Source organism: Helianthus annuus, chromosome 2, assembly GCF_002127325.2.
Source record: "Helianthus annuus cultivar XRQ/B chromosome 2, HanXRQr2.0-SUNRISE, whole genome shotgun sequence".
Lineage (NCBI taxonomy): Eukaryota > Viridiplantae > Streptophyta > Magnoliopsida > Asterales > Asteraceae > Helianthus > Helianthus annuus.
In genome coordinates, this window is record NC_035434.2 from 146039712 (window position 1) to 146105358 (window position 65647).

Sequence of the window (65647 nt, forward strand, 5' to 3'; positions counted from 1 at the left end):
CATGGGGAGCGCCGATTTTATTTGTTAAAAAGAAGGATGGATCAATGCGTATGTGCATTGACTACCGGGAATTGAACAAAGTCACGATTAAAAATCGGTACCCATTACCGAGGATCGATGATTTGTTTGATCAACTTCAAGGAGCTCGATTTTTCTCTAAAATCGATTTAAGATCAGGATATCATCAATTAAAGGTACAGGAAGAGGATATTCCTAAAACCGCATTTAGAACAAGGTATGGTCATTATGAATTTACTGTCATGCCATTTGGTTTAACCAATGCCCCAGCCGCATTTATGGACATGATGAACCGAATATGTAAGCCATATTTGGATAAATTCATAATTGTCTTCATAGATGATATTCTCATTTATTCTAAAAGCAAAGATGAGCATGCAAAGCATTTGCACTTACTTTTAAGTTTATTGAGAAAAGAGAAGCTTTATGCTAAATTTTCAAAGTGTGAGTTTTGGTTAGAACAGGTACAATTTCTCGGACATTTAGTAAATCATGAAGGAATTCATGTAGACCCAACAAAGATCGAAGCAATTACCAAATGGAAAACCCCAGAGTCACCAACCGAGGTTAGAAGTTTCTTAGGATTGGCCGGTTATTATAGAAGATTTATTCGAGATTTTTCTAGAATAGCCATTCCTTTAACTAAGTTAACCTGTAAATCTGTTAGATTTGAATGGGGACCAAAACAAGAAGAAGCCTTTAGAATTCTTAAGCAAAGATTAACCCATACACCAATACTAGCATTACCAGAAGGAACTGAAGACTTTGTAGTCTTTTGTGATGCTTCAAAGTTAGGTTATGGATGCGTATTAATGCAACGTCAAAAGGTTATAGCTTATGCATCTAGACAGCTTAAGAATCATGAAGGAAATTATTCGACCCATGATTTGGAATTAGGAGCCATAATCTTTGCCCTTAAGATTTGGAGACATTATCTTTATGGTAATAAGTTTACCATATTCACTGATCATAAAAGTTTAAGATATGTTTTCGGGCAAAAAGAATTGAATATGAGACAAAGACGCTGGATGGAATTGCTTAGCGATTATGACTGTGATATCCAGTATCATGCAGGAAGAGCCAATGTAGTGGCTGATGCTTTAAGCCGAAAATATTATGAAAATCCAAAAAGGGTACGTTCTCTTAAATTAAATCTACAAGTAGATTTAAACCATCAAATTAGAAAAGCACAAGAATCAGTAATCAAGGAGGATACTGAAAAATTAAAAGGAATGATTAAAGAATTAGAACAAGGAACAGATGGAATTTGGAGGTTCCATCAAAAGAGAATGTGGATACCTAAATTAGGAAATTTACGTCATCGTATATTAGAAGAAGCCCATAAATCTAAATACACGATGCATCCAGGAAATGATAAAATGTACCAGGATTTAAGGAAAAATTTTTGGTGGATAGGGATGAAAAAGGATGTAGCAGCATATGTTTCTAAATGTTTAACTTGCTCACAAGTTAAAGCTGAACATCAGAAACCCTCAGGTTTGTTACAACAATTAGAAATGCCAGTGTGGAAATGGGAATTGATAACAATGGATTTTGTTACCAAATTGCCTAAAACAAGGAAAGGTAATGATACAATCTGGGTGATTGTAGATAGGTTAACCAAGTCAGCTCATTTCTTACCAATAAAAGAAACCTTTAGCATGGAACAATTAGCCAAATTATATGTAAATGAAATCGTTTCTTTACATGGCATTCCTTTGTCAATTATTTCTGATAGAGACAGTCGTTTCACTTCTCATTTTTGGTCAAGTTTCCAAAAAGCAATGGGAACCAGGTTAAATCTAAGCACAGCTTATCATCCTCAAACGGACGGACAAAGCGAAAGGACAATTCAGACAATGGAGGACATGCTTAGAGCTTGTGTAATTGATTTTGGAGGTAATTGGGACGAACACTTACCTTTAATAGAATTTTCTTATAATAACAGCTATCACACAAGTATCAATGCTGCACCATTCGAAGCACTTTATGGACGAAAGTGCAGAACCCCAGTCTGTTGGGCAGAAATTGGGGAAAAACAATTATCTGGACCCGAGATAGTACAAGAAACAACTGATAAAATCATTCAAGTCAAGGAACGACTGAAAACAGCAAGTGATCGCCAAAAGAGTTATGCTGATAACAGACGCAAACCATTAGAATTCCAAGTAGGAGATAAAGTGTTATTGAAAGTCTCTCCCTGGAAAGGAGTGGTAAGATTCATCAAAAGAGGAAAGCTAAGCCCCAGGTATATTGGACCTTTTGAAATCATCAAAAGAATAGGACCTGTAGCCTATCAGCTACAACTGCCAGAGGAAATGGCAGGAATACATGATGTATTTCATGTATCTAATCTCAAAAAGTGTTTAGCTGATGAATCACTCGTAGTACCTCTTAAGGATATAGAGGTTAATGAACAACTCAAGTTTGTAGAAAAACCTCTACAAATTGAAGATAGGAAAATCAAGAATCTCAAACATAAAAGACTAGTTTTGGTCAAAGTGAAGTGGGACTCCAAAAGAGGACCCGAGTATACGTGGGAGCTTGAGTCAGAAATGAAAAAGAAATATCCACACTTGTTCCAGTAGATCTCGAGGACGAGCTCTAAAACAAGGTGGGGAGGATATAACAACCCTCGGTAAAACCGACATCCTCATAATAATTCTGATACCCTAATATATCTTGAAATATATCTATGTGTCTTTATAGGTACCCCGTATGTGAAAACCGAGCCCCAAAATAGATTTTATTATATAAAACAATAAAAGTTAAGTTGAGGCGGGCCGCATGGGCCTCACCTCAAAACTTAATGCGGGCCGCGCGAGTAGGTAACCAGAATTCACCAAAACCTTAAGCCCAAGCGGGCCGCGTACATGGTGGGTTAAGTCAATGCGGGCCGCGAGTGTCCGGATTTGTGGCGTGACCCGGAGCGGCCACGTGTCCAAGTCGTGTCGAACCTATAGGTGACCCGGATCAGCTAAGCCTAGGCCCCTAGGCCAGGCGGGCCGCGTAGAACCAGGCCCAATCTTCACGCGGGCCGCGTGGGGACGCGATTTCACAACTATAAATAGAGGGCATCGGGCCTTCAGTCTGCTCGCTCAAATCTTTTCTGTCTTTCTTAATTTCTGAGTAGTGTACACTATACCCGGGTATTATACCCCCTAAAATACCGAGGTTCTGCTACGATGTAAGTATTATAACCCCTGGAGACGTATTGGATACGCTGCCCGATTGATCTAGGGTTCCGTAACGGCTGTCGTGGTTCTGCCCGACGTAGTCGTTGGAATGCCGTCTCGGGGAGGGTATTACTAATGTTAAAATGGGTTATTATACTAACACACGTGCATTTGTGTAATTTATAGATTATCTCCAGGAAACCCTTACGAAAAACCTAAAACAGCAATGTGAGTGATCCTTCTTTTTATATACTCATTTTTGTGAGTTGATCCACTTTTTGTTAACTGTTTTTACAAAACCTTAAATATCTTTCCATGCGAATGACAGTTATTGAGTATTTGTAAGAATACAATTACAGTCGGTAAATTTGGGGTTTTGTATACAAAATTTGTTACCACCTGGTAAAGGAGTAACATGACCATAAGTCGGAACGACAGTACCGTGTGGTGGTAATTGATATAACTTGGAAACAAATGTAATTGCGGATGCGCCCTCAATACTGTTCACTGTGAAATTTTATTAAACTGGGATTCACTCACCAGTATTTCCCACTGACAAAATGTTTTTAAAACGCGTTTCAGGTAACAAAATGTGAAAGCCAAATAGAAGCCAGCTGGATAGCACTGAAGGCTTGGAAAAGTGGCAATAAAGTTACCTAAGAATAAAATGGATGTTTTTATTAAATAAATAGGATTTATTCCTATGAAACGTGTGTATTGAAAACTTGGGTTTTTACCCATATGTTTAATGTTATAAAATATGGTGGTTTACTCTGATTAAAATATTTCCTAACTACGATCCTGATGAAAATTTCCGCTGCCAATTTGAATAAATAAATGTGATACCACCGAAACTGGCTCGTGGCCGCCCGTTCCCGGGAGATAGGGATCGGGGGCTGTGACATCTTGGGAGCCAAGAACCTTAACCAATCCATTCCCAATCATCTGAATCATCAAATCATCACACCAATCATCATCCATTCAATCCTAATCCTAACCCTAACCCTAACCTATCATCACAATCATTATCATTCCATCAAACCTTTCACCACCACAAATCCTAAACGATTATCCTCCATACTCAAAGGTTCAAGATGTTCAAGTTCAAGCTTCCATCCACTGTTTATCGTATTCGGTTCACCATGAGCGGCTAATTCTCGGAGGTTTCACCACGGTGTAGGTGATTGTAAGTCTAGGGTTTGAACAATGTCCTTAGTTTGATTTTGTGACAAATTGAATTGTATTTAAATTAATTGATGATTGTCTTGCAAAATAAGTTCGTGTAATTATGCTTTATCATTCAAAAGGTTTTACTTGTCCGAAGTAACGAAGAGCATTGCGGTCCGTTATACACGTTGATAGCAATTGGCACCTAAGCATCGTGATAGAAATCCATTAATAACATATTCAATTGAATCGAATCTAAACCGTGTAGAAACCCTTGGATTGCAATTACCGAACCGGGTGTGAACCTTCAAAATCAATCGAACAAAATTAATTAAAATTTTAGCAAGCTTTGTAAGTTGTGACAACCTTTAAAAATCAATCGAATCCATATGTAAACCACAGACTCTTCGTGGTGGTTTGACCCCTTACTATTGCTAACTATCTGTTTGAGGTAATTTGGGACTTATAATGTATCTTTGACCGGAGCGCGACACTTCCGAACAGTTATTATGAAGACCAAAAATGAAATTCACAATATACCTAAAGACGAAAAATTCTAATAAACTAGTAAATGGATAACTTTATTTGAATCAAGATAGAGCAAAATGATATTTTTGTAACAGCCGGGCCCATTTTGACAAGCTCTTAAAATGCAGAGGGTGATTATAGTAAAATTCGTATTAGGGTAACCTCACACTTTCTATTTAAATGACCTTAACTCCATTTCCATCATAATCACCGCCGCAGCCTTCTTCTCTCATCCATCGACATCCCCGACCATAAAGACGACATCTCTTATTCAGTACCAATGTAAGAGCTTTTATTTTCATTTTATCTAATTTGATTTACCTCATAATCTTACTTTACGTTTTTAAAAATCATTGCTTGTTTTCAAAGTACCAATTTGGGAATTTTTGATTTAACTAATTTTAAAGACATATATGCTTTGATTTTGTTGGTGATAATGTAACATATATGCATACTAACTCAGATCGGTTTTCAAAATGACGAAATTCGTTACCAAATACATTTATAGGAATTTTGATTTTCTACAAGAATGTTCTAACTCAGATCTATAAACAAATGAAGAAGAATTTGTCACAGGTTTTTTGTTCCTTATTTGCTATGTAGTTCTAAGGATTTTTTTGTTTTCTGCTTGTTTTGTTAGTTTTAGATGTTAGGTTTGGTGTTATTCACCCATCTCACCTCACAAATGGATTTGGCTAACCATTTTGGTGGAGACTATATCATGTTGATCGTTCATAGCGTCTCAAGGATCTCAAATGAGAAAGGTAAAATCCGAAGTCATTCAAACTACTTTAGAATGTCGTAATTGAAAAAAAAAATCGGGATAGTCAAGGCCTATTGTAAAATTAAAAATTAAAAAGAAAACACACTTGTTTAAGTCGCAAAATTAACGACCTCACTTGGTTCATTCACAAAATTAACAACCGTAGCTGTTTCTATTACTTCATTTTTAAAGCATCTAAACTCGTGATATAATGTTAAGTTTAAAATAGATTAATATATGGGTAGAAAGTTGTGGTTGTACAAATATATTCCTAGTCATATTAATCGAAATGTAATAAAAGCTCAATAGATGTAGGTGGAATTTATTGGGAGTTTCTACGATATTAATTGTAATAATTTTTGTATTTATTTATCTCAATTTAAAATTGTGTTATTAAGATATGCCTTGTGATGTTAAAGGTTTTTTTTTTTTTTTTTGGTTACTCATTTGAGATGGATTTATATAAGTAGCATAACACATATCTATATATGCGATGTCTTAATTTCATTTGTGTTTGGATTTTATAGATTTTTTAGAATTTTTTGGATTGTTTAGAGTTTTTATGAGTTTTTTGATTTTTTTTTTATTTTTTAGATTTTTTAGAATTTATTTGACTTTTTAGATTTTTTTAGATTTTTTAGAATTTTTTTAATTTTTAGTACCAATTTGGGAATTTTTGATTTAACTAATTTTAAAGACATATATGCTTTGATTTTGTTGGTGATAATGTAACATATATGCATACTAACTCAGATCGGTTTTCAAAATGACGAAATTCGTTACCAAATACATTTATCGGAATTTTGATTTTCTACATGCATGTTCTAACTCAGATCTATAAACAAATGAAGAAGAATTTGTCACAGGTTTTTTGTTCCTTATTTGCTGTGTAGTTCTAAGGATTTTTTGTTTTCTGCTTGTTTTTTTGGTTTTAAATGTTAGGTTTGGTGTTATTCACCCATCTCACCTCACAAATGGATTTGGCTAATCATTTTGGTGGAGACTATAACATGTTGATCGTTCATAGCGTCTCAAGGATCTCAAATGAGAAAGGTAAAATCCAAAGTCATTCAAACTACTTTAGCAAGTCCTAATTGAAAAAAAAATCGGGATAGTCAAGGCCTATCGTAATATTAAAAATTAAAAAAAAAACACACTTGTTTAAGTCGCAAAATTAACGACCTCACTTGGTTCATTCACAAAATTAACAACCGTAGCTGTTTCTATTACTTCATTTTTAAAGCATCTAAACTCGTGATATAATGTTAAGTCTAAAATAGATTAATATATGGGTAGAAAGTTGTGGTTGTACAAATATATTCCTAGTCATATTAATCGAAATTTAATAAAAGCTCAATAGATGTAGGTGGAATTTATTGGGAGTTTCTACGATATTAATTGTAATAATTTTTGTATTTATTTATTTCAATTTAAAATTGTGTTATTAAGATATGCCTTGTGATGTTAAAGGTTTTTTTTTTTTTTTTTTAATTTTGGTTACTCATTTGAGATGGATTTATATAAGGCATAACACATATCTATATATGCGATATCTTAATTTCATTTGTTTTTTGATTTTATAGATTTTTTTAGAATTTTTTGGATTGTTTAGAGTTTTTTGATTTTTTTAAATTTTTTAGATATTTTTAGAATTTATTTGACTTTTTAGATTTTTTTTAGTTTTTTTAGAATTTTTTTAATTTTTTTGATTTTTTTAGAATTGTTTGTTTTTTTATAGTTTTTTGATTTTTAAGAATTTTTGGGATTTTTTGATTTTAGAATATTTTGATTTTTTAGAATTTTTTTTATTTTTTTAGAAATTTTCTGATTTTTTACAATTTTTTTGATTTTTTATAAATTTTTTTGATTTTCTTATTATTTTTAAAATTTTAATTTTTTTTAAACGAAGAAAAACAGGAGAGTACTACGGCGAGGATTGTGGAAGTCGCAGTTGTGAATAGATATTTTCAAGTAGTAATTAGTTTAGTGATTTTATCTCATACTCATCCTGACCCACTTGGGTTTTATCTCATACCCCCATCCTGACCTACTCTTTTTTTTTATCCACCACTTCATAGCCTATCCTAACCTAGTGACTAATTTTGTTTGGCCCATATTAACCCATCTTAAAATTTGAAATACCCATATCAACCCAAAATGGAATGGATGGGCTTGTTTTGCCAGGTCAATTAATGTTAATAATCAAACGTTAATATACATAAATACACATGCACAACCACACGCATGCACGTGCGCGCGCGCACACACATATATGTTCTATTGTATGTTACTATGTTTGTTCAATTCATTTGCTAAAGTTAGTATCTTGTAGGTTTAAATTTGATGATGAACGTACGTGTTACAAAGAAGATATGATACACTTTACATAAACTTATACCTGATTCATGTATTATGTATTATTGTGAATTAGTTTCATGAAGCTAACCTTGGGGTCAATTCTACTCCATCTGATTATACAAAGAATTCAAATGCATGTATGCTTGTGAAAGTGAGAAGGCTAAAATACTCTGTAAGGTGGATGAGACGGATATGGCAGAGCACCATAGAGTAAGAATTTTAGTTTATAATTTGGTATTCATATTAAATTTTGTAATCATATTCAAAATCACATTGAGTATTTTATCTTCCCGATACTGAAGAAAGAAGAGGCACATTTGTATACAAACATAAAGGTTTTAGTTCCCACCGTTGCTCTCTTTAGGATTACTATTTTAGATTCACAAAATCTTTATTTAGCTTGAAATATGATGAAACTAGGTTGCTTGTGATGGGGATCTTCATAAACAGATTGGGAAACATATATATTTTGATTGAGTGGATCTTGATAAAGTTCGTTGTTTTCGTATGCAAAATCAGACCTCTTTTGCTCTATTCCAGGTACAATCTTTTGTTATTATCATACATAATTCAAGTAGCATTTTGTAATGTGGTATTTTATAAATCTGAAGATTTGAAAATTTTACAGGAGGAAGTCGCTAGGAATTGGGTGTACTAGTGCAATATCAGCGATTTTGGCTGTGGGAAAAACGCGCTAATCAGACTTATCGCCATGTTCATCCATTGACACCTCAGGAAAAAGCTCTGCCAGTAAGCACTTTTTTACCTCTACCTTTAATATGGTTTTAATAGGTGTTGATTGTTAATTAAATAAACTAATAATGTTAAATACGGCAAAAAAGTTTCTCAAGTTGATCGAACCCTCGTTCAATATTCATCCTTAATATATTGATCTTCAGAATCTTGTTTTAGCGAATCTGTAATCATGAATCATATCAACTTGTATAATTCAAACTAAAAGTATAAAGCAAATTATGCATAAACTGACCACACCAAATCTGTTGTGAAGACACTATTTTTATGCTATTAATCAATGAATAATACCAGACGGCCTCCGTGTGATGTCAATGATTAGTTTTTTCCTGAGTCTGAGTCTGAAGAGAAATATTGGGATCCCTTGCAGATGCCCTGTGGTCACAACTTCTGCTTGAAGTGCTTTGAGAAATGGGTTGGTCAGGGGAAGCGTACTTGTGCCATATGTCGCACTGCAATTCCTCTTAAAATGGCTAGCCAACCCAAAATCAATTCATCACTTGTAATTGCAATTGGAATGGCAAAGATGACTAGATCAAACTGCCCTCATGATTGTTATAGTTTTAGCATATGAAAATTCTAAAACGGATTCTAATCATATGCGTTGGATCATAATTTTGCAGCGATGAAAATGGAACCCGCCCGAGTCCTTCGCCTGTCATTAAGGCGCTAAAGGATGCAAGTGATGTAATAGAGAGGAAGGGATCCCCATCTTGGGGTTATGATGTAACATTATCTAACTTGCATTTTTTTGTACAATTTATGTTTGTTGAGCTGCTACCAATAAGAATCACTTCTGCTATGTTAACTTCCAACTTAAAAACTGAGCCAAGCTGAGTTCAAGCTTAATTTTCTGATTGGTAGCTAGTTTTGATTAATAGCACAGTTGACTATATTGTTATTGATGGACTTCATAATGTGCAGTGCAACTCTTATCTTTGAAGTGGAGCTGGTAGCTTGTAGGCCAAGAAAAGGTTCTAGGGTGGCTAGCGCCTTAGATGAAGGGGCTAGACTAGAGTAAGTTATTTATCAAAATTCATACACTTGTTCTTATATTAGCATCCTCAAATGGATCATGTTTAATTACTACTGAGCTGAACTTATATTTGCATGCTCAATTGGATCATATTTAATAACTAGTGAGCTGAAGAGGCAAAGGGAAATGGCTGCTGCACAGAAAGAAGTGTGAAGAAGCAAAGGCAGCAGTGCTGCTCGTATTCAAGAAGTGAGTATATGGACTGCTGCTCGTATTCAAGCAGTGAGTATATGGGCTCGAAGAAAACAACCTAGAAATAGCTCTTAGTGTCTGTGTACATTTGTTTCCCTTTCAAACTTTTATAGATAGGTTTTGATTAGAAGTTTGTCTTTAGTTAGTATTTCAATTGAAAACTTATGTATGGATTTTCGGATATTATTGTTAATATCATCTGGTTTCTTGATTATCTCATGTTTACTTCAGTTTTTATTTTACAAAAAATTGAAAATGGCCACATAGAACCATAATAAATACATGTGACCAAAGGTTAAATAATAATCATGCTTAAAATTACAACATCATGTGACTTTACATAATTATTAGCCACGCTATTGTCACTTTGTTTTTTGTTTTTGTGACGAAATGATAGTGAACGTCATCAGTCATGGGAAAAAAAGTTACGAGTCATTGAAGCTGAGACAATAGTCACAGTTAATATTACAAAATTTTTTGTGGTTCTATATAACCATTAGCCACACCATAATCACTTTGTTTCTTGTTTGTGTGACTGAATGATACCAAACGTCATGGCAAAAAAAGTTATGTGTGACTAAATGTTATACAATAGCCACACTTAAAAATAAAAGATAAATTCATGTGGCTTTACATATCTTTTAGCCACACCATCCTTATTTTATTCTTTCTATGTGACAGAATAATAGCATACGTAATGGGTATAATGAAAAAAGTGTGACCAAACATCTTTTGCCACACTTTATTTTTTCCAGCTCAAGTGTGACCAAAGGTCGAGTCATCGTAGGCATCATACGGCCACATTCACCTATGTGTGGCCATAGCAACTTAAACTGTGGCTAAAAGGTCTTGTTGAAATCAATCATTTTGTCAAATAAGTGTGGCTAATCGGGTAGCAATAACCACATGAATTTACTATAAGTGTGGCCATTTCTATTATATAGTCACCAATAAGTTTGTTTGATGTAGTGAGTGATACGATAAACGAAGATCAACACGTTGATTCTACGAATACCCGTGTGTCTCTTCCCCAACCCCCAAATTGCAACCCAAAGGCCACGGAATTTGAAGTGAAAAATAACTTTTCTCAAAATTCAAGTCTGATTGTTTCATTCACTAAAGGGACATATAAATAATGACAGAAATTCGAAACGGGCCTAAAAAAGACAACGGGCCAAACACAAGCCCAAAAACAAAATGCCCAAAATACTTGAAAAAACATAAAAATGGAAAAAACTAATAGAAATAAGCGTTTTTTCGGCCCGGACGATGACCCAAACCGCCGTAGGCTGTTTGCAGCAAGATAGAGCTCGTTCTCCCGTTCGTTTTGACTGGTCACACGCCCCAAACGGACCTCCGTAGCCCAAGTTAGAGCCATTTCAGTGAGGCCCCTTTTGTGACGCGATCTTGGGCCTCCAAGTACCGGATGGCCCGCTCTTCTACGCTTGGGCCCGCATCATTCCCTCCTGGGTAGACAAAATTCGACCTCGAATCCGCAGCAACCTCATCATCAGACGAATCCCCATGAAAAGGCAGCAAATGTTTGACATTGAAAACATCAGAGCAACGAATATGGCTTGGTAACTTCAGACGATAGGCATTAGAATTTATCTTCTGCACAATCTCTACGGGTCCAATCTTCTTGGCTGACAACTTATTATACTCCCCCACTGAGAAGCGATCCTTAGTCAAAATGGCCCAAACAAAATCACCCTCTTCAAAATCAACTTGCCTACGCTTTTGATCTGCAGCTTGCTTGTACTTTGAATTAGCGTTGGCCAAGTTATCCTGCACAGCTTTATGAACATCATGTAACCCAACCACAAAATCTTGCACCTTTTTGGGAACAGAACCTGGTGAAGGAAGTGACATCAAATCAAGAGGACCCCGAGGCTTGGCAGAATAGACCACCTCAAACGGACTAAACCCAGTACTCCTATTAACAGCATGATTATGAGCAAACTCAGCCTGACAAAGCTTTTGATCCCACGACTTCACATGATCACCCACAAGACACCGCAAAAGATTACCAAGTGATCGATTAACAACCTCTGTCTGCCCATCAGTTTGTGGGTGGTAAGCACTGCTAAAATTGAGCTGAGTGTTCACCATTTTCCATAAACTGCGCCAAAAGTGACTCAAGAAACGAGTATCCCGATCAGAAACTATAGAAGACGGCAAACCATGCAAACGATAGATATCTCGAAAGAACAACTGAGCCACATTAACTGCATCCGTTGTCTTCTTGCAAGGAATAAAGTGCACCATTTTAGAAAACCGGTCCACCACGACGAAGATCGAATCATTACCACGCTGAGTACGGGGTAACCCCAACACAAAATCCATGCTAATATCTACCCAAGGTTGCTGAGGAATGGGTAGAGGCATATAAAGCCCTGCATTGGTAGCTGTGCCTTTTGAAACTTGACAGATCCTGCAACGTCTAACAAACCGTTCAACATCCCTCCTCATAGTAGGCCAAAAATAAGAAGACTGCACCAGTCGTAAAGTACGGTCTCTTCCCACGTGCCCCTCTCCATGCAGTTCTTTAATTATTTGAAGTCGGAGGCTGGAATTGGGAATACACAATTGATTTTCCTTAAAAAGAAAGCCATCATGCACAAGAAAATCTGCCCTCTTCCCAAACTGCACATCCTGCAAAATGAGAGAAAAATATGGATCTGCTGTGAGCTGTTCCATGAGATTGTCTAGCCTGGGTACAACAACTCTCATAGAAACAAGCAGGCTACTCCTCCTGCTCAAGGCATCTGCCACACGATTCGAAATTCCAGACTTATGCTTCACAACAAACGTAAACTTTTCCAAGAAAGCCATCCACCGGGCATGCTTATGTGACACTTTATCTTGACTGCGGATATGCCTCAGCGAATCATGGTCTGTAAATAAAACAAACTCCTTGTGAAACAAATAGTGACGCCAATGTTTCACTGCCTGGACCACTGCATAAAATTCAAGATCATATACGCTATAACGTAACTTTGGCCCAGTCAACTTCTCACTGAAATAAGAAACTGGTCGCCCCCCTTGACTTAGGACTGCCCCAATAAGTGATCTTCACACCACCAAACAGGAAACTATACGTATTGGACCGCCCGTTATGTTCTATATTACGCTCGTACTCCCAAGGCCTGCCCAACAATAAGTGACACGCGTCCATAGGGACTACATCACACACGACATCATCCTTGTACGTGGACCCAATGGAAATTGAAACCAGTGCCCTTTTAGATACCGTCACTTCACCTCCCTTTTTCAGCCATTGAAGCTTGTACGGTTTCGGGTGACTCTCTGTCTTTAAGGCCAACTTTTGGACTGCCTCTTCAGAAATCAGATTGTCACAACTCCCGGAATCGATGACGAATGTGCAAACCTTTCCCAAAATAGTACATGTTGAGTGGAAGATGTTATGCTTCAGCCAATCATCCCCATCTGCCTTTGGTGTATAGCAAGAACGTCTAACCACCAAATTCACCCCAACATCACCAGTCACAACCTCCTCTTCATATTCAGTTTCTTCATCGTAGACTGGGTTATTCTCATACTCCTCATACTGTTCATCTTCAGACTCAGCAAATAAGTGTCTTTTACCAGCCTTTTTGCACTCAGCTTGACGATGGCCCGTCTCACCACAATTGAAACACCTCGGACCACTACTGCTAGCCCCCTTAGAAGTAGGCCCGGTATTACTACCCCCCGGCTTCCCTTGACTAGGCCCGCCACGAGGTGCCCCACTGCCTGACCCAACGTTTCCCCCAGCGGGGGTAAATGAACCGCCCACCCGACGGTTTTGCTTCTCAAAGGCCAACGCCCGTTGGTGTGCCTCAGGAATGGTTAACGGATCAAAAAGATTCACAGCCTCCATGATCTGAACCCTCAGACCCCCAATATACCGGGAGACAAGTTGCTCCTCCGGTTCTTGAATATCATTCCTCGCAATCAACTGGTAAAACTCAGTTGTATAATCATCAACCGATTTAGCCCCCTGTTTTAAATTCTGCAGATGCTGGTACATCAACCTTTGAAAGTTATGAGGCAAAAAGTTGGACCGCAAGCATTTTTTCATCTTGGTCCATGTCACGATCCTTGACTTCCCGAGCCTGTTTCTGGTTAACTTCAACTGTTGCCACCACGCAGAGGCCCTACCACGTAACCTGGTAGCGATCAAGGCCACCCGCTTATTTTCAGGCACCTCCTTGTATTCAAACACCTCCTCCACGGTAGCCAACCAATCGATGAACCCCTCTGGATTCAAACTAGACCCATCAAATTCTGGAATATCAACTCTAATCCCAGAATCCCAACGCCTGTTGCCCCCTCCACGTTCACCCCTTGGTCTCCCCTCCTGTTCGTCCTCGGAAGCCGAACCGTCACCAAATGGGTTACTAAAATCAGAACCATACCCGTCATTGGGTCCCTGCCTCCTACGATTGATCAAATCGGCCATCCGATCAGTCAACTGATTGACCACTTGATCCAACCGCTCATCCACTCTCGCCATGAGTCGCTGCTCCAACTCTCGTTCATACACTTCATCGAGAGGCCTGTTGTTGTTTCTCCTCGGAGGCATTTTGAGCCAGGAATTCGGCTCTGATACCAACTGATGTAGTGAGTGATACGATAAACGAAGATCAACACGTTGATTCTACGAATACCCGTGTGTCTCTTCCCCAACCCCCAAATTGCAACCCAAAGGCCACGGAATTTGAAGTGAAAAATAACTTTTCTCAAAATTCAAGTCTGATTGTTTCATTCACTAAAGGGACATATAAATAATGACAGAAATTCGAAACGGGCCTAAAAAAGACAACGGGCCAAACACAAGCCCAAAAACAAAATGCCCCAAATACTTGAAAAAACATAAAAATGGAAAAAACTAATAGAAATAAGCGTTTTTTCGGCCCGGACGATGACCCAAACCGCCGTAGGCTGTTTGTAGCAAGATAGAGCTCGTTCTCCCGTTCGTTTTGACTGGTCACACGCCCCAAACGGACCTCCGTAGCCCAAGTTAGAGCCATTTCAGTGAGGCCCCTTTTGTGACGCGATCTTGGGCCTCCAAGTACCGGATGGCCCGCTCTTCTATGCTTGGGCCCGCATCATTGTTTTAGCCACATTAATTTTAAAAAATTGTGACAAAAAAGGTTGTTGTAATCAAGAAAATGATCCATTAAGTGTGGCTAAATGGTATCAATGGTTACATGACTTTATTGTAAGTGTGGCCATTTGTATTATATAGCCACATGAATTCACCGTAAGTGTGGCCGTATCTATTATATAGTCACTAAAAAGTTTGTTTTAGCCACATAAATTTTAAGCAACTGTGGCAAAAAGGCTGTTGTAATTAACAAAATGGTCCATTAAGTGTGACTAAATGGTATCGATGGCCACATGAATTTATTTTAAGTGTGGCCGTTTCTATTGTATAGTCACATGAGTATACCATAAGTGTGTCTGTTTCTATTATATAGTCACTAAAAAGTTTGTTTTAGCCACATGAATTTTAAAAAAATGTGACAAAAAGGTTGTTGTAATTAAGAAAATAGCCCCTTAAGTGTGACAAAATGGTATCAACAGTCACACGAATTTACTGTAAGTGTGGTCGTTTCTATTCTATAGTCACATATATTGTTGTGGCTATGTGGCCATTTTCGTGTAATTAGCAATTTTATTTTCAATTTTTTCGTAGAATTAAAACAATAACAAAGATGAACAAACCTAAAAAACAAAGTTAATAATATTAACAATAGTAAACCAAAATCCATACATAAGTTGCCAATTTGAATACTAAATACATAAACTTGCATCAATCCTAGCAGCACTTTGACAAAAAAGTCACGGAAAGCTCTTGAAAGCACAAGTCCTAGACCTTTTGGTGTCTCGTCGATTGAAGCTCGAATCCTAGACACTCCTGGCTCATCATCTGATTTGCACACACTCCTCCTGTTGTGTCTATCTTCTCTCTTTCCTCTAAATCAAGGATTAGAAAATGTAAGCGGTAAACACACACACACACACAAAACAATCAGATTTCATATACTTACTAGTTGGAATGCCCGCGCGTTGCGGCGGGTGTCCCGACTGATATCAGATTCATTTATGACGTCTATTACGAACCACAACCCATTCCGGTTTCTAACATTTTATTCCATTCATTAATAAATAGACGAAGAACCTATAAGGTCACAAACATGCAAAGAAAATCTACAATGAGTTAGATTTATTAAACCATAACAAATTTTCATCAAAACATTAAAAGTAGGTTTATTTACAACCTTTATTAACATTAACGATATTAGGGATTTGTACATATCCTCAAGTGCATAATGGTCTTAAAAAAAGTTTGAAATAGACCACTATACCCACCAAAGCTAATAAATATGACAAAAGGTGGTTGACAATTGACATTAACTGTCTGTAAAAAGAAATGGTTGATATACTCACATCTTGAGTGTGAGCATCCGAGTGTAAGATTTTCCCTATAAAAAACCAACTGATATCCTGTCATGAAGTTCTCTGCACATATAAAAAGGGAAGTATTCTACATTATTAAAAAGACATCATGAAGTCAACAACCAATTTCAGTAGGTGATACTAAATACCTGTGTGTGTATGAGACTCATTCATGATATCATCAAGCACAAGAAAGTTTGCTTGAAGCTGCAAGATTGAAGATCCATTAATAGGAAAGATTTAAGTATATAACATATCATGTAATGAAAGAAACTACTGGAAACAGTATATTGTTTTTACCCATTCAATGCACCAACCAAGACGGCTTCTCATCACTGGATCAAAGTTGTACCTATAATATATCATTGTTACCCATTGGTAACAGTGAAGTTTTGTAAAATTTTAAATAGGAACCAAAAAACTATATCATACCACCATAGACGGCATCTCATCACCGGATCAAAGTTGTACCTACAAAACATAAATTAATCAATAAATCAAATTGAACTATATAATCTTGCAAAAGTAGAGAACAATGACGACTCTTTACTTATGAATTGGTTAATACGAGTTAGGTTTGATCTTTAATGGGTCAAACACGTATCTAATGATATTACAAACGGAACAATTTTTTTTACAGTTGATAATGACCCGAATGATACAAAAAGTCTACATAGTGACCCACACAAGACAAAAAAAAAAAAAAAAAAAAAGAAAAAAAAAAAACCCCATGTATTAATGCCTAGGATGTACAAAAAACTGATCAAAAGGGGACAGGACTGGATGTACATTGGTAATATTTTGAAGAAACAAAAAACGCTGAATTTAAGATAAAAAATAAACGTGTTCGAAGTTGCACAAAGTGTATTTGTGGTCAACAAATACAAAATCTAGCTTTTAAATTCATAAAACACTGATTGTTTACAAAAATAAAAAAAAGTATTTCCAGCTGCCATATCCGATCGGTCCATTTCAACACACACTAAAAATACCCGTCTTGACCTGAACCCGTTTTTTCACCTGTTGCCCAATCCCGGCCCAATCAGGGGTGGACAAATCGCTTTTTTTAGAAAACCGGTCCGGTTTTTTAACCGAGCTGTTTTTTTGGGCAAAAAAACCGGTTCGGACTGTAAACTGGTTTAAGGAGATGTGAACCTGAACTGGTAACAGCCAGTTTGGGATTAAAAACAGTAAAACAACGTATTTTTTTTTGTTTAAACCGTTTTTTACAAACGAACCAGTGTTTAACCGGTTTCAAAGATCGAGATAATAAATTGGTATCCGAACCATCGGGTCGAGTCGGCTTGAAACTAGTTTTTCAAACGGGTTAGGTATCAAACGGGTCAAAATGGGTTCATCTCATACCATACCTTGTTATGACGTTTACGTTCGATATTATTACCAACAAAATATTAAGCAATTTCAACCTGTCGCTGATCAAATCTTCCATTCGCATTGAAAATATGAATTCGTTCCACGCCTGAGAAAATTTTGCTATGTTCTTTCTTATCCACAAACTATCTTCCTGTAGAGCACTTTCATGTTAGTAAACAGATGCAATATCTTGTGTAGACTGATAGCCGAAATGGCTAACTTGTGTTCTGGTAATAGCGGATTAAAACGGGTCTTTTCTAGTGCATGTCAAAACGAAAAAGATCATAATGTGGTGATGTACTAATTGTGATTACAAAAACATTATTATATGAATAATATAAATCTTAAATAATGGTTTAAGAGGTTGTGTGCACTCAGAATAGGCTGGCGCATCAAATAAATTTAAGAGTAAAGTCCACGAATGGTCCCTGTGGTTTACCAAAATTTTGGATTTGGTCCCTAGCTTTCCAAAAGTACACCGATGATCCCTGTTGTTTGCCCTTTGTAATAAATTTAGTCCCTAGCTTTTTGCAAAAGTACATGGATGGTCCCTGTGGCTAGCAATTTTTAACGCATTTAGTCCCCTACTTGGTTGTGTTCGGGTTCTTATGTATGATACGATTTTCGGGTTCGAGTCGGGTTCGGGTTTGTGTAAAATTTTCGGGTTCGGGTCGAGTTGAACCCGCCAACCCGCTAACACGACCCGTTTAGCACCCCAGCATATCAACCAACTTTTCTGAACTATATAAAAACCTTGGTCCACAAAACAACAATAGATTTGCAAGTCTTAAGCGTTCCTTCACATGATCAGACCGGTAATAGATTTTTTACTAATATTACAATTTAAAGTTATCAACTTACAATTCACCTGTATAATCTATTGATTTCGGACCCACATGATTTATTTGTTTTCTTAACTATAAGGTACTTTAAATTTAACATACCAGAATATCAATAACTCTTTTATAACAGAATATTAGCAGCTCTGTCATATATTGGAAAAAAATTACAAAAAATCAAGAATCTGTTGGAATCTGCTGGGTTTTTAACCTAACTGGAACTAATTTTGTTCATTTTTGTTCAAATTTGTTCAGTTTTTAATCTGGCCTCTATGGATATTGCGAGTATAAATAGAAGAATTATTATTATTTGACATAGTATGACACCCCAAGAACTATATAAATGTCACTACATTTGATTGAAATCTACATCAAATTCAAAACACTTACCTAAATTATAGCTTGCGTCATACAGAATCGGATAAATCTAGTGAAACTTTTGTGCTGCGAAACAAACAGAAATGATGTTGGAAACAGAACCCCTGAAACATAGTTAATCAATCAAGAATTACATAATCAATAAACCACATTCAACATTGTCAACCTCCTAATTTTAGTAGATATTAATGAAATCAAATGCCATAAGTAAGGCGCTTCTAGAAATCAGATGTTACCTGAGTCACATCAATAAAAAGAACTTCAGTTGGTCCAATAAACTTGCATCAAAACGAAGAGTTTGATAATGAGTTCCTGGAAAATAAACGGAACCCATTTATAAAATCTGAACAAGTGCACCATTCCACAGGAATCTCTCTCATATCTTCCTTTAATTTGTGATGCTTTAAGAGCTTTAACGTATTCTCCAACAAATTTGGAACCCATTTGAGTGGCTTTAAATGCACCAACCGTAAGATTCCACGCCCACAACCACCCATACTTTCTGGTGGACAGGGAATTCTGCCGTCTTCTAGAGACTTCCAATCATGATTTATAACTTCTTCTGGTACTGCTTTCTTCTTCTGAACAATACAATCACCCCCTTGTTTGTTTATCTGCGGGTTGCCATCACGCAATTCCACGCAATACTGAAGACAGAGGTCGTAATGGCATTCAGGGCAGGTTCTATGCAAGTCAAAAATCGACGTTTTACAGCAGTCACTGCACACATAATGAAAATCATAATTAAACAAAATACAAGATGAACGTACATACAATGATTGAAATGGCGTACCAGTACATGCGCTCGTCCAAGCCACAGGCTGCCTTCTTCAACTGTACATCAGATAAAGTAGATCCTATCCAAATAGACAAGTTTAGCAAAAGCTACTCGTAAAGCATGGATATATGACTCAGATTGGGTACTAATGACAACTGAATAATAAATACCTTGAATCTCAGACTCTCTGTTGTTTTCTCCTTTATGTAGTCCTCGTTGAGACGCTTGAGGAACGGAAGAAGGACGTGAAGGGTATATATAGAATATTGAATTTTCTGATCTGTAGTAGGTGTAAAATTAATCTTCTCTTTTACCTAAAAACCATCATCAGCAAGCAAAATCAGTGCTGGAATTCTAACTTTAGTATGAACAGCAATAAGCTACACGAGCTGTAGGAAAAAGGTCACAAGGAACGCCTGGAATCGGAATCGCCTCCTCAAATCTCTGGTGCTTCCTCCATCTTTCCCGCAACTGTTACACACCGTCAATAACCACCTCCCCTGCACTCGTGAGGGTTTTTGTAGGGGTGATGGAGGTTTTAGGGAATTCTTTTGTTATTAAGTATAGAGGTGGTGGAGTATATAGTCGGGGGTGGGGGTAGTATAACGGTGGTCAAAGAATAAAGGGGTTCCAGTGGTCTTTTTTGTTGATCTCATACACGGATCTGGTGAAGCTTTACATGTTCGAGTTGTGCGACTATATTTGAATAGCCGCTGTGAAGCCGGCATATCATCGGAAATTTGAACAAATCTGGTAGAGAATTTTGAGAAGGTGGAGTGTTTTGCAATTGGGGAAGGAGGGAGTTAGGGTTTAGAATGGAGATGGAGAGGGAAACTAAAATCTAAAAATTTTGAAAGGTTTAAAGTAAATGGAAATTTATAATAATGAAAGGTTTAAAGTAAGTTGAAATCTATAAAAAGTAACTTAATACATATAATTGATATTGATAAAAAGTAAATTTTGGAACGTTTAAGTTAATCCATATAAATTAGTGCTAGTAAACTATTTTTTTTTTCACACAAACTAACATATTTATATTTATATAAATTAATACATATGAATTTATAAAAAAATAAATTGAAATTATATATTTTTATGCATTTAATATATAAATTATATGTTATATATATAATCTACTATTAACCATTGTGATCCATTAAAACCCAATACGACCATTAAAACATGTACGATTTACTATTTTCCATGTGATCCACTAAGGCCTATATAGTCCATTAAAACATGTATCATCTACCGTTGTCGACTATGATCCATGAAAACCTAATATGGTCCATTAATACATGTATGATCCACCATTGTGTATTGTGGTCCATTAGGACCCAAAATGGTTCATTAAGGCATGTATGATATACTGTTAGCCATCATGATCCATTAAGCTCAATATGGTCCATTAAGACATCTATGATCTACCATTTTCCATCGTGATTCATTAAGGCCAATATGATTAATTCAAACGTGTATGCTCTACTATTGTCATTTGTTATCCATTAATGCTCAATATGGTCCATTAAGACATGTATGATCTACGATTGACCATTGTGATCCATTAAGGCCCAATACGATTGGTAGCTAGTTTTGATTATTAGCACAGTTGACTATATTGTTATTGATGGACTTCATAATGTGCAGTGCAACTCTTATCTTTGAAGTGGAGCTGGTAGCTTGTAGGCCAAGAAAAGGTTCTAGGGTGGCTAGCGCCTTAGATGAAGGGGCTAGACTAGAGTAAGTTATTTATCAAACTTCATACACTTGTTCTTATATTAGCATCCTCAAATGGATCATGTTTAATTACTACTGAGCTGAACTTATATTTGCATGCTCAATTGGATCATATTTAATAACTAGTGAGCTGAAGTGGCAAAGGGAAATGGCTGCTGTACAGAAAGAAGTGTGAAGAAGCAAAGGCAGCAGTGCTGCTCGTATTCAAGAAGTGAGTATATGGACTGCTGCTCGTATTCAAGCAGTGAGTATATGGGCTCGAAGAAAACAACCTAGAAATAGCTCTTAGTGTTTGTGTACATTTGTTTCCCTTTCAAACTTTTATAGATAGGTTTTGATTAGAAGTTTGTCTTTAGTTAGTACTTAAATTGAAAACTTACGTATGGATTTTCGGATATTATTGTTAATATCATCTGGTTTCTAGATTATCTCATGTTTACTTCGGTTTTTATTTTACAAAAAAATTGAAAATGGCCACATAGAACCATAATAAATACGTGTGACCAAAGGTTACATAACTATTAGCCACGCTATTGTCACTTTGTTTTTTGTTTGTGTGACGGTCATGGGAAAAAGAGTTATGAGTGATTGAAGCTGAAAAGTTTATATTACAAAATTTTGTGTGGTTCTATATAACCATTAGCCACACCATAATCACTTTGTTTCTTGTTTGTGTGACTGAATGATACCAAACGTCATGGCAAAAAAAAAAGTTATGTGTGACTAAATGTTATACAATAGCCACACTTAAAAATAAAAGATAAATTCATGTGGCTTTACATATCTTTTAGCCACACCATCCTTATTTTATCCTTTCTATGTGACAGAATAATAGCATACGTAATGGGTATAATGAATATGTGTGACCAAAGGTTAGATAATAGCCACACTTAAAATTATAAAGTTTCATGTGGCTTTACATAATCATTAGCCACATTATCATTACTTTATTTTTTTATGTGACGGGATGATAGCAAACATCACGAGAAAAGTAAAATATATGTGACAAAAGGTTAGCCATACACAAAACTTCATGTGGCTTTACAAAACATGTGTGACCAAAGGTTAAACAATAGTCACATTTAAAATTATAAAACTTTATGTGTGAGTAAATGTTAGACAATAGTCACATTTAAAAGTACAAAGTTGTTTTGTGTGTCTAGAAATAGTTTTTAGCCACATTTATAGTAAACTTATGTGACTATTATAATAAAACAGCCACACTTACTGCGAGTTCATGTGGCTGTTGCTAGCATTTAGTCACACTTAATGGATGGAATGCTTGATTACAACAACTCTTTTTTGCCACATTTTTTTTAAATTGATGTGGCTAAAACAAACTTTTATGTGACTATATAATAGAAAGGACCACACTTACAATAAATTCATGTAGCTGTTGCAAGCCTTTAGCCACATTTATTGTACATAATGCTTGATTCTAGCAACAAATAGTGGTACCCTTTAGCCACACTTTTAAGTTGCTAAAGCCACTAAACGTGAATGTGACTGTATGATACTTACGATGACTCGACCTTTGATCACACTTGAGCTGGAAAAAATAAAGTGTGGCAAAAGGTGTTTGGTCACACTTTTTTTTTGTGTGACCATAAGCCTTTTTTGACGTACTGGTAGTTGTGTTCCTTTTTCATTTCCTTCCAATTTGAGCCTACAACAGCGGTGGGTTAGGTCAATTAAAGGGCCAACCAGTGATGGAAGAGATCGATGACATGACCATAGTTTTGGAGTGCTAGTAACGACGGTGGTAGTTAATGGTGAAACCTAGGGGTGTCAATCGTGTCAGCTTGATGAGTTGGTGGGTTGAAATGTTCAACCCAAACCCGGCTCATATTATTCGGGTCAAAGATGTTAACCCTAACCCGACCCGTTTAACCCATGTTTTTAAATGAGTCATATGAGTTGACAATTTATAAATGAGTTGTTAGGCTTTAAGCAACTTATCGACAATATGTTTAATGAAGAGTATAAGTGCGACAAATAAATAATATAATGTGTCAAAATAAACGTGGTTATAACTAACCACGTAAAATAGAAACGGAGAAAACAAAAACAAAAATATAAAAGATATTTTTCTAATGGGTCAACCCGTTTTTATACGGGTCCACCCAACATGACCTGTTTTTAAATGGGTCGTGTTAGTCGACCTAGACCTGTTTTTCGTGTCAGGTTGACCCAAACCTATCTTTTCACTGAAACCTATTTGATCTTCAAACCTAATAGCCAGCGCAAAGCAGCGATGGCATATATGTCCCGATCTGTTCTATGGTTGTAGATAGTGACATGCAACGGTTTCTTGAGAATTTTGGGCTCAAGCACGACTACCGCCCGCAACGACCTCCCGCTCTCTCTCATCCTCTCTCTACCTCCCCTCCCTCACTCTCTGTAGTCCATCGGGTCAAAATGACTCGCTTCTCTCTTCTTGCCTTTAAACTTTTATTTTAAATAAGTGTATAATTTGAATCAAGATTATAGCACGATTTGATTTAGGCCTTATTCGAGCTAAGTCCAATAACAAAGGTCAATTTGAACACAGGTCATTAGCTGGCTGCAATTATAATCTGGTTAAAAACAATAAAGAAAACGCCTCCAACATGTATTCATCAACACCGAAATTTTGATAAGGAATATTCGAATATATTCAGGTTAAAAAGATAAATAAAACGCCTTCAGATAGTTTCACTTTAACAACATGGTTACTACATGTGTATTATTATGTCTTATTAACAGAAACCATCAGTATAAATATTTTGTTACATGTTTTAAAAATCTAACATTGTTTCTTTATCAAACAACCCACAAACATAACTCTAGCAAGTAACAGAACTTGCATTACACTACGTTTAGTAGAACAAACTTCATGGTGATTACGGTTGGTAAATTTCCTGTATGAGGACATTTCATAGACTGTTTAATGATCAAGAAATTGATTGAACTGCGTACGAGGCACGCGTCTAGTTTGGGATCCATTTAAGAATTTGCCCACCAACAATCGATGAAATTCCCCAACTAGAGTTGTGAGTTTGTTTCATTATGATGAATGCATTTAGTCCGTATCGCAAGATGTGCCCACATGTGACACAACACCAAATACGGGTGGGTGCCCTTATTGAGATGCTAAGTCAGTTAAAAAAAATAAAATGAGTGTTAAGATTATGGGTGCATAACCAAAGGCGCTGATATGGCTCAACAAATATTGCTATTTGTCTTATTGTTTAAAGAAAGTATGCGACATCTTAATAGGTTTCTGCTCAACGGAGGAAGTTAGTTCGTCTAGCGATATGCCCTAAGGTCAGACAACACCAAATATGGATGGGTACACTTACTGAGATACTAAATCAGTTAACAAATGAAATGAGCGTAAAGGGCTGCATGGATGAGGCTTGCTTGCATCTAAGAAGGATGCTGATGCACCTCCTTCTGCCAAATGGGCAGATTTCCTTGACATGTTCGATGATTTAGTTAATTGTTTGAAGAATGATCACAAGTTTCTCTTTTATATCCTAAAGATTAAGACCATGAAAGAAGGATTATTGCATATAAAAGATGATGTAATTGTGATCATGGTTGTAAAAGTCCCGCCTAGGCTCCGAATACTCCACGAGTACTCGCTACAAGGTAGGCTGCCGAGGCACGAGTACTGGTCTCCCAGGCCAATTACTCCCCCAGTAATCTCCGCCTAAGCCGAGTACTTCCCGAGTACTCCCGAATCTCCGCCTAAGCCGAGTAATCTCCGCCTAAGCCGAGTACTTGCCGAGGCACAATTTGTGATGTAGCGTGTGTTATTACGATAACGAAGAGCAAAACACGTTCATTCTGCGAATACCCGTGTTGATCTTCCCCAACCCCCAAAATTCAACCCAAAGAGCACAGAAATTGAAGTGAAATTTGAGTGAATTAGATTGAAGTGTTACTAACCGCAAGATGGTTTGTGCACAAGGAAGTTTATTCAAATCATGAAAGTGTTACTAACCGCAAGATGGTTTGTGCACAAGGAAAGATCGATTCAAGACTCCGAACTAAGGAGGATGGCAGTTGTCGAACAGAGAGAAAGACAGAGGACTGTAGGGTTTTTGTGTTCACGGTTATGGTTATGAGAGGTTATACAATTAAAATGGTACGGGCCACAAGTGAACCTGGGCTGAGGGCCCCCTTTTTGGCGAAGTATCTCTTGGCGAAGGTCCTTCTTCGCCGTGTTGAGAGTGTGACGAAGAGTCAACCTTCGTCGGAGGTTGGTTGTGACGAAGAGTCAACCTTCGTCGAGTGGTGGTTGTGACGAAGAGTCAACCTTCGTCGAGTGTGTTTCTCAATCGGAGTAAAACATAAATATGTAAAGACTAAACATTTCACACTACTTAAGTTTCCATGTAACATTCAAACATAACAATACTTTAACATTCAAATGAAACTTCATATCCGAAACGCAGGAACGATCTGACTAGAAAGTTTTTCTCGGTGTTAAGTCGGGGAGAGCGGACTTGTCAGCTAACATAGGCAGTAAAAATGCACACGAAAGGAATTACGAAAACAGAGTTGTGAAACAAGTATTGCGTAGAGGAAAGACCTTGAAATATCGGGTTGTCACATCATCCCCAACTTGAAAGAAATTTCGTCCCGAAATTTGATAAATAATCCAAAACAGCGAGGTGTTAGATCAGGATGACTGTTTTACTCGTGTTCCACACAAGCACCATCGCCGACGCCTGATCATGAGTTTCTTGTCTAATGTGTTTGGGGATGATTTAAAATATATCTTTTGACCAAGAAACGGGAGTTACACCACATTCTTGAATTTTAAATCATCTTAGGAGCCAAGAACCTTCACTAATCCATTCCCAATCATCTGAATCATCAAATCATGACACCAATCATCATCCATTCAATCCTAATCCTAACCTAACCCTAACCTATCATCATCCATCCATCAAACCTTTCACCACCACAAATCCTAAACCATTTTCCTCCATACTCAAAGGTTCAAGATGTTCAAGTTCAAGCTTCCATCCACTGTTTATCGTATTCCATTCACCATGAGCGGCTAATTCTCGGAGGTTTCATCCCGGTGTAGCTGATTGTAGGTCTAGGGTTTGAACAATGTTCTTAGTTTGATTTTGTGACAAATTGAATTGTATTTAAATTAATTGATGATTGTCTTGCATTGGAACTACATTTGTGAATTGTTAAATGATTATAAAATTCGACTTTGCGAAATAAGTTCGTGTAATTATGCTTTATCATTCACAAGGTTTTACTTGTCCGAAGTAACGAAGAGCATTGCGGTCCGTTATACACGTTGATAGCAATTGGCACCTGAGCATCGTGATAGAAATCCGTTAATAACATATTCAATTGAATCGAATCTAAATCGTGTAGAAACCCTTGGATTGCAATTACCGAACCAGGTGTGAACCTTTAAAATCAATCGAACAAAATTCATATAAATTTTAGCAAGCTTCGTAAGTTGTGATAACCTTTAAAAATCAATCGAATCCATACGTAAACCACAGACTCTTCGTGGTTCGATTCCTTACTACCGCTACTATCTGTTTGAGGTAATTTGGGACTTATAATGTATCTTTGACCGGAGCGCGACACTTCCGAACAGTTATTATGAAGACCAAAAATGAAATTCACAATATACCTAAAGACGAAAAATTCTGATAAACTAGTAAATGGATAACTTTATTTGAATCAAGATAGATCAAAATGATATTTTTGTAACAGCCGGGCCCATTTTGACAAGCTCTTAAAATGCAGAGGGTGATTATAGTAAAATTCGTATTAGGGTAACCTCACACTTTCTATTTAAATGACCCTAACTCCATTTCCATCATAATCACCGCCGCACCCTTCTTCTCTCATCCATCGACATCCCCAACCATAAAGACGACATCTCTTATTCAGTACCAATGTATGAGCTTTTATTTTCATTTTATCTAATTTGATTTACCTCATAATCTTCCTTTACGTTTTTAATTTACGTTTTTAAAAATCATTGCTTGTTTTCAAAGTACCAATTTGGGAATTTTGGATTTAACTAATTTTAAAGACATATATGCTTTGATTTTGTTGGTGATAATGTAACATATATGCATACTAACTCAGATCGGTTTTCAAAATGACGAAATTCGTTAACAAATACATTTATCGGAATTTTGATTTTCTACATGCATGTTCTAACTCAGATCTATAAACAAATGAAGAAGAATTTGTCACAGGTTTTTTGTTCCTTATTTGCTGTGTAGTTCTAAGGATTTTTTGTTTTCTGCTTGTTTTTTTGGTTTTAAATGTTAGGTTTGGTGTTATTCACCCATCTCACCTCACAAATGGATTTGGCTAATCATTTTGGTGGAGACTATAACATGTTGATCGTTCATAGCGTCTCAAGGATCTCAAATGAGAAAGGTAAAATCCAAAGTCATTCAAACTACTTTAGCAAGTCCTAATTGAAAAAAAAAATCGGGATAGTCAAGGCCTATCGTAAAATTAAAAATTAAAAAAAAACACACTTGTTTAAGTCGCAAAATTAACGACCTCACTTGGTTCATTCACAAAATTAACAACCGTAGCTGTTTCTATTACTTCATTTTTAAAGCATCTAAACTCGTGATATAATGTTAAGTCTAAAATAGATTAATATATGGGTAGAAAGTTGTGGTTGTACAAATATATTCCTAGTCATATTAATCGAAATTTAATAAAAGCTCAATAGATGTAGGTGGAATTTATTGGGAGTTTCTACGATATTAATTGTAATAATTTTTGTATTTATTTATTTCAATTTAAAATTGTGTTATTAAGATATGCCTTGTGATGTTAAAGGTTTTTTTTTTTTTTTTTTTTTTTTTTTTTTTTTTTTTAATTTTGGTTACTCATTTGAGATGGATTTATATAAGTAGCATAACACATATCTATATATGTGATATCTTAATTTCATTTGTTTTTTGATTTTATAGATTTTTTTTTAGAATTTTTTGGATTGTTTAGAGTTTTTTGATTCTTTTAAATTTTTTTGATATTTTTAGAATTTATTTGACTTTTTAGATTTTTTTTAGTTTTTTTAGATTTTTTTTAATTTTTTTGATTTTTTAGAATTGTTTGTTTTTTATAGTTTTTTGATTTTTAAGAATTTTTGGGATTTTTTGATTTTAGAATATTTTGATTTTTTAGAATTTTTTTATTTTTTTAGAAATTTTCTGATTTTTTACAATTTTTTTGATTTTTTATAAATTTTTTTGATTTTTTTTATTATTTTTAAAATTTTTATTTTTTTTAAACGAAGAAAAACAGGAGAGTACTACGGCGAGGATTGTGGAAGTCGCAGTTGTGAATAGATATTTTCAAGTAGTAATTAGTTTAGTGATTTTATCTCATACTCATCCTGACCCACTTGGGTTTTATCTCATACCCCCATCCTGACCTACTCTTTTTTTTATCCACCACTTCATAACCTATCCTAACCTAGTGACTAATTTTGTTTGGCCCATATTAACCCATCTTAAAATTTGAAATACCCATATCAACCCAAAATGGAATGGATGGGCTTGTTTTGCCATGTCAATTAATGTTAATAATCAAACGTTAATATACATAAATACACATGCACAACCACACGCATGCACGTGCGCGCGCGCACACACATATATATTCTATTGTATGTTACTATGTTTGTTCAATTCATTTGCTAAAGTTAGTATCTTGTAGGTTTAAATTTGATGATGAACGTACGTGTTACAAAGAAGATATGATACACTTTACATAAACTTATACCTGATTCATGTATTATGTATTATTGGGAATTAGTTTCATGAAGCTAGCCTTGGGGTCAATTCTACTCCATCTGATTATACAAAGAATTCAAATGCATGTATGCTTGTGAAAGTGAGAAGGCTAAAATACTCTGTAAGGTGGATGAGACCGATATGGCAGAGCACCATAGAGTAAGAATTTTAGTTTATAATTTGGTATTCATATTAAATTTTGTAATCATATTCAAAATCACATTGAGTATTTTATCTTCCCGATACTGAAGAAAGAAGAGGCACATTTGTATACAAACATTAAGGTTTTAGTTCCCACCGTTGCTCTCTTTAGGATTACTATTTTAGATTCACAAAATCTTTATTTAGCTTGAAATATGATGAAACTAGGTTGCTTGTGATGGGGATCTTCATAAACAGATTGGGAAACATATATATTTTGATTGAGTGGATCTTGATAAAGTTCGTTGTTTTCGAATGCAAAATCAGACCTCTTTTGCTCTATTCCAGGTACAATCTTTTGTTATTATCATACATAATTCAAGTAGCATTTTGTAATGTGGTATTTTATAAATCTGAAGATTTGAAAATTTTACAGGAGGAAGTCGCTAGGAATTGGGTGTACTAGTGCAATATCAGCGATTTTGGCTGTGGGAAAAACGCGCTTATCAGACTTATCGCCATGTTCATCCATTGACACCTCAGGAAAAAGCTCTGCCAGTAAGCACTTTTTTACCTCTACCTTTAATATGGTTTTAATAGGTGTTGATCAGTTAATTACATAAACTAATAATGTTAAATACGGCAAAAAAGTTTCTCAAGTTGATCGAACCCTCGTTCAATATTCATCCTTAATATATTGATCTTCAGAATCTTGTTTTAGCGAATCTGTAATCATGAATCATATCAACTTGTATAATTCAAACTAAAAGTATAAAGCAAATTATGCATAAACTGACCACACCAAATCTGTTGTGAAGACACTATTTTTATGCTATTAATCAATGAATAATACCAGACGGCCTCCGTGTGGTGTTAATGATTAGTTTTTTCCTGAGTCTGAGTCTGAAGAGAAATATTGGGATCCCTTGCAGATGCCCTGTGGTCACAACTTCTGCTTGAAGTGCTTTGAGAAATGGGTTGGTCAGGGGAAGCGTACTTGTGCCATATGTCGCACTGCAATTCCTCTTAAAATGGCTAGCCAACCCAAAATCAATTCATCACTTGTAATTGCAATTGGAATGGCAAAGATGACTAGATCAAACTGCCCTCATGATTGTTATAGTTTTAGCATATGAAAATTCTAAAACGGATTCTAATCATATGCGTTGGATCATAATTTTGCAGCGATGAAAATGGAGCCCGCCCGAGTCCTTCGCCTGTCATTAAGGCGCTAAAGGATGCAAGTGATGTGATAGAGAGGAAGGGATCCCCATCTTGGGGTTATGATGTAACATTATCTAACTTGCATTTTTTTGTACAATTTATGTTTGTTGAGCTGCTACCAATAAGAATCACTTCTGCTATGTTAACTTCCAACTTAAAAACTGAGCCAAGCCGAGTTCAAGCTTAATTTTCTGATTGGTAGCTAGTTTTGATTAATAGCACAGTTGACTATATTGTTATTGATGGACTTCATAATGTGCAGTGCAACTCTTATCTTTGAAGTGGAGCTGGTAGCTTGTAGGCCAAGAAAAGGTTCTAGGGTGGCTAGCGCCTTAGATGAAGGGGCTAGACTAGAGTAAGTTATTTATCAAAATTCATACACTTGTTCTTATATTAGCATCCTCAAATGGATCATGTTTAATTACTACTGAGCTGAACTTATATTTGCATGCTCAATTGGATCATATTTAATAACTAGTGAGCTGAAGAGGCAAAGGGAAATGGCTGCTGCACAGAAAGAAGTGTGAAGAAGCAAAGGCAGCAGTGCTGCTCGTATTCAAGAAGTGAGTATATGGACTGCTGCTCGTATTCAAGCAGTGAGTATATGGGCTCGAAGAAAACAACCTAGAAATAGCTCTTAGTGTCTGTGTACATTTGTTTCCCTTTCAAACTTTTATAGATAGGTTTTGATTAGAAGTTTGTCTTTAGTTAGTATTTCAATTGAAAACTTATGTATGGATTTTCGGATACTATTGTTAATATCATCTGGTTTCTAGATTATCTCATGTTTACTTCAGTTTTTATTTTACAAAAAATTGAAAATGGCCACATAGAACCATAATAAATACATGTGACCAAAGGTTAAATAATAATCATGCTTAAAATTACAACATCATGTGACTTTACATAATTATTAGCCACGCTATTGTCACTTTGTTTTTTGTTTTTGTGACGAAATGATAGTGAACGTCATCAGTCATGGGAAAAAAAGTTACGAGTCATTGAAGCTGAGACAATAGTCACAGTTAATATTACAAAATTTTTTGTGGTTCTATATAACCATTAGCCACACCATAATCACTTTGTTTCTTGTTTGTGTGACTGAATGATACCAAACGTCATGGCAAAAAAAGTTATGTGTGACTAAATGTTATACAATAGCCACACTTAAAAATAAAAGATAAATTCATGTGGCTTTACATATCTTTTAGCCACACCATCCTTATTTTATTCTTTCTATGTGACAGAATAATAGCATACGTAATGGGTATAATGAATATGTGTGACGAAAGGTTAGATAATAGCCACACTTAAAATTATAAAGTTTCATGTGGCTTTACATAATCATTAGCCACATTATCATTACTTTATTTTTTTTATGTGACGGGATGATAGCAAACATCACGAGAAAAGTAAAATATATGTGACAAAAGGTTAGCCATACACAAAACTTCATGTGGACTTTACGAAACATGTGTGACCAAAGATTAAACAATAGTCACAGTTAAAATTATAAAACTTTATGTGTGAGTAAATGTTAGAAAATAGTCACATTTAAAAGTACAAAGTTGTTTTGTGTGTCTAGAAATAGTTTTTAGCCACATTTATAGTAAACTCATGTGACTAAATAATAAAACAGCCACACTTATGTTGATGCAGATTTTGTGTCCGATGCTTGTCGAATAGATTAGTTATTATTTTACGCTGAATTTGTAATAGTTAGTGAAACGGTCTATCGAACGTGTATAGACCCGCTCGTTTGAAGTGGTCAAACGAGAGGGTTATTCGTTTGACCGTGTGTGTTTGCTAGACAAATTATAGTTGTATAATGTTTGGTGTCGAAGGATAAGGCATCGAAGGATTGTGTATATCCTTCGATGAGCTCGAAAGATATCCATCGATAGATGAAGATGGACCTCGAAGGATATGTCATCCTTCTAGGTATATGTGTGTCTTTCGATAGCTGGATGATCGACAGATGATCTATCGATCAGTCAGTTAGATCCTTCGACCATACAACCTATGTTGGGTATAAATACCAACACTTTGTCATTTGCAACACAAGAGATTTAGAGGAGGTTTGAGACCTCACCGGGAGAAATCACCACTTGGTTTCTCCCCGGATGTATACTTCTTTGGTATTAGTTCGGTTATCATGTAATCGGGCCGACTTGTAATGTTTTACTACCGGATTAATACAAAGTTGTTTGTTTATCATCTCTTATCTCTTCCGTCTTTGAACATAATCATGAAAATCACGGTTTTGATCCCGAAACCCGGACCTACAATTGGTATCAGAGCCATGGTGCCCGATTTAGTAAATCTAACCGTTTACTAAGTCACATGTGCTCTAGATCTGTGATTTTTGTGCTTTTTATTCAAGATGTAAAAATGGTGAGAATCAAGAAAAACTCAGATCTGGACCCGAATATTCAGATCTGTGCTGAAACGAGTGTTGGGTTTTATGTTTTTCACCTAAGTACTCAAGTTATCATCATCAAAAATTATCTACAAAGTGTTTTCATCAATCTGCAGATTTACACAGCCTTCTGTGTTCTTGATGTTCTTGGTGTGTTCATACTTCGAAGGATCAAACTGATTTCGAAAGATCAATCACAACCTCGAAGGATCAAAACAGTACTTCGAAGGATCATTTATCTTTTCGAAGGGTCATCTCACAAGATTTCGAAGGATCATTCTTTTTCTCGAAGGGTCATCCTCACCGTTAAACAACTTCGAAAGATCACGTTTATCCCTAAACAACTTTGAAAGATCAGGCTTGTTGTGTATCGAAGGGTCATCACAACAGAATCGAAAGATCAGATGTTTTTCGAAGGGTCATTTCTTTAAAAGTTCATCATTCTCAACAACTTCGAAGGATCCAGATCTGACATGTGCTCGAAAAATCAGTGACATGTGCTCGAAAGATTTACGAAAGATCTGCTAATCATCTTTCGTTTGTATCAACCTACGAAAGATCATCTTTCGAGAGAAAAGAGCTGCTGGTTGTTATTGTATTACAGAGGAGAAGATGACAAAGATGATGTTGGCGGCTGTAAAATGAAGACTTCGACAGAATCCTTTTTGGCATCTAGGTCTTCTATTTTGTTGGATTCATTGATGGGCTCCACTAGATTATTCATGGTCACACTTTGTTTCATTTGGGCTTGCATCAAGGTTGTGAAGTGGGCTGAGTTGGTTCTTCATGGACTTAGTAAATGTTTGTTGAAATATTATAGAGTTATTGAGCCCAGTCAATAATATTTGGAAAACATCAAGTCTTCGTAGCACTCATCATTTTGTCATCCACTCAACTGTTAGTGGACTTTTATGAAAACAAGAACAAATTAAGTCCTCATGGAAATCTTAATTGGGCTTCACGATTTTTTTTTGGGTCTTTGTGATGGTCAGTGGATTTTTATTCAGATTTATCATTATTAATTGATATTGGGCCTATTATTTTTGGTTGTTGATAATGATAAGACATGGGGTAGTGTACCCGTTTTTATTCGTGAGTTGCAAAGTGGGGTCGGGTGTTCGTGAAGTTTAGTTGAATCGCGCTTCTAAATGTCAACGCCAAATCCTTACGGGTTCGGGAGCGCGAGGGGTGATGCGGCATGATGAAAACAAGAGATGATGGAAACTTGATTTTTGAAAAATGTGGGGTAGTCACGGTTACCGATGCAAATGGCAAAAATGGTGACGCGACTATAATGGGCCAAAAACAACACGATATGTTCACTTCCGCACGTCAATATTTATGATTGTTACCGGTTATTCGGAAATGTTCGAAAGCATTTTGTTTATTGTCATATTCTCGCATTTGAAAACGAACGTATGAACCTGGAACGTCTATACCGGTCCTAACGAGTTCACAAAGTCTTTGGAGGGATACAAGTCGGATCCTACGGGGTACTAGGCGAAATTTCTTTATCAACTAGAATATGCAACGAAGAAATCTTTTTGTTTATTGTCATATTCTCGCATTTGGTAACGAATGAATGAACCTAGAATGTTAATACCGGTCCTAACGAGTTCACAAATTCTTTGGGGGGATACAAGTCAGATCCTACGGGGTACGAGGGGACGTTTTTATTCAACTAGAATATGCAAAGAAGAAAGTCGTTTTCGTGATTTTTCGGAACCGAGAACATTCAATGAAGATTGACGACAGTTCCGCTCAGTGGAGGGAATTGGTGAACAGTTGACGACAGTTTCTTTGAAGTGGAAAGAATCTATTAAGGTTTAGAGATTTTACCAAAGAAATGGGGGGATAAAAATTTTCATATGTTAAATTTCTTCGGTAAATTTCTAAACGCAATCACAGGTGGTAGAGTTTGTGATTTTCTGGTGGTACAAACGGTTCTGCGTGGAATGTTTTGCACAGACACATATTTGAGGATTTTAATTAATTCTCCAGCCAGCGTGAAGAGTTTTGCACGGAAACATACAGGTATCTAAAGTCGACAGTAGTTTCAAAGCACTGTTTACTGAAGACCTGGGGGAATCTCTATGAAAGTTGATAGTTCAAGGCTGAAGACCTGCAGGATTCGGTTTTGGGCTTGATGTTTCTTTGGGATTTTACAGGGATCTGGGGGTAACTCAATTCGTTGAGTTTGCAAACGATGTACTTGGTCAAGCTGACTTCCTGTTACTGATGCTGAAGATCCGTAGTGCATTACGTGGTCAACTTCACAAAGGCGAGACAATGAGATCTGGATGTAGTTCAACTAAGCGTGCTGTTTGGTTGAGCTTGCAAGGGATACACTTGGTCTAGCTGACTTTCCTGAGTGTTGATGCTGAAGATTAAAGTGCATTACTTGGACGATTCCACAAAGACGGTTTACAGAAGACAGTTCACCAGAAATCTCTATCAATGTAGTATGCTTGAAGATCAAGACTTGATGCAGTTTCTAAAGAATGGAACCCTTATCAAATGCCGGTTGGAGTATTGGAAGATCAGCGGAAGATCGGTTAATTGAGCCTTTTGAGGAAATTGCACAACACCCAACACGGATACGCGTACTTTGAGGGGGAAATATTATACAAGGAGCGTCAAGATACTACTTACCTACTACTTACCTGGATCATCGGTCAAGGGGGAATTTGTTAACACAGAGAAGATGAATACTTGACTGAAGATCGATTGCAGTTGCATTTTCAGCATTCGACAGCAACGGACAAGGGGGAATTTGTTGATGCAGATTTTGTGTCCGATGCTTGTCGAATAGATTAGTTATTATTTTACATTGAATTTGTAATAGTTAGTGAAACGGTCTATCGAACGAGAGGGTTATTCGTTTGACCGTGTGTGTTTGCTAGACAAATTATGGTTGTATAATGTTTGGTGTCGAAGGATAAGGCATCGAAGGATTGTGTATATCCTTCGATGAGCTCGAAAGATATCCATCGATAGATGAAGATGGACCTCGAAGGATATGTCATCCTTCGAGGTATATGTGTGTCTTTCGATAGCTGGATGATCGACAGATGATCTATCGATCAGTCAGTTAGATCCTTCGACCATACAACCTATGTTGGGTATAAATACCAACACTTTGTCATTTGCAACACAAGAGAGTTAGAGGAGGTTTGAGACCTCACCGGGAGAAATCACCACTTGGTTTCTCCCCGGATGTATACTTCTTTGGTATTAGTTCGGTTATCATGTAATCGGGCCGACTTGTAATGTTTTACTACCGGATTAATACAAAGTTGTTTGTTTATCATCTCTTATCTCTTCCGTCTTTGAACATAATCATAAAAATCACGGTTTTGATCCCGAAACCCGGACCTACAACTTACCGTGAGTTCATGTGGCTGTTGCTACCATTTAGTCACACTTAATGGATGGAATGCTTGATTACAACAACTCTTTTTGCCACATTTTTTTAAATTGATGTGGCTAAAACAAACTTTTATGTGACTATATAATAGAAAGGACCACACTTACAATAAATTCACGTAGCTGTTGCAACCCTTTAGCCACATTTATTTTACATAATGCTTGATTCTAGCAAGAAATAGTGGTACCGTTTAGCCACACTTTTAAGTTGCTAAAGCCACTAAACGTGAATGTGACTCTATGATACTTACGATGACTCGACCTTTGGTCACACTTGAGCTGGAAAAAATAAAGTGTGGCAAAAGATGTTTGGTCACACTTTTTTTTGTGTGACCATAAGCCTTTTTTGACGTACTGGTAGTTGTGTTCCTTTTTCATTTCCTTCCAATTTGAGCCTACAACAGCGGTGGGTTAGGTCAATTAAAGGGCCGACCCGTGATGGAAGAGATCGATGACGATAGTTTTGGGGTGCTAGTAACAACGGTGGTAGTTAATGGTGAAACCTAGGGGTGTCAACCGTGTCGGCTTGATGAGTTGGTGGGTTGAAATGTTCAACCCAAACCCGGCTCATATTATTCGGGTCAAAGATGTTAACCCTAATGAGTTGTTAGGCTTTAAGCAACTTATCGACAATATGTTTAATGATGAGTATGAGTGCGACAAATAAATAATATAATGTGTCAAAATAAATGTGATTATAACTAACCACGTAAAATAGTAAAACAGAAACGGAGAAAACAAAAACAAAAATATAAAAGATATTTTTCTAATGGGTCAACCAGTTTTGATACAGGTCCACCCAACCTGACCTGTTTTTAAATGGGTCAACCAGTCGTGTTAGTCGACCTAGACCTGTTTTTCGTGTCAGGTTGACCCAAACCTCTCTTTTCACTGAAACCTATTTGATCGCCAAACCTAATAGCCGGCGCAAAGCAGCAGCGATGGCATATATGTCCCGATCTGTTCTATGGTTGTATATAGTGACATGCAACGGTTTCTTGAGTATTTTGGGCTCAAGCACGACTACCGGCCGCAACGACCTCCCGCTCTCTCTCATCCTCTCTCTCCCTCCCCTCCCTCTCTCTCTGTAGTCCATCGGGTCATAATGACTCACGTCTCTCTTCTTGCCTTTAAACTTTTATTTTAAATAAGTGTATAATTTGAATCAAGATTATAGCACGATTTGATTTAGGCCTTATTCGAGCTAAGTCCAATAACAAAGGTCAATTTGAACACAAGTCATTAGCTGGCTGCAATTGTAACCAAGTTAAAAACAATATAGAAAACGCCTCCACCATGTATTCATCAACACCGAAATTTTGATAAGGAATATTCAAATATATTCTGGTTAAAAAGATAAATAAAACGCCTTCAGATAGTTTCACTTTAATAACATGGTTACTACATGTGTATTATTATGTCCTATTAACAGAAACCATCAGTATAAATATTTTGTTACATGTTTTAAAAATCTAACATTGTTTCTTTATCAAACAACCCACAAACATAACTCTAGCAAGTAACAGAACTTACATTACACTACGTTTAGTAGAACAAACTTCTTGCTGATTACGGTTGGTAAATTTCCTGTATCAGGACATTTCATAGACTGTTTAATGATCAAGAAATTGATTGAACTGCATACGAGGCACGCGTCTAGTTTGGGATCTATTTCACAATTTGCCCACCAACAATCGATGAAATGCCCCAACTAGAGTTGTGAGTTTGTTTCATTATGATGAACGCATTTAGTCCGTATCACAAGATGTGCCCACATGTGACACAACACCAAATACGGGTGGGTGCCCTTATTGAGATGCTAAGTCAGTTAAAAAAATAAAATGAGTGTTAAGATTATGGGTGCATAACCAAAGGCGCTGATATAGCTCAACAAATAGTTGCTATTTGTCTTATTGTTTAAAGAAAGTATGCGACATCTTAATCGGTTTCTGCTCAACGGAGGAAGTTAGTTCGTCTAGCGATATGCCTTAAGGTCAAACAACACCAAATATGGACGGGTAACCTTACTGAGATACTAAATCAGTTAACAAATGAAATGAGCGTAAAGGGCTGATGCACCTCCTTCTGCCAAATGGGCAGATTTCCTTGACATGTTCGATGATTTAGTTAATTGTTTGAAGAAAGATCACAAGTTTCTCTTTTATATCCTAAGGATTAAGACCATGAAAGAAGGATTATTGCATATAAAAGATGATGTAGTTGTGATGTAGCGTGTGTTATTACAATAACGAAGAGCAAAACACGTTGATTCTGCGAATACCCGTGTTGATCTTCCCCAACCCCCAAAATTCAACCCAAAGGGCACAGAAATTGAAGTGAAATTTGAGTGAATTCAAAATTCAAGTCTGATCTTAAAACTTACAAGAGAAACATATAAATAAGGACATAAATTCGAAATGGGCCACAAAAAGGCCTTGGGCCAAACACAAGCCCAAAAACAAAATGTCCAAAACACTTCAAAAAACATAAAAACGTAAATAAATAATAGAAATAAGCTTTTTTTTTTTTTGGCCCGGACGATGAACAAACCGCCGTAGGAGTTTGTAGCAAGATGGAGCTCGTTCTCACGATTGTTTCGCCTGGTCGCACGCACGCCCAAAACGGACCCCGTAGCCCAAGTTAGACCCATTTTAGTGAAGCCCCTTTTGTTACACGATCTTGGGCCTCCAAATACAAGATGACCCGCTTCTCCACACTCGGACCCGCATCAAATTGCTATTAGCCTTTGAGTGTTGAGAGTAATTGGATTGGTTATATTTAATGTCCCATCAAGAGAAAAACTTGGAGTAGAAGAAAACTTGAGAGATTATTGAAAACAGTATTATTAATGTTACCATTTAACAACTATTCTTAGGTTTTGGGTCTACAATGATTAATAATATTCAAGGCCACTTATATGCATAAAACATTCAACAAACAGGAAAGCAAAAATCTAATTAGATTGATAGACTTTTAGCAAACTTAACTAATCTAAAGGCTTTTTTCCGTTCGCTTTCTTCCTGTAAGAACTTGGGAAGTGAGATTTGAAAACTCTCAATGCTTAGCTTTTCTATAACTTTCAGGCAATGTAGATTCCATATGATTATTACTTTACCTTTGTATGTTTGATTTGATAACCTATTACTTATGTATGTTAGAGTTCTTCAAATTGAGAGAATAATGATATGTATTTTCGTATGATTAGTGTTGTTAGGCCCTAAAGTGTGAGACTGACGCATCAAATTGACACAACGAGCTATGGTTATGAACTGGGCCTTACCGGGTTAGTTTATATTAGATTGTGGACCTTTATAGGTCACTTGGGCGAAGCTTTAGGCCATGTGGGCCAAGCAGGCCCAAGGGGAGCCCATGTAGGGAATTGGGCTTGTCTATGTATATAAACAAGTTTCTAACTTGTTTTAGGGTTTGAATCTCTTGGAACCTCCATAGTTAAGAAATTCTAGAGAAACACAGAGTGGGAGGCGATTTGGTTGTGAGCACTTGTACTAGACGGTTTTGCTAATTCATAGTAATAGAATCGTGTGCAAGTGTTTAAAGGTGATTCGATATTGTTCCTTGTTCTTCATATTCATATTTTTAGCTTTTCGTGTTTATTCTTGAATCATATCAAGTTTGGATTCCGCACAAACTTGGTGTTGTTTGATATCATTGAAAGATCCGGTTAAATGGGACTTACAATTGGTATGAGAGCCTTTAGAACCTCTTTCTAAGCTCGGTGTGATATCAAAGATTCAAGAATTTCGTTATTTTTGGTTCGGTGTCGCGTTCTTCATAGTGTTCATCAAAATTTTATCAAAAGTTAGTATATTTTGGTGGTGTTTGATCTTTTGAAAGTTGTTACAAGATAAACGGAAATCTTTTGAATTTTTTTAAAAGTATTCATTATTATCTTTCCAAAGTTATCAAAATCCCAAAATTTTCGTGATTGATATTTGACTTTTGAAATCTTGGTTGGAAAAAAATTATTTGTTTCAGTTTTTTTATCCTTCCATAACACATTCCACTGTTCCGACTCCACCGACAGCTTTCTGAGTCGCAACCTTCAACAAAACAGGTCTCGAGTCAATCTATCCCATCATCTTCATCAAATCGAGTCGCAATTGTTGAGTTCAACAGCGTTGATAACAACAGGTCTCGAGTCACATCCACAGGTCTCGACTCGTGCCGTTCCAACTCGCAAACGTCGTTCCGACTCGCAACCTCTGTATATATCACCTCCCTTCCACACCGTTTCGAGTCGCAATCATAATCTTCAACATGGTCTCGACTCTTCATCATCATTGTTCTTCATTTCAGTCGCAAACTTAGTTCTCAAGTCATCAACACGGTTTCGAGTCAATCATCATTTGGTTCCGAGTCACGATTTCGACTCATCTCGTGAGGTCTCGACTCATCAAATTTCAGTATTATCATCAACTGGTCTCGGCTCACATTAACCTCCACGTTTTCAGGTTTCGACTCACATCATAACTGGTCTCGAGTCAGCAGCTTTCAAGGTCTCAGGTCTCGATTCACAAGATTTTGAGTTCACTTCACAGGTCTCGACTCATCTCTTCGAGTTATCCACAATATCTTTCATTACTGGTTTCGATTCCATTTATCATCTTCACTGGTCTCGACTCATCTCGCAATCAAGGTTTCGACTTCACATCCTTTAGACAATCTCGACTCACTCACTGCTCACAAATTCAGGTCTCGACTCACTGGTCTCGAGTCATCTTCTTCCCGAGCATTCTCGAGTCGCAACCTCGGTTCCGACTCGCAACCGCATCCACCGTTCCAACTCGCAATCATCTCAACCGTTCAACGATTATTCACCTTCTCGACGCAACCTCCGGTTACCTTCACCAACACCATCCTCAATCACCGTCATTCACCGTCTCCGGTCTACGTCTATGTCATCATCATTGCGGCTGTATTTAAAATTAGGGTTTTGGACGGCGGATAAACGAAGAAGAAGATCAGTGTTTTGTAATATTAATAATCATTATATAATTATTAATCAATCATTACATAATCATTAATTATAATATATTAATATATTAATAATAATAGTAATAGTAGGTATTCTTATATAATAAAATATATATATATATATTCTTAAAATAAAAAAATAAAAAAATAAAAATAAAAAAAGAAGGAGGAGGCTTGTTTTTTGGTTGTGAAAAGTTTTGACAGGTTTTGAGGTGCGGATCAGAAAGCGGGTTCACTCGATCACGTGCAAAATTCAGAAAGTTAGCGAGTACACGGGTTCTCGTTTGGTTTGTGTTTTGAGGAGAAGAACAAAAGTATCACCTACCCACCGAATTTATGGCATTCATCACTAAAGAAGAACTACTTTCCGTCTTTTGCACTCCTGAATGTAGGGGCAGAGTAGAATATTACCGTTACACAACGCTTAGCTAATTCAAGATTATCAAGACATAAAAAATAAAAACTTTACTTTATCAAAAAATGGGAAACTTTATAAAGAAAAAATTGAAGCTCAGCGAAAAGACATCATCAAACTCAAGGATGATGTAAATGTAAAAGCAACTCAACTTTTATATGTTCAGGAGAAATTATGCACTGTGCCTAAAGAACTGGAGGATATCAGAGATAGATATCAAATAAATGAACTCAATATTAAGAAATTTGATTCTTCCAGCAAACTAGTTAAAAACTTGTGTGATCAACAGCTCGCATATAAGAAAAAGAAAGGGTGTGGATTGGGTTTCAATCAGGCTCCTCCTCCTTATAATGACAATTATACTTATTTACCTATGACTGAGGAGGAGCTAATGAATGAAAGTAAAATGACTTATGGTCCCAAAAACAATAAGTCATCATTTAATGGCAGACCGGTTGAGAAACAAGAATCTACTTCGGTAAATTTTGTTTCAAAGGGTACTTTTGATCCTAATGCTTCGTCTTCCCCTGCAGATGAAGTTAAAGTTGAAGGTTTCGTTGGAGATGAACAAGCATCAAATTCTCATGTGTGTGACATTTTTGGCTCGTTTTTTCACTCTATGATTAATTTCAGGTCTGATGATTTGGGCGAAAACGTTGATGCTTGCATAACAGAGACTGAATCGGCAAACGAAACGAATGAGCCAGCTGACCCATCTAATTCCAAATGCGAATCACCTGAAGAAGCTGATTCTGAGAAATTGGAATCAGTTGATTCTAGTGAATTCAGCTCAAGGGTGTCATGTGTAGAACCGTCTTGTGCTAATAATTCGTCTAATGATTCGGCAGAAGTTTCTACTGAAGTTTCTGGTGTTTCATTTGATAAACCAGAATTCTCCGATTCTGTAAAAGCTAACGACATGAAGGAAGAAGTGAAGTCTAATGTGAACAAGGCTCTAAGTATGCAAGATGAACAATCTGAACCTTCTGTTAGTGATGAAAAGGTTCAGATCAAGCAACAAGAGCCGAAGCGAGTAGGTAAAGGGCGCATAAAGAAGAAGCCTAAACATCAAAGATGTAAGATCGATTTCGACCTGAATGAGTCGTTCGGAAGAGCTCTCGTACGTTTCAGAGGCTGAAACTAAGAAACGAACTTGAAAGCAACTTGAAATACACTTTAAACCTCTTGTACACTCAATTAACAGTGTTTACAATGAGAGGAAATACCGACAGCACTTCGGTATCAATTTGCCTGACCGTTACAAATGAATCCGTCTGAACCCTATCTATACTACTTTAATAAGGATATAGGAAGGACAGAATGGTAATTGAACAATGTGTTGAAAACATCCTCAATGCACAATGTACAAGTCTTAAGGCATAAAGAAACACAATACTTTTACCCTTCACCCGGATCCATCAAGAGCCGTCCATTTTCTTTCACTTTTTCACACGGATCATAATCTGACGGCTGTTTATGTGTTCACACGGATCCACATTTCCCATTCCTTCTCTCTCACAACTCAGATGTCTCGCAAAACTCCAGATCCTCTCTCTCTCTCTCTCTCTCTCTCACTCAACGACTCAAGAACATCATGCCAGATCTCTCATCAGATGCCGTTTCATGACAAGATCATTGAAGGTCTGCAACCTTTGTTCTAGGAATCTTGAAAATCTTTCGTTATTACAATTTTCTGTAATCATTGTGACCACTATCGGTTGTAATGCAGTGGTTCCGACACCTGAGCTCTGGTGGAGGAGACTAGGGTTTCGGCGAAGATAAAGCCATCGGAGGCTGAACCACCGGTGCAGGTATCATCTTCATCATCTAAACTATCATTGTTGGGAACATGGATGCCGTTTATTGTTTACAATTAGATCCATTGGCAGCTATTGAACCATCTTTCTTCAAGGTGAGAACAAGTTTATCCTATAACTTCTTATTTTTGTTCCACCAAACATTCTATTTTTGTTCCAGCAAACATTCTTATACTTGTAAATTGGAGGTTGAAAACCCAATTAATTGAGATGTACGATAGATTACCGGTCGGAGCGGTTGCAGGCGGAACATATCCAGCAATTGGAGTGGATACAACCTGGTTAAGAAACAGGGCTCGAAGGTAGTAATATAACAATGCAGATTTATATGTTTATCTTTTATTTCACTCTGAATGATATGATTTATAATGTTTTATTTTCACTTGTAGGCGGTATACCTTCCATAAAATGGTCTGGTGTAGATGGAGAGGATAATGTTTTAATTATTGATTTGCTAGGACCGAGTCTTGAGGACCTGTTTGTGTACTGTGGGAGGAAATTTCAATTGAAAACATCTGTGTGTAATTTAGTCGTTACGGTGCCTAAATATCGGCGAAACACTTCAGATCTGCTTTTTAGAAGTTGAATTCATGTTTTTATTGAAATTTGTTGTTGTAATGAACGCGATTAGGTCATTTGAAGCGAGAATACCTAGGTCGATTTGCTTTTGGTCTACATGATGTATTGAGGGGTATTTTAGATCTAAATGGTCAAAACATTTTTTCATTGAATAATCACGGATACATAATCTGTTTACTGGATGTAATTTCTGTAGAAGCAAATTTGTAACACTTTTGTTTGTTTCTTTTGGATGTTACAGAAGACAGCAACTATTGATAGTACCGAACTTCAAAAGGGGTAAGTTATTTATGATTAGTTCATTTATGTTTGTAGTTCTTTTGCTGTTGGGCGTTTTTGTAATTATTTTTTATTTAAAATTTGCAAGGAGTGAGCCCCCCAATGAGTTTATACAAGCCAAAAAGCATTATACTGAAGCTCTCATTGACGGGCGAGTGCATTTTAAACTTTTTGATGACTACTATGTCCAGGTAAGTTTTTTGTTGGATGTTTGACATTATATTGTTTTGCGTTATTCAACATATATAATATTACTTAGTAAGTTAGCATGGTTGATTAAGATTAATCTTGTTTTCTCTCTAGGCCGGTGAGGGCGAAGATAATTACATATGCAGAGTTGTTGAATCACTAGACCTTCATGGCCACATCGCCAATAATCTGTTTCTATCATTATATAATGAAATCCACCAGGAGGTAGAAATGTAACTTAATTTCTTTATTTCTGATCACCTTGATCTGGCACCGGCTAAACTTTTACAATAGGATCTGAGATTATATAATATAATAATATAATATAACATGACTCAGATATAATATGCTGTTGGTCAGTGATTTTATCATCATATAGTCTTTATTTCTCATCATCACAGGTCCACAACCAAATTTTATGTTCCTCTGATTATGCCATGTGAATAAATTAACTTGTTTTTGTTGAACAGATTGCTGTGATGGTAGTGACGAGTATGATGGCAAAACCAGGTGCAACAACACCTGTTGGGAGGCTGGAAAAGCAACAAGAGAGAAAAGGCCCGGATTTGACCACCACAAGAAAGCCGGTGCCATGAATGCTTTGGTATGAACTTATCTTCATAACTATCATGGATTATACTTTCAAATTCATTTTCTTGATTGCTTTTAACTTATACTTTCAAATTCATTTTTATATGGAAAAGTTATAATATTGTGTTAATTTGGTATTACAGGATGGATGAGGGGAGGCAACCACTGTCACAGAAGATACCGATTCCCTCAAGCAAGATAAGTCCATATAGGTTTCCCTTAACCTTTTGTTTTCATGATTATACATGCTTCAAGGAATATTTTCAATATTAATTATACGCATACATAAAATTATTGAAATTTGTACATGCTCAACATGTTTTTATAGGAAATAATGGGGTTCAAGACGTCGAAGGAAACAAATTACCGCGTCTTGATGGGATCGATCTTCATGATAGATTCTCAAATCGCAACGTTGTCTTCTTTGATGTATGTCACCATGTTATTCCATTCGGTATTATCGTAGCGGACCTATGTCGAGTATGATTTTTTTTCTTTTAAGTTTTTTAATCTTTTTTTATTGTCGTGATAGATTAACATGAAGGGACTGGATGGAATCCAAGGACCGATATATGTTGGAACCGGATGTGTTTTCAGGAGACAAGCATTGAATGTGACAAGGGTGTACGGGAGCTGCGTGTGTGGAGACTCGATGAAAATGGGTGGCCCCGACATCAACAGCAGGCAGTGGCTAGGTTATGCCGGCAATTGCTCCGGTGAGGAAGACGGGAGTGGAATTCGATGGTGACTCATCCAGGGTAAGGTGTTTGTTTATTCAGCCTTTGTGCTGCTTAATCAAATTTATGTTATTGATTTAGTGTTTTTTTGTATAGTTTATATTCAAACAATTTAGTTAAGAGGGTCAAGTTTGTTGTGTGATGATACTGCTCAAATGAAGATCGCCTATTTACGAAGATTCATACAGGAAATAACCGGGGAGGCGACACAGCTAAGGTATTCAAGAAAGTTTCCCTTTTGGTATAAACCAAGATGTACACTTTGCAGTGATGAGTCCCAAACTTCCAGGGCAGTTTTACTACTACCTTTTTGGAAAGCCGATCGATACACAAGTTATGTTCATAAATTGTTTCAGATGGCATTTATGTCTGTGCAGATGAATATTGAATTTTGATTGGTTTGCAAGGAGACAAGAGGAGCTAAGAAATAGGGAGAAGGCACAGAGTTGTATTTAGAGGTGAAGACAGAGGTAGAGAGTTGTCTCTCTCAAAATCGTCGACCATGGAATTGTTTTTGTTCGTAACGTCTCCGGCAACTACCATCTCTACTGCGGCTCCGGACGAAGCCATCGTTTGCAGTCGGCAGTGGCTCTGATGGGTTCCCTTTTACAGCGGCGACAAGGGGAGGATTATTTCTTGATCAAGCCTGATTGCCAGAGAGTTCCCGGGAATCCGTCGATTTTTTTCTCTGTTTTTGCGGTATGGATGGAAACCCTTTGGTTATATGTTTGTTGTAGACTTGTAGTTTGGTAATGATTGGGTTGTATTTTTTTGGTAGATATTTGATGGGCATAATGGTATATCAGCTGCCATTTTTGCCAAGGAGAATTTATTGAACAACATTTTGAGCGCGATTCCTCAAGGATGTGGACGAGAAGAATGGCTGCAAGCGCTTCCTCGAGCATTGGTTGCAGGGTTTGTGAAAACCGACATAGAGTTTCAACAGAAAGGTAATAGATTTGAGTCGTTGACTTCTTATATTATCTATCGTTTGTATAGTTTTTTTTGTTAAATTGTGTAGGTCCCTGTTTCGCGGAGGATTACGAACCTAAACCTTGTTATACAAACCTACTAGCGAGTGCGGAATCCAAGCTAGCAAGCAAACCGAGTTAGTAGCAAGTAGAGAAACAAACACACAAAGATTCACCGATTAACACTAGTCGTATTAATGCAAATGAAGGTTCGGTTACAAGCTCAATGTTTACAGAAGTGTTCTATAAACTCTCTAAGTGTGTGTGTGAGTTCTGGGCAGAATGCTCTTTAAGCTTCTATCTCTCGGGTGTGTGAAAATGGCAGAACTCCAGAACTCTCTCACACTCAACACATGCATGGGTATATATACCCAGCTCAACTGGTCTGGATCGAAGGATTCGACAGATGGTCCGAAGGATCATCTGTCGACCACATGTTACACGAAAGATCAGCATGGACCTCGAAGGATCATCCTTCGAGGTCTAATGGTCGAACCATGGTCGAACCATATCTTTCGATCACCTCGAAGGATCAGGTGTATCCTTCGAGGCTATCCTTCGATCAGAACATCTTTCAACTGTTGTCCAAGTCAAACCGGAGGATGGTTGACTTGGTCAACTTACAATACAAATCAGGACATCGTTTATATCAGACCGAATACAGACAAAGTACAGACACAAGTGCACCAACAAACTCCCCCTTGGCTGTAGCTTTGTCTTTGATCTCTAATCTTTGTCTTGTTCTTCTAAAAGTGTAGACTTGTCTGGAACTTCGACGGTCTTTGGTCTTCAAGTCTTCAAGACTCTGATGTCCTATCATGTCTTCAATGTCGGAGGGTCTTCAAAGTCTTCACGTCTTGAAAGTAGAAAGTGTATCAACAAACTACCCGTATCATGTAGGAAGTGTGTTGACAAACTCCCCCTTAACATAAGCTCCCCCTTGAGTCATGCTCGTGAAATACTTTAACTTTATGAAGTAAGATCCTTGTGGTGTTGATGATGGCCAGCGGCAACTCGATCATCTTCATCTTTTGAGCGCCTTCTCGTCGTGTCTTCATTCCAAGGCTTGTTATCGACCATGTTCTCCTAGCCTTTAGAATCTGCACATGCAAGAAATCTAAACGCGTAATGAGAACAACTGCTTGGAATAGTATAAACAAATGACACACGAGTGACCATGTCAAAATCAAACACCGTCCGACAGTTTGAAAGTTTAATAAATTTATCAATTTTAAATTCTAACTTTCAAAATCTGCAAATTTTGACCGTTTATGAAGATTTAGTCAGTTCGGTTTTCAGTCAGGTTTCAGGTAACGAAGACTTGAGCTCCAACATCGTACGATCGAAAATAAAGCAGAAATAAATTTTTTTTTTTTTTTTGGCTTTTATAAAGTTTATATTAAAACACGCCTAAAATCTTTTTGGTATTTTTGAAATTAAAAGACAACAATTTAAAATCCTTTGAGTGTTATCAAACGACATCACCGCTAATGTCGTGCTGATATGCACCAAACGACGAAACTGTTTAAAAGAAATAATAAAAGTTAAACAGTAAATAAATAAATATATACAAACATTCTTTTTGCGAGTTTCGAGGGTAAGAGAATCATATCAGTGTACGGTCATAACAAAACACTCTTGTTGTTCAGTTAGTTAACATTAAGATAAGCATCCTATAACAATTATTGGTATTGTTGTCCACTTAAGCTCAACTTATCAGATGTAATCATGTTTAGAGGATACGTTAAGGTATGATTTATACTTACCGACCGGTGTTCATCCACATCACGACACATTCCCGTATCAAGGTATGCACGAGAGTTCATCTTACCGGTGAGTATACCGATTATCATCTGTTTGACCGTATAAATTGTGAGATACTCACTTATTTTGATTTGAAAACAAGTCCTATGTGATATAATCACTTATTGAGGAGGAACTTGATTTTCGTATGCATGAGGGCACAGGTGCAAGTCCGTGAACAGGTCAGTACTTCCGTACAGCAGAGAGACGAACTTGACACCCGGAAAAATGTGATATTTTATCACTTATTTTATTTGGACATGTGATTGTTTATCACTTATTGAGGTCGAATGCAGTATGCAATATGTACACGTATGTATAGTATCATGGAAGATCTAGACTTGCGTCCCCGTTATTTTTCGGTAAAAGATACAACCATGATACCCAGATGATAAGCAGCATAAAGACCGAATATCTCAGAACCTCGGCAATCTATCAAACGAAATTTCGGTACTAAGACCATATGCCAATGAATGGTTCCCACCTGGTCTTCAGTCGATTAAGATTTATATCACCCTGCACACTTTAAAATGATTGTGAGCCTACCGATACATCTTATATAGAGCTGCTTATCGTTTTTCATTTAAGGTTTAAAGAGGTTTGGATAGACCACTGATGTACTATCATTTTCTCTTTTGCTCGCCAGGAAACTCATTTTTGTTTTTCTATTGTTTTTGTGTTTTTGAAATTTTTCGATGTTTTTGGATTTTCAGAATTTTGGATTTACTCCCCCTAAAATCAACAAACTAAGACAAATTTAAAACACAAAGGTATTTACAAAAATGATTTTCCGATGTCGGTTTACTCTTGCTTGACCTTAATGCCGTTTACCAATAATAAAAAGTCAAATCTTGATTTGTCAAATGCTTTGGTAAATAAGTCGGCACGTTGGTCATCGGTGTGGACCTTAACAACATCGATTAGCCTTTTCTCAAAGCAATCACGTATGAAGTGATATTTGATTTCGATGTGTTTGGTCTTTGAATGCTGCACAGGATTTCTAGTGATATCTAAAGCAGCAGAATTATCAACGTAAATAGGAGTAGTTAGGAATTCAAAACCGTAGTCCCGCATTTGTTGTTGGATCCAAAGAACTTGGGAGCAACAACTTGAGGCAGCAATGTATTCAGCTTCGCATGTTGATGTAGCTACACACGTCTGCTTCTTGCATTGCCAGGTAACTAGGCGATTTCCTAAAAACTGACATCCAGCCGTTGTGGATTTGCCGTCGATTTTGCATCCGCCAAAATCAGAATCACTGAAAGCTACCAATTCAAAGTTATTATCCCTAGGGTACCACAGACCGGTGTCAGGGTACGCCTTCAAATAACGAAAAATCCTTTTAACAGCAGCGAGATGTGAGGCCTTCGGATTAACTTGATATCTGGCAAGCAGGCACGTTGGGTACATTATGTCTGGCCTTGATGCTGTGAGGTACATAAGAGATCCGATCATGGCGCGATAGATAGAAGGGCTAACAGCTTCTCCCTTCAAGTCTGGAGTAATTCCGTGATTAGTTGGCAATGGGGTACCAATGGGCGTTGCATCAGACATCTGGAACCGGCTCAAGATGTCACCAACATATTTAGTCTGATGGATAAATATCCCAGACTGCGTTTGTTGTACTTGTAGGCCCAAGAAGAAGGTCATTTCCCCCATAGCACTCATCTCGAATTTATCATGCATAATGCGCTCGAATTCCCTACACAAGACATCATTAGTAGAACCAAAAATAATGTCATCAACGTATACCTGTACCAGAAGAAGATCTCCATCTTGTTCTTTGATGAAGAGAGTACAGTCGATAAGACCTCTACGAAAACCGTTCTCCAGCAGATAGTGAGATAAGGTTGCATACCAAGCTCGTGGTGCTTGATGAAGACCATAAAGAGCTTTGTTGAGCAAACAAACCCGATCGGGATGGATAGGATCTTCAAAGCCTGGAGGCTGTTCGACGTACACCTCTTCTTCAACCACACCGTGTAAAAATGCACTTTTCACGTCCATCTGATAGACCTTGAATCCTTTGAAGGATGCATAGGCTAGAAAGATTCGAATTGCTTCGAGACGTGCCACTGGTGCATAGACTTCGTTGTAGTCGATCCCTTCAATCTGACGAAAACCCTGAACGACTAAACGAGCTTTGTTTCGGATAACAACTCCACGGTCATCCTTTTTGCATTTGAAAACCCAACGGGTACCAATCTTCTTATATCCAGCAGGTTTCTCTACTAGTTTCCAGACACCCAGCTTCTTCTGGAATTGTTGCAGTTCTTCCTGCATTGCTTCAACCCAAGCATTATCTTTCAAGGCTTCTTTCCACGTTCTTGGTTCTTCTTGTGAGACATAACACGCGAAGGACCAGTCGTTTTGTTGCCCGGATTCTCGAATGGCTGCATACAAGCCTGCATTGTTGTTGTTTCGCAACATGTTTCTTGTTTGTACGCCACTTTGCACATTTCCAATGATGTTTTGTTGAGGATGGGTATTATGAATCCTTGTTTCTGGATTGTCTGGAACTGGAACATTTATACCCAGGTTGTTAAGATTAAGATCAACAACCAATTCAAGACCCGGAATTGACGAAGAGGATGATGCAGTAGTCTCAGCTGTTCTATGTGTATCCACAGGAGGAGTACCCTCTGAAATACCATGAACTGCTGTTGTAGGAGCTTCTTGATCTGCATCTAGAAATTCATCATCCTCTGAAGATTCGTTCAATTCGTTTGCATCATGAAAATCCTCATTGTTGAGAGTATTATTGTTCACCGAAGAAGATGGTTCTTGATTCACAAGAATTGGACGAACCACCGGTGAAACTGTTGCATTGTCACTCTCGAAAAACATCCTAGCCGCAGCATTTTCTTCAACGGCTTCAACATTGATCGAATTGAAGAAGTCATCGTACTCAAACATCCAAGGTTGACCCGGATTTTTGACTGGCAGGGTGTGCCTTTGTACTCTGACCTCAGACCATTCCTCGACCCTTTTAGTCTCTAGATTCCAGACTCGTAAGTTAGGGGTGGCATACCCAAGAAAGTATCCATCAATTGCTCTTGCCCCAAACTTTCCATTAGGATCGATGATTGTGCATGGAGCTCCAAACGGTTCTAGATAAGACAAATCTGGTTTCCGTTTTTGAAGAAGCTCAAAGCAGGTCTTGTTATGTCTTTTGACTGTAAGGACTCTGTTCAATGTGTAACATGCAGAGGCCACAGCTTCAGTCCAGAATGGAATAGGCAACTGTGACTCTACCAACATTGTCCTAGCAGTCTCGATCAATGTGCGGTTCTTACGTTCAGCGACACCATTCTGTTGAGGAGTATAAGCTGCACTAAACTCATGAAGAATACCTTTTGAAGTGCAGAACTCCGCCATGGAATGATTCTTAAATTCAGTACCATTGTCGCTACGTATCCGCCTAACCTTCAACTTATACAAATTCTCAATCTGAATGATCAAGTTTTTGATAATGCCAAAGGTTTCACTCTTGTGTGCCATGAACGCAACCCAAGAAAATCTTGAATAATCATCAGTAACCACGAGGCAGTATTGATCACCCCGAATACTCTTGTGCTTGACAGGACCGAACAAATCCATGTGCAAACGTTCAAGAGGAACTGCCACTGTGTTGATCTTCTTTGTAGGGTGCTTCTTCTTTGTTTGCTTTCCTTTCTGGCACGAAACACAGATGTCTTGAAGATGGAAATTTTTGAGAGGTACACCATTCACCAATTCATTTGAAACCAAATGATTCATTTTGCGTAAGTGAATGTGACCCATTCGTCTGTGCCAAGAGATAGTGTCTTTTTCAGTGGCTTTTGAAACGAAACAAGTTGCTTGTGCAGACGTAGTAATAGCCTGGCTCATGTCAAGGACGTACAAATCATTTATCCTTGGAGCCGACAAGAGAATCCATTCTTTTGGAATTTTGAAGCCGGGTTTCAGCACATAACATCCATTAGCATCAAAGTGTACTGAGAACTGCTTGTCACAGATTTGAGAAACACTAAGAAGATTGTGATCAAGTTGTTGCACAAAATTGATCTTGTCAAAGCTGACAATCCCGTTGGATATCATTCCTTCTCCCGTAATGTATCCACCTTTATCTCCTGCAAAAGCAACATAACCTCCTCTAATAGATTTAACGTCGTAGAGAAGCTTCATGTCGCCTGTCATGTGCCTGGATGCCCCACTATCAACAATCCAATGACTACTGATAGTTCCTCCTGAAGCACCCTGCACATGAACTCAAATGAATTAGTTGGAGATGGGGACCCAAGCCATTGTGGTCTTGGGTCTTCCATTTTCATCAATGACAATAACTTCTTGTCTTTGATGGTTGGTGAATTGTGATGGTCCCCCTGATTCAACAACCGTTTTTGGTTTCCAAGTCTGTTTGGTTTCACCAGTGTTTTTCTTTAAAATTTTAACTTCTTGATGATTTGAAGTTTTAGAATTTTCTGGTTTTACAACAACAGATTGTTTATGAACCACATCGGTTTTAATCGCTTTTTCAATTTTCTTGACCTGTTGCCGTTTCTGTTTCTTTTCCCTTTCTTTTACAAGTGTTTGTTTTGTGGAAACAGATGGCTTACGGTCAGTCTTACCACGGGGATCATCAACCTTTCCTTTCTGCTTATGAAGATATGGGCAGTTTCTAATAATGTGCCCAATGGTTCCACACTCAAAACATGATCTTCGTTCTACAAACCCCGAAGAATCATGTGATCGTCTAGCCGATGATGTTGAACTTTGTGAACCCGAGGTACTAGGTTTTGAACTACTTGGTTCATTTCTTTTCTCGACAATAGCTTTCTTGACAAAATCTAAGTTAGATTGATTTTCAAACTTTTCAATTTTGTCTGTTCCCGTCGATTTCACAAAGTTAACATTCTTCTTCTTCTTTTGATTCGGCTTCTTTTGCACTGGAGCCGGTACTTTACCTTTGGGTTTGGTGTGATTTTGCTGAGTTGGCACTGTTGGCAATTTCTTGTTGCCAAATTGCTTTCGAACTTCAGCCTTTGGGATTGGAGGACACTGTGTGACTGTAACTTTAGGTCCTGCCTTTCCCAAGAACTTACTTGTCGAATTCTCAAAGACTTTGCAGATTAAGGATTGATTAACATTCTTAATGGGAAAATCTTTGTCTGAGTAAATTTTATCATCACCAACTAGAGTGTACAGCAAATTCACACTCTCCGGCTCTCCTGCAGATGAGGACTCAGTTGCAACAGTCTTAGCGGGTTTGACAGGGGGATCACATAGAATGTGATTCTCAAGAGGTATGTCCTCATTTTTGACTACCGCATCAGACTTTGCTGGGACAGTATCATCAGATTCATCATCAGACGAATCAGCATCCTCAATCACAACTGGAGGATCTTGATTCTGTTCAGCACTCACAAATGTATCTGCTGACACATCTGAATCTGAGGATACTTCCTTTTGGTATCCGAGTCCTGCAGCAAACTCCTTAACATCTAGAGGCACAGTAGGTTCAAAGAAAACCCTGTCCTCTTCATCAGGCATGGCATCATAATTATGTCTCACTGGTGGTGGACACTTCTTGTAGCCAATGCATGTGACATCTCTCTTTTCCTTCTGAACGTCAATGATGTGATCTAACACATAGCTAGAACTCAAATAACTGTCTAGCTTGAGTTGGATCGCATCACTTTCGGTTTTCACACAAGCCATCTCTTTTTGCATACTCTCAAGGCGAGATATATACAAATTAATATCAGTTTGTTTTCTTGAAACCATTTTAGTCAGTTCAGTTTTATCCTTCTTTAATGTTTCAATTACTGACTTAAATTCTTTTTCATGGTTTTCATAAAACATGTTGGCTTCTGTGCATTTAGAGAGATCCACAGTCAACTTCTGATTGTGGAGAAAGGTCACATCATATTTTTCTTGCAAAGCGTCATGCTTACTTTGCAAGTCACTCAAATTCTCATTCACAGTAGTATGTTTGTCTTGCAAGTCAAACAAACTAGCTTGTAAAGCATCATGTTTGCCTTGCAACTCAGACATACTTTTCTCAAGATCAGCACATCTAGCATGCAACCTAGCACATTCATCACAATTAACAGCAGTGGGTTCATCGACACATACCTGACTTGATGAACCGTCGACATTAGCCATAAAGGCTGAATGGAGAGAAGACGAAGAGTAAGCAGCTTGATCCACCAGAATAGATCTTCTTTGAGTTTCTGCTACAGCTTCCCCCAAGAGTTCATCAATGTCAATATCATCTGAAACATTAGATGTCTCACCCACATGATCATCACCAGAGTTGGATGATTCTTCATCAACACTCCTGCTGTATCCAGAGGAGTCTTCATCTTCAGACGATTCATCACCACTGGCAGAAGATTCTCCACCATTGGTGTGAACCAGCTCCTTCACAATCTGAGCAAAACATGCTGTTCCATCAGGAGCATCACCACCCAACTGGATTGACCAGTCACAACCTTCATCCACCTGAACTGCAAGTGCTCGGTTGGTTTGGTTGTTGACAGGCACCAATGTACGATCATTGTTTCTGTTCTGCTGGTTGCCTTGGTTCCTGAAGGGGTTTTGATTCCCGTGCTGGGCTGGCTTTGTACATTCCCGTTTAAAGTGGCCCCGTTCACCACAGTTGAAGCACTTAACAGCTTGCTTATCGAACCCATACTTGGTGTCTCGCTTACTTTCCAAGCTGGTTCTTCCAGTACTTTCCATCCAATCCTTTGCTCTTCTCACAGCACTCGCAAAGGCCCACTTGATGTCCATCAAGTCCATCTCCTCCTTATCAATCTGCCTGTAATCTTCTTGTGTCAGATTAATGTTTCCAATCTGACCTTCTATCAACCCACAGTACGCGCTCACTACAGTGTTAAGCAGCTCCATGTGTTCCTTAGCTACTTCTACACTGATTTTAGAGAAGCTTGACGTGTCGAGCTGTACTGTACTTGACTTTGATTGTTGACCTGCAGCAGATGATGTTCCTCCATAACATGCATATTGAGGTTGTTGAGCAGGAGGAGGATGAGGTGGTTGTATTGGATTTCCATACAGATCTGTGGTTGGAGGCGGCTTTACAGGAACTTGCACTGGATTGCCATACATATCCGTGCTTGTGACAAACGCCGTTTGAAGTGGAGCATGTGATCCAGCTTTTGCAGATGAAGTAGTGGAGGTGCCATAATACATCTCTGGATTCTGTGGCACTGCAACTCTCTTTGCCTTCAACGTTTCTTCCTGATCCTTGTTCTCCAGAAGCTGCACGAAATCGTTGATATTGGTAGTTCTCAACGTTCCGTTGTACTTCAAGATTTCCAGGAAGTTGTTCCATTGAGGAGGCAATGCATCGGCAAACTTCTTTACCACCTCTGTTGGAGTCGTTGTGACTTCAAAGTTGGTCAGCTCAGTAAGTAGGTGATAGAAACGGCTTGTCATATCTCCTAAGGACTCCTTATCCATACATGTGAAGCCATCAAATTCTTTCTTCAGTAGATCTCGTCGTAGTTGACGTGTGGCTTCATTACCCACTCCTCTTGTCTTCAATGCATCCCACAACTTCTTCGTAGTCTTGAAACTGACGAACTGATGATAAATATCCTTGCTCAGTGCTTGAGTGAGGATAGCGTATGCTTTCTTTTCTAAGTCATACGTCTTCTTTTGTTCATCAGGAAGATCGGCAAATGTAGCTGTCGAAGAAGCAGCAACCTCGATAGTTTGATCGAATTCCGTAATGAACCGTAACCACAACTCTGTATTTTGACCAAGAATATATGTATGGAAACGATCAACCCATCCCGGATATTCATGAAGATGCATCAACTTTGGAGGCCTGTTTAAACTTCCGGTTTCACTTTCGCTTAGTAGAAGACTTTGAATACTCGGAGTTTGATTTGAAACAAACGCCCATTGACCAGCTGGAGTGGCATTTGCTTGTGAGGATGTAGAAACTGGAGATTCGGCCCATGATGGAGATTGACTGGTATTCATGTATTTTCCACTGTCTGGAGCCGGACTTCCCCACCAACTCGGATTCATGATAGATAAGCAAAATAAATGCTAAGAAAAAAAGATCCGAAAGATAACACAACCGAAAGATCCTGGTCGAAAGATCTGAAATCACAGAAACTTGTTAACAATAAACAAACCTCAATCGAAAGATATAACCTTGTTCGAAGGATCAACAGTACTCGAAAGATTACTGTTGACTCTCGAACAATGATTTCGAAAGATTCAAGAACTCGAAAGATTCCCTTTGAAAGATCCTTATCTTTCGAGCCAAATCCTTATCTTTCGAACAACAGATCTCGAAAGATTCACCAATACGAAGGATCCTAATCTTTCGGACACTAGTCTTTCGAAAAGATTCCTCTGTCGAAGGATATGTTTCAGACTTCGAAGGATGGGTCGAAGGATATAAATCTTTCGAGCCCTCCTTGATCGAAAGATATCGAAGGATGATCTTTCGATGTCGAAAGATATCTTTCGAGAGGCTCTGACACAACTGACTTTGATGTGAAAGGTTGGTGAAAAAGGTGACAGGTTGGTAAGGTCAAACTTTCGGCAAAAGGGGATGTCAGATCAACTTTCCCACCAACTTTTGAAAGATTGCCCAAAAAGGATAACCTTATCCTTAAGCCAGTCACCGGAAACACACCGGAATACCACCGGAAAACACAAAGTTTTCTAAAAACCAATTTTTATGTTACCCAACCAAAACTTGAACACTCCCGGTTAGTTTAGACACGTTTTTACTCAAAGAAAAAGCAAGAAACTTGGTAAAAACAGGTGCAAAACCAAGTGTTTCAACACACCACAACTTGTAAAAACCCGGTTTTAAACAAGGTTAAGAGCCTTAGCTCTGATACCACTTGTAGGTCCCTGTTTCGCGGAGGATTACGAACCTAAACCTTGTTATACAAACCTACTAGCGAGTGCGGAATCCAAGCTAGCAAGCAAACCGAGTTAGTAGCAAGTAGAGAAACAAACACACAAAGATTCACCGATTAACACTAGTCGTATTAATGCAAATGAAGGTTCGGTTACAAGCTCAATGTTTACAGAAGTGTTCTATAAACTCTCTAAGTGTGTGTGTGAGTTCTGGGCAGAATGCTCTTTAAGCTTCTATCTCTCGGGTGTGTGAAAATGGCAGAACTCCAGAACTCTCTCACACTCAACACATGCATGGGTATATATACCCAGCTCAACTGGTCTGGATCGAAGGATTCGACAGATGGTCCGAAGGATCATCTGTCGACCACATGTTACACGAAAGATCAGCATGGACCTCGAAGGATCATCCTTCGAGGTCTAATGGTCGAACCATGGTCGAACCATATCTTTCGATCACCTCGAAGGATCAGGTGTATCCTTCGAGGCTATCCTTCGATCAGAACATCTTTCAACTGTTGTCCAAGTCAAACCGGAGGATGGTTGACTTGGTCAACTTACAATACAAATCAGGACATCGTTTATATCAGACCGAATACAGACAAAGTACAGACACAAGTGCACCAACAAATTGTTTTTTTTATGAATGACAGGTGAGGCATCTGGTACAATTTTTACATTCGTTGTGATTGACGGGTGGACTATAAGTGTTGCATCCGTCGGGATTCAAGATGCATATTAGACACACAAGCAGGTGTGGTGTCACTGCTGACAGTTGATCGTAGGCTTGGAGAGAATGTCGAAGAAAGGGAACGTGTGACAGCAAGTGGCAGTGAAGTAGGACGCCTCCATATTTTTAGAGCGAATGGGGTACGTTAAAAGTAAACTTCAAGTTAAGTAATTTTCAAGTCTTATGACCTTGTGGGCTGTGGCTGTTGTTTTATAGGTTGGTCCACTCCGCTGGCAGATGTATAATAGCTTCTGATGGTATCTAGGATGCTTTGTCATTCGAAACGCCGCCTGCTCAATTTTGTCATCGATTTCCTGTAGAACTTTCGGCCAAGCTTGTTGTGAAGGTGTTTGTCGAACTAATGATACTTATTGCTCACATATTCAATTATAACCCTGATAGTAGATTCTTATTCCGACAGATTTATATGGTTTCAGGAGGCTCTAAGGTCACGTGGACCAAAAGACGACACAACGTGTGTTACTGTTGATATCATTCCGTATGGGTATCCAGCCATACTGCAAACTCCAAAAAAAGAAACAAAATCGGCTCACTTCACTCATTCCCGGAAAGAGATTTCATACGTCTTTGAATAAAGGACCGAGTAAGCTATCGAGTGTTGGGACGGTAGAGGAGCTATTTGAAGAGGGTTCTGCAATGCTTGCTGAAAGGTATGCTAGGTGTCTAGGTGTCTGCTGAGTCAGCTAGCGAGTTTGGTGAATTAGTCGCTGATCCAGTTCCCAAAGAACTTTTGCATTACATAGAGAAACCCGAGACTTTTGTAAGAATCATCTTTGTAGTCACCAGGGCCGAGATTGGCGTATGGGATTTCAGTCAAAAAAACATTGTTTTGCACCTGCATATTATGATAGTGTTCAGGAATATCTTTTTATGTTGATATTATAGCAAATCGAAATGAGATCTACGATTCTAATAGTTTGACTTGGGATGTATATTTTGTCCTATTATCCGGTCAACAACCACACAGAATGGGATGTATTATTTGTAAAAGAAAAAAAGGGTCTCATATTATTAATATTTATTAACACAAACATGGATATCTAACTTGATCCAATTGCTACTCCAATAGTTATTTCCTGTATATACACACAGTTAGAAACATGTGCATTACATTTTGAATAAAGAAAATAGGATATATGATACAATATTTTAAACTAAGAAATATAATATGAGGGGTTGAAACAAGATAAGCGGAATATCAATATTTACTCACAAAATTCTAACGCACGAGACAATCAGTTACATATTCTTTGGTATGGATGATGATAGATTAGGTGTACTTGATTATAATATAAAAATGTATATAAGTACACATCTGTTCTTGATACGTTAAGAACTTTACAGTTTACAACCCATTATCTTTCTAGAAGCCTAAAAGTTTCAGATTTTGGATTGAGTGCCCTTTCTCGACATGTTAGCCCTAAACTCACTAATCTAAGTCATATGTTTCCCGCCGTATTGCGCGGGTAAACGACTAGTTTATAGTACAAGACCCTTCCGTTTGAACAAGCTCAAACGGAACCACACTCTCAAACGAAAGCCTACTTCAAACGGTTACAACTCAAACAATTCAAACGGTTAGTCTACAAACGGTCAACTAACATATGATTGGTCCTTTCAAACGGCAGCCTTATCTCAAATGGTTGACATGATAGGGCCTTCAAACGGTTAGCTCCAATTGGACCAAACATCATTTGTCTTATGTGAGGTGATGCAATGATGATGTCATCATTGTGATGTCATCATCTTTGATAATGACATAATCTTTGTTCCAAACCGCAACGAACCCGAGACTCGACATAAGACGAAGACGACAGATGACTGCACCAACAGACTCCCCCTCAGATGTTGACGAGTCTTAAGTGTCGAGTCTTCAACGTCTTCAGTCTTTATTAGTGTGAACACTCTCTGAAATATCTCACAGTGCAAGCATCCTCAAATCTTTATCTTCTCTTTTCATCATCATCAACAGACTCCCCACGAACAATCTCTACTTGAATGTCTTCAGACTCTCCCTTTCGAAATGCTGGGATCGCAGTCTGGCATGTTGAAATCACAAATTCTTCAGGTATTGGAACCTGGATCTCTATCTCTTAGAAACCTGCACATCCTCTACCTCACAATAAATTTCCTGATGATAACTTGTAAAAATCTAATGAGTCACTTGCAGACATTTTACATTCAAAGAATGATTTTACAATGTTAATCTTTTGAAGAACCACTTGAAGATATATCATTTTTATTATCAAAACAACACACTCTCCCAAACCAACTGTTCATCATGTTTAGCACCCGGAATTTTGAAAATCAACTTTTCAATATCAGTTGTCGAAAATCTTTTTGAATTTTCAAAAATTTATGCTAAAACACACTAAAATCTTTTTGGATTTTTCAAGATAAAGAAATGAAATGCAGAGAAGAAATATTTACATACAACATTTTTGTGAGTTTTTGTGTAAGAGGATCATATCAGCTTATGAGACAAAACACCAACACCGTTAAGCTTGATTTCATTTTAAGCTCTAAACAATTTACCTAGATTGTCAGTATACAGGTCCACTTAAATTTTCACACAAAGTTCAACTGATCAGAGAGATACGATATTAATGTCTTAAGCACTTAAACTTATCCGTTTGTCCCACTACTTGAATATACTCCCGTATCCAGATCCCAATATTCAGTTTTACAGGTGAGTATACCTAGATGATATATGTAAGGGGTTAGGTGCGAAACCGTGAGAGCTCAGGTCAGAACTTCCGTTCAGCAGAGAGATGACGGCTCGACTTTTGGTGGGTCCCCTTTAGAGGATCCTTTTTACAACAGCAATGACTATCAATTTTATGGTTTCATTGATTTGCTGAGGGCGGCGCTTTTTAAAGCATTTGCAGAAAGTATTATCCGGGGACTAGGTCAGTACTTCCATACAGCAGAAGTCCCGGGATAATACCCCAGATATCACTGAGCATAAAGACCTAGTATCTCAGAATAAGGGACCTTTCAAACAAGATTTCAGGGGTTACCTATATATCCAAGTTTGTGTTAACCCACAGAATAAGCAAGTTTGAATTTTTAGGTTTATATCTCGTCACAATCTACTAAATGTGTAAAAATCTACTGACACATCCACAGTAAGATTGTTTATCACTTTTAAACTTTCCAATTCTTTAGCATGTTGTGATAGTCCACTGATGTACTATCATTTCCTCTTTTTCACAACAAACTCATTTTTGGTTTTTATCATGTTTTTGTCTTTTTCAAATTTTCTAATGTTTTTGGATTTTCTGAAATTTTCTACTCCCCCTAAAATGCAAACACATTAAAGAAAATTGAAAACAAACTGTACAGAAACATGACAACCGATATCAAATCGCATCATTTCGCCATTCACTTGGCATAAACAATCTGAACTCCCCCTATCAACAAACTATTTTCTCATTTAGATTTCAAAACACTTAAGTTTGTTTTAATCAAAATGATTTTTCTGGAAAATAAATTTGGTTGATTTTATCACTTGTAAGTATATCAATACTAAGTTCGGGGATGTGGTTCATCATCTTGTCTCTCAATCACTTGTAGGAAAATGCAAGTACAAATTAATGTCCTTGATTTACCGTATGCACAAGTTATGCACAATCAATTCATCTAACCACTTGTAAACAAAAAACAAACCTTTTTACCTTTGGCATGATTGACATTACCGTAGTAAATTCCTCAAGAAGGATGCCGATACCTGCTCCTCGCTTACCAACCTGGAAGCTCCGGCATAGTCCTTCAACCTGTAAAATTTTAACAATTTCAAATACTTTCAAATCATCCTAATTAATCATGAAAGATGCCGATTCCTGATCCACGATATAAACTTGGGATCTTCGGCAAGTCCGGTTTTTTACTCAAACATAATGTCCACCCAAACCTCACCAGCCTTGGGTGACTTTGGAACACATCTGTCCCACCAACAATTTTGATTTATAAAACTCTTTAACACCTTTTACCTTCTTATCAACCATCTTCCCAAAAATGTGTTTGACTTTCCCGTTGAAAGCCTTCTCAACATCAAATTCTCCTTTATCAGCGAAGAATTGATTTGAGATCTCAACCTTTCCAACCTTCTTCATCAAATTTTCCTTTGACAGTGACGGAAAATTCTCATCGTTCACCACCAGAACGGAATTCACAATCCTTTTATCAACCAATGACTCCTCTGATTTTATGGAATCAGATTCATTGTCAGAATTACCTTCAGATTTAACAACCCATTTTTGTTTACTTAAATCACCTCTTCTTTTGTAAAACCTTTTTGAACTTTCTCCTTCCTTAGAAGTAGAATTTTCAAACTTTTTAACAATTTTTACAGATTGTTCTTTCTTATCAACACAAGTTTTTCTCAAAACAGAGTTAGAAGAAACTCCCTGTTTTTGGTAGTTGGTCTTGGGACAATTCCAAGCTATGTGTCCAACTTCCTGGCATTTGAAACAGGTTCTTCTGTCAACTCTTTGAGCAGATTTTCTCACATTCTTCTTCACTTCAGCAAGAAACTCTTGATTTGACTGTTTTCTGAATGGTTTCTTCTGCTCATCTTCAGAACTCACCTGAAACAAATTTTGTTTTTGGTTTATAAGTTTTCTGATTTTTATAATTTTCTGAAGAATTGAAACCAAGACCTTTCTTTTTGAGATTACCATTATGGTTTTGTTTATTTCGATAACCTGAACCATAACTGTATCCCTTTTTCTTGTTCAATCTCTGTTGAACTCTTGAAGTGTACTTTTTAGGTTTTTCAGTAAGATTCACATCTTTTATTTCAGAAATATTAATTTCTGTTAGTTTGAAAACCTTTTTAATCATTTCTGTTTGAGTTAATTACTGTTTTCGTCCCTGTGGTTTGTCAAAAATCACTATTTCAGTCCATTAGTTTAAAAATTGCGATTTCAGTCCCTGTGGTTTCACTTTCGTAACCATTTCAGTCCACCTCGTAACCATTTCAGTCCCTGTACTTACATAATAAATGGATTGAAATGGTTACGAAAGTGAAACCGCAGGGACTGAAATGGTTACGAAAGTGAAACCACAGGGACTGAAATCGCAATTTTTAAACTAATGGACTAAAATAGTAATTTTTAACAAACCACAGGGACGAAAACAGTAATTAACTCTTTCTGTTTTAACACCTCTTTTTGGGAATTCCTCATCAGAATATAATTTGTCTGAATCATTCAACGTATATGCTACTTTGACTGATCCGTCATTCAAATTAGATTTTGATAACAGAAATTCTTTATTGTAAACCCTCTTAACCAGCGAACTCGGACTTTTCTCAGACGAACTCGAACTATCTGACTTAGACTCCGACTTTGACTCTTCATCCATATCCAACACCTGATCGACGACTCTCTTAACTAACTCAGACTCATGATCAGTGTCAGACGCTGTAAATGTGACATCAATATTGTCTGGTAATTCATCAGTGATTTCAGACTTTAATTTGATGTTTAGAGCCTTATCAACCTGTTCCTCATTTGGTTTCCTGGTGGAATAACTCTCAAAGATAGGAGGCGGACATCTGTTATACTTGACACTTGGTTTCTTACCAGTATCCTCTTCTTTTTCTTTCTTCTTGAACGCTTCAAGACCTGCAACAGTAGGATAAACACGATCAATCAGATAATCACAAGTAGTATAACACAAAAGTAAACGATTGATCCTTTCACTCTCGATTCTCTCAAGTTCCAACTCCTTCTTCAAATTAGCACAATCTTCGATATAATCATTAATGACACTTTGCTTTGTCATAAAGTTGCACTCATCTTGTCATTTGCTTTTTCAAATTCTGCATTTGTTCTTTTCAAACTGTCAACTGTCCTCTTCAATACGTCGTATGACTCTTTCACATACTTCACATCAGACAGTAAATCTTCCTTCATTTTTTCTAACTCAGCAAACTTTTTGTCTTTCTCATCACAGTCTTTGCAAGCTTCTGAACATTTCTCACAAGGCTTTGTGACTTCAACTACCTTTTCAACTATCTTTTCGACTTCGACAGTCTTTTCAACTTCAACAAGTTTCTCGACCTCAACAATCTTTTCGACAATCTTTTCTACTTCGACTATTTTCTCAACTTCCACGAGTTTCTCGACTTCGACAATTTTCTCCACTACTTTCTCTACTTCAACAATCTTCTCTATTGCAATCTCAGCAGTTGCTTCATCTTTTGTTTCTACAGCTTCAGTCCTCGCCTTTTCATCAGCAAGTAGCTTTGCTGCTTCTAGCTCTCTCTGCAATCGAGCAATCTTCTTCTGATTCAGCATCTCAACTTTATCTGCATAGAAAAAATTTAAACTATGAGGATCAATGCTTTTTCTACATTTGTTAAGATACTCTTCCTCATCATCCGTATCAATGTCACTTCCAATATCTGGAAATATCGGAATTCTTTTCTGACAATCCTCACTTTGATCTAGAATCCTTGTAACAAGTGCCACATCAGGCTTAGTTCCACTAGGAATATACTTGTCCCAGCTAAACCCCTGTGCAACAAACTCATCACTCTGATCTATTATTCCATAATAAGCTTTCCTATTGGGTTCTTCAATCATTTTCCCATGAGAAGTTTGCGGTTCCTTTTGTTGAGGTTTTTGATCAATTTGATGAAAGATTGATTTCTGATAATAATTGCTCTTTTCTTGACTTCCTGTTGACTCTTGGTTCTTACATTCCCGTTTAAAGTGACCTTTTCCTTTACATCGGAAACAAGTAACCTTTGACTTGTCAAAACCAAGAGGAGAGGTAGCCATTCCTCGAAACTCGTCTCTGCCAGTAATCTGTTGAAATTTTTCAGCTCTCCTGCAGGCACTAGCTAAGCACCACTTCACATCCATCAGCTCAAGCTCTTCAGCATCGATTTGGTCGTAATCTTCCTTTGTGAGCATCGGATTACCAATCCTTCCGGAAATCAGACTTTCATACGACTCTAACATGGCTACAAGAGAGGCCATGTGTTGTTTAGCCACTTCAGGAGACATATTCTGACCATTCTGAATAGTTAGAGTAACATTGC

The 65647-nt window shown here is 37.4% G+C and overlaps 2 protein-coding genes, 2 long non-coding RNA genes and 1 pseudogene across 12 annotated transcripts; 4 read left to right on the top strand and 1 right to left on the bottom strand.

The window, feature by feature from the left end:
- Nucleotides 1–9454: 9454 nt before the first annotated feature.
- On the top strand, nucleotides 9455–10063 carry LOC110906474. Its single transcript, XR_002573842.2, has 3 exons — nucleotides 9455–9489; nucleotides 9688–9780; nucleotides 9904–10063. It is a non-coding gene; the product is annotated as an uncharacterized LOC110906474 (long non-coding RNA).
- Nucleotides 10064–15721: 5658 nt separating this feature from the next.
- LOC110923607 lies at nucleotides 15722–20675 on the bottom strand. 9 transcript variants are annotated; one of them, XR_002584185.2, is made up of 11 exons: nucleotides 19999–20675; nucleotides 19844–19907; nucleotides 19287–19770; nucleotides 19063–19154; nucleotides 17887–17984; nucleotides 16892–16930; nucleotides 16760–16811; nucleotides 16609–16666; nucleotides 16451–16522; nucleotides 16051–16181; nucleotides 15722–15976 (listed from the first exon to the last, which is right to left on the bottom strand). XR_002584185.2 is itself a non-coding variant. In XM_035984482.1 (10 exons), the coding sequence occupies exons 4-9, from the start codon at nucleotides 17913–17915 to the stop codon at nucleotides 16182–16184; spliced, it is 336 nt and encodes a 111-aa protein (XP_035840375.1). In that variant the 5' UTR covers nucleotides 17916–17984; nucleotides 19063–19116; nucleotides 19287–19362; nucleotides 20188–20675; the 3' UTR covers nucleotides 15722–15976; nucleotides 16051–16181. The 9 variants fall into 9 exon arrangements, 2 of the variants coding, with proteins under 2 accessions (XP_035840375.1, XP_022023378.2); XR_004881874.1 differs by having other exon boundaries at nucleotides 16892–17984; nucleotides 19063–19116; XR_004881875.1 differs by lacking the exon at nucleotides 16892–16930.
- Nucleotides 20676–30732: 10057 nt separating this feature from the next.
- Nucleotides 30733–31364, top strand: LOC110906468. Its single transcript, XR_002573841.2, has 3 exons — nucleotides 30733–30790; nucleotides 30989–31081; nucleotides 31205–31364. It is a non-coding gene; the product is annotated as an uncharacterized LOC110906468 (long non-coding RNA).
- A 12145-nt stretch (nucleotides 31365–43509) lies between these two features.
- On the top strand, nucleotides 43510–45515 carry LOC110923604. The gene is made up of 7 exons (XM_035984486.1): nucleotides 43510–43622; nucleotides 43711–43893; nucleotides 43987–44100; nucleotides 44188–44656; nucleotides 44745–44847; nucleotides 44960–45070; nucleotides 45316–45515. Exons 4-7 carry the CDS (start codon nucleotides 44610–44612, stop codon nucleotides 45439–45441), a joined length of 387 nt encoding a protein of 128 aa, XP_035840379.1. The 5' UTR covers nucleotides 43510–43622; nucleotides 43711–43893; nucleotides 43987–44100; nucleotides 44188–44609; the 3' UTR covers nucleotides 45442–45515.
- A 64-nt stretch (nucleotides 45516–45579) lies between these two features.
- Nucleotides 45580–59543, top strand: LOC110906460 (annotated as a pseudogene).
- The last annotated feature ends 6104 nt before the right edge of the window (nucleotides 59544–65647 follow it).

What these genes read in the sequence shown, in the direction of transcription:
- LOC110923607 (XM_035984482.1), bottom strand. Translation starts at nt 17,915, where the DNA reads ATGCGAATGGAAGATTTGATCAGCGACAGGTTGAAATTGCTTAATATT. An exon ending in ATGAGATGCCGTCTATGGTG is followed by an intron (nt 16,812 to 16,891) that starts GTATGATATAGT and finishes GATATATTATAG; the next exon opens with GTACAACTTTGATCCAGTGA. An exon ending in TTGGTTGGTGCATTGAATGG is followed by an intron (nt 16,667 to 16,759) that starts GTAAAAACAATA and finishes TCAATCTTGCAG; the next exon opens with CTTCAAGCAAACTTTCTTGT.
- LOC110923604 (XM_035984486.1), top strand. Translation starts at nt 44,610, where the DNA reads ATGTTACAGAAGACAGCAACTATTGATAGTACCGAACTTCAAAAGGG. An exon ending in AGTACCGAACTTCAAAAGGG is followed by an intron (nt 44,657 to 44,744) that starts GTAAGTTATTTA and finishes AAAATTTGCAAG; the next exon opens with GAGTGAGCCCCCCAATGAGT. An exon ending in TTGATGACTACTATGTCCAG is followed by an intron (nt 44,848 to 44,959) that starts GTAAGTTTTTTG and finishes TTTTCTCTCTAG; the next exon opens with GCCGGTGAGGGCGAAGATAA.